Below are 72,089 nucleotides of genomic sequence, written 5' to 3' on the forward strand. Positions count from 1 at the left end.
CAAACCAGAGGCATGATAACCCAAACAAAATCTAAACCAAATATAAACCAAGCCACAAAACAAAGTAATCAAACACCTCAAAAATCACATGCAATCATAAAAATAGAAGAAATTTGAAGAATATGAAAAATACTCAAGAAAAAGTGAAAGAAAAAGCAATGAGAAATGAGATACTTGAGGAAATTTCAAATTTGAGGGAAGATAGAGAACTGAGCATACTTGGTTGAAGAAGGAGAGATTTGTCGTTGGAGGAAGCTTTACCACTATGTCAATAAAGGAACTCGAGGGAGGAAGAAGGGATGGCAAAGCTAAGAAGGATGCTAAGTAGGACTAGATTCCATACCATTGGTTGATCAATCAATAGAGGTAGGAAAATGAATACTAACAAACTACTTGATACAAGAATAGGTTCTTTCTCTACTAGTGACTCGCAAACTGATACAGGGAGCAAAAGCCCTAGGTAAATGGTACACCTTGCCTCATTTCTTTATCCGGTGACTAATATATCTATTTATTACTGGTATTCCCACATATTCACTGACAAACTGTACTAATTGGTGGGTTGATCCAAGTAACTCGAATCTAGGAATGTACTACAGGGAGCACCTCGACTAGTCTCATCGACATTTAAATAAGTTTTTTTTTTTGTTATCTGGAAATTGTCTTTCACTTCTCTGGGGCGTGAGACAATTTATGTAGTCAACGGATCTCTTTTCTTGTTGACCTGTAAATGTTTACATTTGGATTACATTTTTAATGTTCCAAACAAATATATGTTTTGAAATATTTTCGAAGTATAATAAACATGATTCATTTTGATGGTATGCATGGCATCGTGGAAATGGTGTGAAATCTTCATCTTTTTCAAGGGAAAGGTTGAAAACTTTTTAGGACCACACATGTGAATTTTGAAAGAGATTAGTATCACATTATAATTGCATGTAATAAAGTACAAAATAAATGAAAACTCCTAAGCCTTCTTTCTTTGACAGACTAGGCTCAATTATAATTTTCATTAGAAAGTAAAAATTGAAGGAAGGCAGAAAGAAAATGTGAGTAACAATTATTAGAGCAAGTTTTGGTTGGTGAGATACAAGGCCGGCTTTAGCATAGAGTTACCAAAGCCTTTACTCTAGGCCTCACAATTTTACAGGTCCCATAATTTTATATAATATAATTAATTATATTAAAATATATAAAAAATTAAAATAATTAATAAAATATTTTTTAAATTAAGTGTCTATTAAATATTTATTTTTCTCACATCCTACCTCCTATTAATTATCAACTATTTATCTCATTTCCTCACTTATATAAAAGTTAAAATAATTAATAAAAGCACATATTTTCACTCTTTCCCAATTATATGCCTAATAAATCTCTATTTTTTTTCACTTCCCTACTTCCATAATGTTAATAATTCTCAATTATTTGTCTTATTTTCAATAAACGTAATATGTTTTTAATGACCTCCAATTAATAGTAATTGTTTTAATTTCAATCAAAAAGGCCTCATTTAAATATTTGAACATTTTAAACCTTTAAAAATATTGAGCCGCCCCTGGTGAGATAGTGCATCTACTTTGTGACTCCATTCTCAGTTTTAATTCCCTCGTTATATTGGAAATTAATTGTCAAATTAATATTCTTTATGTTATGAGTGCCACTCCAAGTCGTGGGAGTTGGCCTTTAGAGTCACAATGGACCGTGGTCATATAACACATAAATATTTTCCTGGAAAATTAAAAGAAAAGAAAAGGAAGTTTCAAAGAACTCCAATCCAAAAACCAAGTGCATTTTGTTGACTAATTCGATATAGCTTGGTTCCAACAACTTACTGTCATTACCACAAAAGAGTGTGGTCCAATGCGAGACGTGGGAGGTGGAAGAGAGAGTCCCTTTGTTCCCTATCTATTCTTTCGTTTTCTTTGCTTTTGCTGCTGCCACGCAAGAGTTGGTTGATGGGAAGCTTTTGGTCGGGACGGACATACTTGTGCAACATGTGTTTTTGGAGTAGAATTGTTCCAAAAGTGTTGTTAAGATAAGGTTTGATAAAAGGATTGAAACCTGATTGATACAAGCTTGGCGTGTGTACCCTGTAATTCAGCAGTCTTCCACCTTCCTAAAACTAGTGAACAGGATTTTTCAGTACATACTAAGAAGAGGAAGATTATATTAAGTTAGCTTTCTTCGCATCTCGTTAACAATTTAAACTCTCGACCTTTGCTTTCTTCACTTGTTTAATTACTTAGCTTAAAATTGCCTTAATTAGTCTTTTCCTCTCCCTATCATTGTATTTTAACTAAGTTCAATGTTTAGTAGAATATGAAAAATTTTCAAATGAAATTTTGATTTGTATTATATGATAATGCTTCATAATTTTCCTCTCCCCATTATTTATGAATAGAAAACAAAAATTAATGAGTTATTTAAAAGAATTTTTTTATTTCAAACCAAATGTTAATACTAATTTATTCAACAAAAATAAAGTATTTAATACTTGCATTAATTGTGCAAAAGCCTAACTTTACACATATATTATCCTTCATTTATGAAAAAGAAAGAAAAAAAATGTAAAATTTGAGTTTCACTAATCGATGATTAATTAATCTCTAAATTTTAGTTGAATTAGAGCATTCATTTTGCTAACAAGCACATTTGATGTTCAAAATTATTTGCCAATTTAGTTTGAGATCAATTTTAATTTGACTTGTTTATGCTCTAATTGATTTGTTTTTACTATATTAAAATGTAAATGATAAAAATGTATCTGGGGGCAAAAATTTTTAAAAATCATGTAAAATTATGAATTGATTTTTATGAACAATGAAATACAAAATTTTACTTTTAAATTGAAAAAACTATATTTGAATTAATTTACTCTTCTTTTGTAGCAAATTTTAAAGAAACTCAAAAATGAAAATAACAAAAATAACAATCAATCAAGCCTTAGCATATTAGTGAAAATCTTATATATAGAGAGGAACAACTTGAAGTTGTTAATCTTATTTTACTTTATTTATTTTGATTAAATTATACAACTACTTCTTATATTTTGCCAAAGTGATGAATTTAATTCATGTACAATAATTTGTTAAAATTGAATTTTTATACTTTTTAAAATTGTTAATGTCAATCCAATTATTGACGGTGTTAAAAGTTTTCCATTAGTTACAGTAATATGGCATTTAACTATACCAACACGAAATTAAATATGATAATAGCCTTCGATTTTGGCTCTTCTTTTGATCCTCTTTGTTTCAATGGTTATTGCCCTCTTCATCAAAGCTACCTTCAATATCATTAAATTCAATATTACGTCTATACAGTCGAATGTCATATCAACATAATTAATGAAAAAATTTTAACACCAATAAATATTGGTCAGACATTATCAATTTTAAAAAACATAAATACTCAATTTATATATATTATTGTACAAGGATTAACTTGTGGAAGGGCTTTGTCAATTACTATAGATATTACTTTCACCACAAAGGTTATTTATTTATTCAATCAATTTTTTTTTATTAATTTTGGCCTTATCTTGTTTATTTGGAGTTATCCTTGAAAGTAAAAATTTGGGCAGTGTAATTTATTATCCTAGGAAGGTAGACCAAGCTTTAAATATAACTTATATATTCATATTATTTAAAATATATGTTAGCATTGTCATCATCAAGATTGATTAAAAGGGCAATGTGGTTGATGAAAAATAAACATTTAGTTTAGTTTATTAGCCAAAGCAATCTTAAAATACAGTTTGTGATTCTTTCAACAATTTACATTATAAAATTAAATAAATATAAAAACTTCCTGAATCTATCACCTCTATTTTCATGCCACCTTTACATGAAGACAACAATTAATTAACAAGTGCAATCAATACCGCCCTTATCCTCTCCTGCCAGCAATTATTTTCTTCTCCGCACTTGGATTAAATCATATTTGATCAGAAAGCTGTAGCTTGTCTTAGCTCATTATTGTTATTAATTAATTAGGTAATATTTGAAAAAGGGGTGATGATTTCTGTCTTATTCTGTTGCATGCAATCAGACATAAGCATCTTAAATTGGTAGTGGACAAGCAGCACCACCCACTTTTAACCTTTACTTTTCCATCTAAATTTGGCTCAACATAAATAGTCAATGCTTGTATGTATTTGCTTACATTATTGGGTGTATATCCTAGGTAGGTTTATAATATTTATGGGTTCTAAGCCTATAAGAATCAACTTATTTAATTAAATGGATTGCAGTTAATCTAAAAAGGCTAACATCATTATAGATGACAGAAAGTCAACTATATTTTAAATTTGGACAATACATATATATGTGTATATATATATAATTGTATTAGAAATTTGAGAGGTCTCCGATTGGCAGACCGCCTTTGTTCACATTTAGCTACACGTAACAAATTAGGGTGTCAATAATTAAAGGTATAATATTTAAAAATAAATTTATAAATTATTTAAGAAAATTTGACTAAGTTTTTATTCTTGACATAATGTTTGAAAATTTTCTTGAACTATTTAAAAATTTTAAATAATTTTTTATTTTTTATTACATTTTACCAAGTTTCTATATTTTTATTTTAGGTCAAATAAACTCTTATAATTAACAGTTGAATAATTATAATTAATCAATATATCACTTATCATTTTATGCTTAAATGACGCAAACATGACATTACGTGGAAGGCAAAAATCTCACATATTAAATCATGATCCATTATGACATATCAACGTGTCATTTATTACCTTCAATTAAATTTTTATATTTTTATTTTAAATCAAATAAAATTTTATAATTAATAAACGATTAATTATTACTTATGTCATATACTGACATTATAATAAATAATGACATGCAAGTGCGGCTCAATAAGTTTAAAGGGTTAAAACGAAATATTCAATGAGGCTTTTTTTATTGAAATTAAAAAAATTATTAAATTTTTATTTTTCTAGCTTTTTGAGATGTAAAATTTTTATATTTTTTAAATGGCTAGTACAAAATCAACAATCAAAATTTTTGTTTCAAATAAATCAACTATCACATAAAATAAAGGCAATATAACAATATAATATAAATTAAAATTTAAAGTAAAAAGGTCTGTAAATATTATAACAACAGTACTCAATTGTTGAATGCTTATTGCAAATCGCAAATGAGGTTCACGACTTTATAAAGATAATAATATAACGGACTTGTTGTGCATTCTTTGAAGGAAATTTAAAGTTAAAGAAGAAGGAAGAAAGCGAAAATGAGACAAGAAAAATTCAAAAGTATATATTATATATTGAAAAAAAAATAATTTGTTTTATATATAGGAGAAAAAATAGTTATTAGAAATCATTAAATATGTTAACTGAAAATAAGACAAATAAGTGAGAAAAAAATTGTTATTGAAGATGATTAAATACATATGACCGTTAGTTGATTGAAAATAATATAGTATTTTAGAAATTAGAAAATGATAAAAAATTGAGATTTACTAGACACATAATTAAAAAAGTGAGAAAACAAGTAATTTTATCAATTATTTTTATTTTTTTATTTTTATATATTTTTTATATAATAAATTATATTATAAAATTATAAGGCTTCTCCAAATTGAGGGCCTAAAGCCCTTGCTTGGGTGACTTTACCCAAGGGCCAGCCTTGATGACATGATGTAACATACTAATATAACGTAATAACATGATTACATAATATTTTCACCTTTACCCTTACAATCTATATAATTTGTAAAGAATTTTAGTTTTTCTTTATATATATATATATATTAGGAAAAATGTCATATTTTTTAAAATGATGAATTGATAGAGTAATAATTGCTGATATATAGCGATTGGCAACTGATGATTGATTTGCATCATGGTTTGGTTCAATTTGTTTTATTCTCATCGTAATTAAATAGAGAGAAAACGTTCCTGACAGATGAGCTGTTTTGGGCTCAAAGGTCCAATATGCAATATGTTTACTTTTAGGCTATTTCAACTCTATTATGATGCTCAATCAATTATAAAATGATAGACTTATTTAAACAATAAATGCAACCAATTATAAAAAGAGATGGCACCAAATCCCATCCTTTCAACTCAAGTCTCTGACTTTAAAATTAAAAAAAAATGTGGTGTTGGGTAAGTAAGGCTTGATTTGGTTTAATAATAAGAGTGGCTCAATACCTTTAAAGGTCTAAAATGCTTAAATATTTAGATGAGGTTTTTTTTTATTGAAATTAAAAATAATTACTGTTAATTGGAGATAATTAAAAACATATTATGATCATTGAAAATAAAAAAATAATTAAGAATTATTAGCATTATGGGAATTGAAAAGTGATAAAAAAATATAAATTTATTTGACACATAATTGAGAAAGTGAGAGAATATGTAATTTTATTAATTATTTTGACTTTTACTTAAGTAAAAAATAAGATAAATAGTTGAGAATTAATAACAAGTAAGAAGTGAGAGAAAATAAATATTTAATAAACACTTAATTTAAGAAATATTTTATTAATTATTTTAATTTTTATATATATTTAATATAATTAATTATATTATATAAAATTATGGAACCTATAAAATTGTGAGGCCTAAAGCAGAGATTTTGGTGGCTTTATGTTAAAGCCAATCCTGTTTAATAATAACCCTTAATTAATTAAGTACACATAATCTAGCGATAAACATAAACTACAAAAAGAAATGTTGTTAATCCAGCTAGCCCATGTGATTGATTTATGCAAATTATGGGAAAGAAACAAACACAAACAAGAATATTGCTTATAATTAAGACAAATTTTTAATGTTTCGTACATTTAAACTCATAATAACATTTAGTTTATTCGTACTGATTTAATTTTTTTGACAAATTCTTTAACATTTCTTTGCTAATTAAATATATGAGATTATGCTAACAAAATATGTTTCAATGTCAAGAAGAAAAGGGTATCAAAAACTTTAGTTTTCCATATATATAAAAAAAAAAGGCATTACAGTCAAACAATTAACACCTAGATTCTTTACAACTGTGTTGGATTTATGAAAATCTTCAAGGAAAATAAAATTTAACATATTAATTAAAGAGTAAAATCCTTTTTTGTCAGTAATGTTCAATTCTATATATTCTTACCTCTCTATTTTTATTTTCTAAAATTTCGAGCATAACATAAGAAAAATATTTAATTATACAAGTTGAAAATGTTATCTCATCTTGATAGCTTGTCACCAATAACTTTTATTTTCTGTAACAAAAAAACAAAGCCATAACGATTTAAAAGTTTCTTGATTATCTAAAAAAGTTTAAATAAGTCATTATTTTTCAATTATATTCAATTAAATTTTTATATTTTTATTTTGAATCAAATAATAGTGGATTAATTGTAAGTAATCAAAACGTTATTTGTTATTTTTTTATATTACATGGTGTTGATATGGACAATGAAAAATGTCATGTAATTATATAATTATATCACATTAACATACTACATCATCATCCACTATGACAAATTATTATATCATGTTAAAATTATATAATATAAAATGATGTAATGTTTTTTACTAACAACGGCTGATTGATCTAAAATAAATACATAAAAATTTAATTGAATACAATAAAAAATAATATTTTATTTTATTCTTTAAAAAAATTTTAAAAAAATTAAAATATTAAAAAAAACAATAACTTTAACTTTATTATATTATATAATAAAATATATCTCGGTGCGCCACCAATCAATGCACTGTCATTTTATGGCAAGAGCATCCATAGTCAAAAACAATGGCAAATTTTCCATTTTTAAAATGATGGTGCATTATTTAACATCATTTGCCATCGTTTTCAGTTTTTTTTTTGTTTGGAAAACAGTAACAAAAAACATGTTTGGTAATAGAGTTGATGTTAAATGAAATTTCGTAGCAATTGTTCCAAATTCAAGCAGTTTTTAATTTAGCTATTAATAAATAAAAAATAGAATCATATCCAATTACAAATTAGCAAATGGCTAGAAACATAACGCTTCATCCGCATTTCATATTTTTATTTGTACTATTTGTTCCTCAAAGTCAAAACTTGTATTTTTGAGTATTTAACAATGAAGGTTCCAAGCACAAAAGCAGGTCCAAATATGAAAACTAAAGGATCCCAGTTGCACAAATGGGCCCAAAAGAGGCTTGAAATGGGTCAACTGTGGACTAGACTTGAACCTTCTAAAAAGCTAAAACAACCCTGGGTATGTCCACCTCATCTGACATCGGGAAAAAGGAATTCCGAAATCAAAGAGAGAAAAAGAGCTCATGAGGTAGAGGGGTGCAAGCAGGATAAGGAAGATGCAAACCCTGCTTCAACCCTGTAAGTCTTTTCCGTTTCTCAACTCTTTAACTCAATACTTTTCTCTTAATGGTGCTCCCAAATGCCAATGTTCTGTTAAAACAACTCCATCTTCTTATTCCTTTACCACTACTGGGACACCGGGAGCTTTGTCTTTTTCGAAGATTACGTTTTTGAGAAGTACCCGGATTGTATTTTGCTCTCAAAATGATACGTTTGATGAATTCTCAAGTACCCAATTGCCTGAAAGCCTTGAAAATGATAGTAGAATTCGAGAGAATGAGGAGCTTGAACTGCTTAATAAGCCTAGTCCAGTACCTGTGAATAATGGGTTTGCGGCGGATGTTGAAAAACCCGATAAAGATGAGGCTTTGGAGCCTTTCTTGAAATTCTTTAGGCCTGGCGAATCATTAGAAATAGAAGAGGGAGGAGGTGAATTAGGAGTTTCTGAGGAGAAAAGTAATGAATTCAAGAAGGTTGGTGTTGAATACTATGAGCCAAAACCTGGTGACTTAGTCGTTGGTGTTGTTGTTTCTGGTAATGAGAATAAGCTTGATGTTAATGTTGGGGCTGACATGTTGGGTACGATGTTGACAAAAGAGGTGCTGCCCTTGTATGATAAAGAGATGGAATATTTGTCGTGTGATTTGAAAACTAATGCTGAGGAGTTTATGGGTTATGGGAAGATGGGAATTGTTAAGGATGATGACGCAATGAGCGGGGGACCTGTGCCTGGAAGGCCAGTGGTTGAGACTGGAACCATGCTGTTTGCTGAGGTTCTTGGAAGGACACTTAGTGGTAGGCCGCTGCTCTCAACTAGACGACTCTTCAGGAGGATTGCTTGGCATCGAGTGAGGCAGGTTCTTTTCTCACTTTTCTCTTTTCTTTCTAGTAAATTTGGTGACTTTCGTGTTTATACTTTTGACTTGCTTGATGATTTCCTAGTTGCTTGTGGGAACATATTCATCCCTTTATTTTTAATTGTTGAAGGGGAATTTTAAGATGATAATTATAATTCTTACATTTATATCAGGATCTCTTGTCAATTATTCTTTTTGTTCTTTCAACTTGTTAACCTCACAAGATTAGCATTCAGATAATCTTAAGCTTTCCAATTGTTGAAATTAACTAATTACTTTATCTAAATTTTGGACAGATAAAACAACTCAATGAACCTATAGAGGTCAAATTTACAGAGTGGAATACAGGTGGCCTGCTGACAAGAATTGAGGTTTGTGTCTCTAATTTCTGTTATATACATCTGAATGTGTATCAATGTGCAACACTTTTCAGTCATGGTCTTGCAGGGTTTGCGAGCTTTCCTTCCAAAAGCTGAGTTGATGAAGAGAGTGAACAACTTTTCTGAGTTGAAAGAATATGTAAGTTTCTTGTCATGGAAATTTCAGTTATTGACTTCTGTTTCTGTTTTGTGTAATGCCTCACCTTCATGCATTGAATGGCCTAACTCAGTAAAAAGGCATTTCTGAAGTGTAAAACCATCTATCGATGTACCTTGTGACTATTCTATCTAGATTTAATAGGAAAGCCCATTATAGTTGAACTTTATGCATTTAGGTAGTGCTTCTGATTATGGAATACATCATCCTTGAAATATTCTTGGTATGCACTTTATTTAGGAGTTCTGGGGAATTATGTCATGGCAGGAGTATTTTTCTTCGTGAAAATGAGGATCTTTCAAAGCCATATGCATGTTTATTGTTGGTCGAGGGGTCTAGGCAACTAAATCTTTCAGGTTTTGGTGCTGGAATGTTGGTGTAGCAACTTCTCAGTCCATGATTTTGTTTTATTTGAAAATAAAAGAAAATTTTCATATATCACAAAATGCCTCTGAATGCATGACCAATGGTTTGCCCCATATTATTTATCAAATGGCATTTCTTCTCTTACCCCCTTTACAAGGTTAATTTTGGCTTCCTTCCCCTTAGCTCCCATGATAAGAGGAAATCCACCTAGTTATGTAAGTGGCATTCCTAATTTAATGTACTGTCCAATATTTGTAGGGAACGGTTTGAATCAATTAGGTATATGATCAATGAACAACTTCATTAGAAATTGAAGAATTAGAAACACAAAACAAATTTCAAGTTTGGAGTTTCAGCATTTAAATAGTGCTGAAATAAAAACATGTATTTGTAAAAGTAGTAGTAGTAAGAAGAATAAGAGAAGCGTGATGGTGGTAAGAAGGAAATAATTACACAATTGAATATAGTTCTGTTCTATCTACATATCCTTGTTTTCTTTCACTGATTCTATGCTTTCAAAGACATTTTTTGGTTCATTTATGTTGCAGGTGGGCTGCAGAATGTATGTGAAGATTACTCGAATAAATGAGGCTAACAATGACTTAATAATGAGTGAGAGGGAAGCTTGGGTTAGTCACTACGGCCTCTCCCTTTCTCATTCTTTCTATTTAAGATTTCATTGGGTTGCTATCACTATAGTTTAAAATTTAGGTGCCTGCTGATGTTACTGTAAAATGTTGTAGGAAATGCTGCACCTTCGAGATGGAACACTTTTAGAAGGAATTGTTGTGAAAATTTTACCATATGGAGCTCAAGTAAGAATAGGGGATTCCAATAGAAGGTGAGTACAATAGTACTATTTTATTGTTTAATACAAATGTCTATGATTTTTTCCATTATTATTTTATCATCTAAAGATAAATTCATCAGCATCATAAAATGTAATGAAAAGATAGTCTGAGAGCTTTCTGATAATGTTTGGATTAAAGACCTGTTCTTTGAAGAAGATAAAAGAAAGGGGCAGGAGGACAAGATTTAAAAGATAATGGAAATTGGGAGGCAGTGAGCAGGGGCAGAGGGATGTTAAACAGTGAATGGATAAAATTAAATGAATGTTTAGAGTTCCTACACATTTTGAACATTCACTTTAGATTTTGTTAAACATGATGGTTGTTTGAGGGTGAGAGAAAATGACTGGAGCAGAAAAGACTGAGGAAATGCAGCATTGAATCATTTTTGGTTAACTTTATGGTGCTCACTTTATCTCCAATTGCAAGTATAGAAAGTAGCTTTTGTTACATATAATTTAGCTAAATAAGTTAAGGCTGAGAGGCACACTGCAAAGGCTTAGTGAAAATTTTGTTCTCTCAAATTTATATACAAGGGTGTTTTAGAGGAAGAAAATTGGTGCAAAGAAAAAGTTTTCTGTATGTATTCCATATTGGCCCAAGCTATGTGCACACTGTTTTTAGAGGTAAAGGTGTTTTGTCGTACTGAGGCAATGCATTGGCCCCAAAGCGTTGGGCATAAGTCTGTTGAGCATTATTGAACACTATCCAAAAAATAGTAAGCATTTGATAAATAATGTTTAAAGTTAACAAGAAATTTTTTTAACACTTCTTTTATGATGTAAATGCTAAATGGTAAACTATGTAATTTTACACATTGTTTCGCAAAGGAGAACTAATTCAAGCGAATCTTAACATGAAATAAGGCCCAACAATCCTAAGTCATATTTCACCCATATCCATTTAATAAATAAAATTTTACTGGCTTATCATAATGCATTTTTTTTGTTCATTTTTATATTTTGACAATTTTTAATTATTTCCTATTTAGTCCAGAGCCATCTTTCACTTTCCCTGTGAGTTTTCTTGTACTCACATAGTGCCACAAGAATTTTCGTCCACTACAATCCCCTTTTGCAGTTACATGTGATGCTCGATCCACTGAGAAATCTGCAGCTTTTCCTACTCTCTCTTGTTTTTTGCTCCATCTTCTTTTTATATCACTCTATCTGCTATAGTTTTGCCTCCTCTCTTGCTTGTTTTCTTTGTCTATTCTTCTCAAATATGCTTTCTTCCCCTCCACTTCTATATATTTCTACTTTAAAAAGAAATTTTCAAAACCCTTTTATTCTTTATAAACTTATCTCATGTGTTTTTGTTTGATCAAAGATTTGGAAGAATAGGCGTTTAGGCTGCAAAAAAGAAACATGATGTTTAAAAGGTGTATGCTACACTTGTATGACAAAAGTGCACATCCTGTTGTTGGGTACATGCACCAGCAGGAAAAGGCAAATGCCTTCTGCACTGCACCTTGGTGCTATTTTATTATGCCAGGCCTTGAGGCATAACGTGATGTGTGCCTAGAAGATGCTTTTTACTACCCAGATACTTCACCACCTTGTTAGTCATAGTTCTATAGTATATTCGAAAGCCTTTTTTTTTTTAATAATAAAGAAGCCCCCTTCTCATTTGACTCTAAATGAGCACTTTCTTTTGCTTTTCTATTTGATATGGCTCTCGATTTACATGAGTTGTGTGTGCATATTTATTTGGTTCATTTGAAGTTTTACCATTTTTCTTTTGCCATGGTCATAATTATGCTGAATTTTCTGCTTGTTGCAGTGGGTTGCTCCATATCTCAAATATGAGTAAAACACGTATTACTTCTGTTGCTGAATTGCTTAAAGAGGGGGAGAAGATCAAGGTTCTGGTTGTGAAGTCACTCTTTCCTGACAAAATATCTCTCAGGTAATTGGGACTGCTTAGAGATCTTTGCTATTCCAAGTGTTTCTGGCACCATTCTAATTTTTAAATTTATTTCTCTTCAGGAGTAATCTTAACTATAACAGTTTCTTTTATTTGACACTTTATCTGAAGCAATTGTAAGGATTTATAAAATTCCTTGGACATGATGGAAAATTACATTGGAAGTGGCACCTGTGCATGCACAAACAAATGCATATGCACTTACAACGGCTTGTGACCAAGTTTTATATACTGTTATAAGTGCAGAAAAGAAGAGAGATAAAATGTTCTGGCCATATCTTGCTATAAGTAGACATCATCAATTATTCTAAGCAGATTTCTATGCCTGCTGGAAAATATTTCCTGTTAAATCTCTCAATTGAAGTTGGTGTAGTTGTATGATTGTTAATGTCTTTACCATCACTCGCCTCTCCTATGTATCGGAAGTGTAGAATCACTTACTTCCAGCTCATGAAAATGTTGTTTGATGTTTGGAAATTTGAGCAGGTTAAAGAAGGTATAAGAAAGCAGTATACTTGACATGCATGTGTAACTTATATCTGTCAGTAAGTCCATAAACGATAATGTAATTTTGCTCATGCATCTTGCAGTACTGCTGACCTCGAAAGTGAGCCTGGCCTATTTATATCAAACAAAGAGGTATAGATTTATGATCTTTTTCATGAGGAATGTCAAGTATGGTTTAAGTTTGTCACGGTAGTTGATAATTTTATGTTACCACAGAGAGTATTTTCTGAGGCTGAAGAGATGGCAAAGAAGTATAGGCAAAATCTACCTGCTGTTTCTGCACCACGTAATGTAGAACCTCTTCCAACTGATGCTTTACCTTTTGACAATGAAGAAAGTCTGTATGTAAATTGGAAGTGGTTCAAATTTGAAAGAGAAGATGAATCAAGTTGAGTTGTAAGGTTGCACTACCAGAATATGAACTGTAAAAGGGAAGACTTTAGACTCAGTGCCCCACCCCTTGTAAAATCTGCATAATGGCCTTCATTGCATGGAAGAAAGGTGATCTTTGGCGATTCTGTTGTAACACAAGGAATCTTCTCCAGCCTGTATATTCTAGTTCAGATAACCAATACATAATCCAGTTGAAAGGAAGTTGAAATACAAGTATACACAGATGATTGTTGCGTCAACATGATCTCCATTGTTCAATTGTTGTGCACAAATTTGTGTTGTAACTTATTTTGTAGTAGTAGTAGTAGTAAATTCTTGTAAGCTGTAGCATTTGCGGGTTTTTTTTTTCTTGATTGATGGCATCGGCCAAAAGCTAGAAAGGAGCAAATTTGTAGTTTCAAAATTAAATCTAATTTAGTTTTTCATTGATGATTTAACTTGCTTGCATTACAAGTGCCTCTCCAACTTAGATGACTAAAGAAAATGTGTTTGTTTAAATAAGTGCTTAATTGACCCAAAGCTATAGTAGAAGGGAAATACAAAGGTAAACTTGCATAATCATGAACATACTCAGGCCATATGTTGGCTTTTTCATCTCTGGGGTTAAAAAAAAAAGGCATATAAGCAGGGATAACCTGCTAACAAGTTTGCCCATGGTATTGGCTGTGGAAACTTGAACAGCGCAGTTAATCAGTTTATGCCAATATACTTGTAGGCAAAATAATGCCCCTTGTAGCTCTCTGGGTAGCCACTAATTGAGCACACCTTGCCGGGGGGTGGGGGGTGGTGTGGCAAGGTTGGGGTGTCTAGGGCCATTTCTCTATACCTATTGCCTCAAACGTTGCAGACTACTAGTAAATTTCTACCATGAAGTTGTTTGGGCTTAATTGGCCTTACATTACAGTAGGAAAACCCTTTCATCTAGCTTGGCTCTAGCTGTAAACTTAGGTCAGCTTTTTACTCTATTACCAAATCATTTGCCTCCTAGTGTGCCAGTTCACATCAGCATTAAGGACAGAGAAAAAGAGTAAGCAGTACAAAATTTGCGTGCATTTCTATGTACCAACAAATGAGTTTTCATTAATTATTCATACGCTCAAACCGGGATTTCAGAAATTTGTCTTTGACACTCAGCAGCATTAGCCTAAAGGGCTATCTTGAATCTTAAAGAGGGGAGAAGGAAGCTGCGCCCCTATTTTTGAGAGGCACCCTTTTTTTGTCTTCTTCATGTTTCTTCTCATACTTAATGTGTCTTTGCTTTTATTATATATATCAAACCCTACTGTTGATTAACATGCCCTAATTAGATTAGGGTTTGGGGCTCCATGAATTTAAAGACAAAAAGAACCTGAAAAATGGCACCCTTTTGTTCTCAGTTTTGTCTTGCACATATATAGGTTTTGTGTTTTCATTTATGGGTTTCATTTCAATTCTATTTGTAAAATTCATGAAAATATATTTTGTTTTTCAACCACCGGCACATACATATATGATTGTTAGTATCAATTATGTTCTCTATATTGATAAATAATGAAATATTTGTCGAGATTGAATAACTAACATATATATTAAATATTTGGAAAAATTATTGTATTATACATCAATGATTTTAATTTTCATAAATGGACAATGTCTATGTGATATATCTATCATTCATATTGAAAAGATTAAAATGTATATTGTGTTATTGGAATATGGATATATGTCAACACTGAACAACATCAATGTTGATATTGCTAGGTTGCAGGTACTTATTTTAGAAGACACATAAAATTTAAAAAGAAAAAGACAAAAGTTATGAACAGCTTCTGCCACTAAAATGCCAATATTAGGGGCTAAGTTCTTGGCACAAGAAGCAACAAAGTAGAGGTAATGCTTGTGCTCAAAGGCACAGAAATGAGTCAATGATTGATGATGATGATAAAATTACGACTGTACTCTATATATGTTTCATAAGTAGAGTTCAAATATTGATTTATTGTAATTGATTTTATAATTATTTTAAATATATCTTAATAGAATATATGACATGGTGTTGATAGGGTTTCCAGAGACAAGATAATTCTGCATTAAATTAATGAAGAAACAAACAACAAGTTATAAGATTCGAGGTTCCCTATGTGCAGACCTCAGTCCATGTTGGTAGGCTTAAGTCCAACTCTTTTGTATCTTAGTGGACTGACTGCCATGTTTCTGCATATTATTATAATAATAAAATTCATTACCATCATTTCGATAAAAAGAAATATATTATCATTACTTTTTGCACAAGGACCTTCTTTTTCTACTTCTTCAATGGATTAAGCTTGAGGAGAGAGACAGAAAGGCAATAAAATAACATACTATTTTAATTGTGTACTTGAATATATGTTTAAGACTAAGCAAGATTAATTAAAGTTATTAAACTTGAGTTTTGGCTTTGAAAAAATGTTAAAATGTTTGAAAAAAATTAAATATAATACTTAAAAAAAACTCTTAAACTATTTAGGAACGTTCAATCAAGTTTTTATTTTTTTTATTACGTTCAATCAAACTCTTATAGTTTTATTTTAAATCAAATAAGTCTTTAGTTGACTAACTGTTGTCGTTAGTTAAAATATATTTTATTATTTTATGTCATATAGCATTGATGTAATATATTAATATATCATAATAAATAAAGATATGTTAATCTGATATGATGACATGTCTATATTTTTAATTAATGATAATTAATTAACTGTTAGTCATAAAGATCTATCTGATTTAAAATAAAATTATAAAGACTTAATTAAATCAAATAAAAGAGCTTATTTAATTTTTATTAAATAATATAGAAATTTTTTCAACTATTATGTCAAAAAAAATTCTAAATATGAGATATTAATCATTTAATTGTGAAAATTTTATATTATTTACAAACTGATATAATTTTCATCTCTCTCCTCACAACGAATTCAGATCATTTAGCACATCCCTTATTAACAATTTTTATAAAAAAATTAAATATTAAAAATGTTAAATAAATAAAGTGTTTAAGAAGTTAACAAGAAATGCAGCGGCGCATTAACATATAATTAATTTTGAAGTTTGTTTAATAATAGTAAGGATCTTGCAGCGTCAATGGGGAACTGGCTGGACCAATATACAAAGCATAAATATTATAATAATAGATTATACGAATATAATAATTATTTTAATTTATAACTTATCATTCGAATCTTATGACTTTGCGTACCACAAATTAAAATACAAATATATATATATATATATATATATATATATTATATCTAATCCTCATTGTACGCAAGCTGTATACATATGTATATCTTTGGCTAATTAGCTAAGTAAGAAATTTTTGGATACCAACATGCATCAATAATGCTACGTCAACTTCAAGCAATATAAAGCCTGGATGCAAGTAGAAAACAAAAATTATAATATTTGTTTATTATCTTTTTAAATTTATTAATTTTAATTATCTCTTATTATTTATATTAATAAAATTTATCTTATTTGCCAAGTATATAAGAATTCTAATTGTATTGAATGATTTTTATTGAAAATATATTTTTCTTATTTTTAATAATATTGTATAATTTATAGATTACAAAATTTTAATTCTATATAATTGAAGCATTAATTTTCTTGTATATATAAGTATCAGTCAATTATATATTTTTTGTTTATAGAGAATTAACTTCATATTTTAAATATGTTTGTATTTTATATATAATTATTTTTCAAAAAAATAAATAAAAAATAAACATTCATGTACAATTCACGTGACAATAAATAGTAGTTTATAGCAAAAAAAAACTAGTAAAATGAAATTCAAATTTGTTCAAGAACAAATTGTTTAGGTGATGACTTGTTATTATTATTATATGAAAATTCACTGAATTTTTTTATCGTATAACACAAGTTAACAACTCAAATTTGGTGAAGCAATTGATACTCTCTTTAAAAAGATCAATTGAGATTCAAAATTAGCATTCTCGCTTTTCATATTGTACATCTCATATGTAAAAAAAAAAAAAAAAACCCTACAAGTTAACTCTTGCTATATGATAAATCATATTTCTTTAGATTTGCATGATTTAAATAAAAAAAGTTATTAACTTATCTGTCGAGTCTGTTTTGATATTACATTGACATGAGACCATTATTTTTTTCTCAAAAGTTTAATCTAACGAGATGGGTAGCACTGACGTTTATAAGATTTTCTACTATTTCCCATTTGCCTAATGTGAAATTAAAACATCTTATTTTCTTTAAAGCAAATATGAGAATAATTCTCTTATTCTATAAATTCTAACGTCTAATTAATGTAATTTTCGAGATTCAAGTTCAAATTAAAAACCTTTAAATTAGAAAAAGATATTTTTAGCACTGAAGGATTCATGATGGATGAGGGGAGATGGGAGGCAGGAAAGGAGTGTCTTCCTTTTTTATTTTATTTTTAAGTAGAAAAAGGAAGAGTAACGAATGTGGTAACAAAGAGGAGGTGAGGGTTATGAATTGGGCTTGTGATGGGTGTTCGAGCCCAATTATTAAATGTTTTGACTTCAAGGACCCAAGAACAAGTACAAAACTAGGGCTTTGGTGTCATGGATTAACAAAATTTGATTGAGCATCCAATACACAAAAAAATATTACAATAACTATAATTCCAAAAATACCCATGAAGTTTAATTTCGTAAGGGTATAAAAGAGTCATTACACACCAAAATGAACCTATTTGTTTGCTTCAAAAAAAGTTTATGACATTAATGTGGGGATAATGTCTTGTGCGGCTGAAAATGGGTCAAAACCCTAATAAAAACCTTCATTGAAACCAGTGCCCTCTCTCATGTGACCCTTTTGCCCCACTCCCAAAACAAACCCACCATCCTTCCCTCGGTAATCAAATCATCCTTCCCTTACTTAATTTCACCCCACAGTAAAAAACAAATAAATAAAACCCTTCATGTTTTTTTGCCCAAATTTCCCCTCTTAGGCCTTAGCCAGATTCTCCCAATAGAGTTTTCCTCTATATGCACGCCAACCCTTTTTAATCATACTTTAATTACTTAATTAAACAGTTTTGTATAGTTTAAGTTTGAGAAAAAAGACATTGAAATGGGTTTGCTTGTTGTTAACCCTTTTGCCTTTCACATTCTCCTAGGCAGCTGCCTGCCTCTGCCTCTGCCTCACTACTCTTGTCATCAAAGTCTTGTATTCCCAAGGCATTCTTTCTGCCCCAAGCCCTCCTCCATACCCAAGGGATATATGGACCCTCCACACTCTTAATTCCCTCTCTCTCTCTTTTCCATATCACCTTCCCATTTTACCCTTTTTGAAAAAATAGTAAAATTAATGGTTGGTGTTCATTTAGCTTCAATAATAAATGAATATGAAAAGCTAACATGGTAATTTAACAAAAGTGAGTTTTGGCATTTGTACATTTTACCTAACATGCATTGCTGGCTAATATATTTCCAGTTCAGGGTAAGGTAACCCTCGTATTGCTAAATTACATTATGCAAAATGCAAAAAACTATGGGCATATAGCAGCTTATGTTAACCTAGGCTAACGTTAGCATTTTAGGTTCTACCACTCTTCATCTGGTGGTGTCCAAGGTAATGACACGTGCACGGATAGGGATGAAGGAAACCAACGATGCTTACAAATTTGGTCACCATTACGGCCATGCAGTCAACACTGGCCCCCAGTTAGAACATGGTAGCTTCATATAATAAGTACTGTTGAATTGAAAAGTTTGGGGCAATACGGGCCAATGAAAATAGCTTGTGGCGCCCAAATCGCTGCAATAAAATAAGCTTTGGCGTTTCAATGCCAGAGGAAATGGAGTCTTTCAAAGTCTAAAACGCTAGCTGACAAACAAGGCAACACAACACACTCATCCTTCAAAACCTTCAAAGATAATTATCAGCTACAGCCACCACCACTCTCTTTTTCACTGTCAACCCATCGCTGCCACCGCCAGCACCTCCACTCAAGGTGTATGCCCTGGCAGACCTTGGCTTTAAAGCTTCTCACCAACCACCATCGCTGCCATCACCACCTGTCTTAGCTTTTCTTTGTCTTTAGTGCCACCACCTGGAGGAGGGGACCTCTCTTTTTTCTTTGTTGGTAATGTTTTCTTCACCATCAGTGCTTTGACTTGGTGTTCAATATAAGCATGCAATAGAGGGTTATGGTACTTATCTTTTTCCTTGGTGTGCACATGCATGGTTTCATCACTCAATGTGTGTTCAACAGTTTGGTGTAAACCGTAAGCAAGCCTCACGTCCACAGAAGCCTCTCTCACATGCACGTTGTCTCCTCCTAGACGTGGACTGTCACTTATCACCATCACTTCCACCAAGACCAAGACATACTCACCAACACCTCTTCTCTCAAACCCATTATTTCTTCGTTTTCACCCCCAAGCCATTTTCATAGCTCAAATGGCAAGGCCTAACCATTTTGCAAGGACCTATTTCTTGTTCTTTCTGTTCCTTTTAAGCATAGCCATGAGTAGAACACTTTTTGTCACCGCCCTTTCACCTGATGGAGAAGCAGTCCTCTCTCTTTTAGCAGCTGCTGACCCATCTGCAAAAGCATCCTCATCAATTCTCTTCTCATGGAACCCCAAAAGCCAAACGCCATGTTCCTGGCAAGGCATAACATGTTCTCCACAAGACAGAGTTATCTCCCTCTCTCTACCAAACACATTCCTTAATCTCTCGTCTCTACCGCCACAACTTTCCTCTCTTTCTTCCTTGCAACTTCTCAATCTCTCCTCCACCAATATTTCAGGAACAATCCCTCCTTCATTTGGTCAACTTACTCATCTTCGCCTTTTAGACCTCTCCTCTAACTCTCTCTCAGGTCCCATTCCTCAAGAGCTGGGCCAACTTTCTTTACTACAGTTCCTTTTCCTAAATTCAAATAAATTGATTGGTAGAATTCCTCAACAACTAGCTAACCTCACTTTACTGCAAGTCCTTTGTCTACAAGACAATCTCCTTAACGGCTCAATACCATATCAACTGGGTTCCCTGGTCTCTCTCCAACAGTTCAGAGTAGGAGGCAATCCTTATCTAACAGGAGAAATTCCTTCACAGTTAGGACTACTTACCAATCTGACCACATTTGGCGCTGCGGCCACCGGGCTTTCTGGTGTGATACCACCAACATTTGGCAACTTGATCAACCTCCAAACAATTGCTCTTTATGATACTGAGGTATTTGGCTCAATACCACCTGAACTGGGGCTGTGCTCAGAGTTGAGGAATCTGTATTTGCACATGAACAACCTCAGCGGTAATATTCCTCCTCAATTGGGTAAGCTGCAAAAGCTTACTAGCTTGCTTTTATGGGGTAATGCATTGTCAGGTTCAATCCCAGCTGAGCTTTCGAATTGTTCATCACTTGTTGTGCTTGATGCTTCTGCTAATGATCTTACCGGTGAAATACCTGGTGACATTGGAAAGCTAGTAGTTCTTGAGCAACTTCACTTGTCTGATAATTCGCTAACTGGGTTGATTCCTTGGCAGTTAAGCAACTGTACGATTCTGACTGCTCTTCAACTTGACAAGAATCAATTATCCGGTGCAATCCCATGGCAGGTAGGTAACTTGAAATACTTGCAGAGTTTCTTTTTGTGGGGCAATTCAGTTTCTGGAACAATACCATCTTCTTTCGGGAACTGCACAGAACTTTACGCGCTTGACCTTTCAAGGAACAAGCTTACTGGTTCAATACCAGAAGAAATTTTCAGTTTGAAGAAGTTGAGTAAGCTTCTGCTTCTGGGAAATTCTTTATCAGGAGGGTTGCCAAGAAGTGTCGCAAACTGTCAGTCACTGGTGAGGTTAAGGCTTGGAGAGAACCAGCTTTCAGGGCAGATACCTAAGGAGATTGGCCAGCTGCAGAACCTAGTCTTCCTTGACTTATACATGAATCATTTCTCCGGTGGCCTTCCTCTTGAGATTGCCAACATCACAGTTCTTGAGCTATTGGATGTGCACAATAACTACATTACTGGAGAAATCCCATCTCAGCTTGGGGAGCTTGTGAATTTAGAGCAGCTTGATCTCAGTCGAAACAGCTTCACTGGAGAAATTCCACCAAGTTTTGGTAATTTTAGTTACTTGAACAAGCTCATTCTCAATAACAATTTACTAACAGGGTCTATCCCGAACTCCTTTCGAAATTTGCAGAAACTTACTCTGCTTGATTTAAGCTATAACAGTCTTTCTGGTGAAATTCCACCTGAAATTGGTTATGTGACAAGCTTAACAATCAGTTTGGACTTGAGCTCCAACTTGTTTGCGGGTGAAATACCAGAATCAATGTCTCGTTTGACACAGTTACAGTCACTTGATCTCTCTCATAATATGCTACATGGAAGAATTAAGGTGTTGAGCTCCCTCACTAGTCTTACTTATTTGAATATCTCCTTCAATAATTTCTCAGGTCCTATTCCCGTAACACCTTTCTTTAGTACTCTTTCTTCCAATTCTTATCTTCAAAACCCGAATCTATGTGAATCTATTGATGGTTCTACTTGTTCCTCACGGCTAGTTAGAAAGAGTGGATTAAGATCAACCAAAACTGTTGCTTTGATCTCTGTGATTCTGGCCTCAGTTACTATAGTTGTCCTTGCTTCATGGTTTCTAGTTGCAAGAAATCATAGGTATATGGTAGAGAAATCTGCAGGAGCATCATCCTCATCACCAGGGGCTGAAGATTTCTCTTATCCATGGACCTTCATTCCATTTCAGAAGCTCAATTTTACCATTGATAACATCTTGGACTGCCTTAAGGATGAGAATGTGATTGGAAAAGGTTGTTCAGGGGTTGTTTATAAAGCAGAAATGCCAAGTGGGGAGTTGATTGCCGTAAAAAAGCTCTGGAAAACTAAAAGAGATGAAGAACCTGCAGTGGACTCTTTTGCAGCAGAAATTCAGATTCTCGGACACATTCGGCATAGGAATATTGTCAAGCTCTTAGGTTATTGTTCCAATAAAAGTGTTAAGCTCCTTCTATACAACTACATACCCAATGGTAATCTGCAACAGCTTTTGCGAGGGAATAGAAACTTGGATTGGGAAACCAGGTACAAGATTGCTGTTGGATCAGCTCAAGGTCTAGCTTACCTTCATCATGATTGTGTACCTGCAATTCTTCACAGAGACGTAAAGTGCAATAACATACTTCTAGACTCCAAGTTTGACGCTTATCTAGCAGATTTTGGTTTGGCAAAACTGATGAACTCTCCAAACTACCACCACGCAATGTCCAGAGTAGCTGGCTCCTATGGTTATATTGCCCCAGGCAAGCATTTATAATTACAGAACTTATTCATTGCATTTCATTTTATCATAACTTCGTATGATTAGTTCGAGAAGTGCACTCATGCCTTTATGTTCGGACATAGTTCAAGAAACCTGTTTGACTATAACATTGTATAAGGGTCTTTAATTTGTTTGAGGTCTTTGATTTCATTTGTTATTATGTCGTGTGACATTTAGCTACCAATATATGCTAGTTATTTATTCTCATTCCCTTGCAAGTGTCCTCCGTTTCAAATCTGACAAATGCCTATTATCAATGCAGAATATGGTTATACAATGAACATAACTGAGAAGAGCGATGTCTACAGTTATGGAGTGGTTCTGCTGGAGATACTAAGTGGGCGTAGCGCAGTTGAATCTCAGGTGGGTGATGGAATGCACATTGTTGAGTGGGTGAAAAAGAAAATGGGTAGCTTCGAACCAGCCGCATCGATTCTAGACACAAAGCTTCAAGGATTACCAGATCAAATGGTTCAAGAAATGCTTCAAACCCTTGGAATTGCAATGTTTTGTGTCAACTCTTCACCTGCAGAACGGCCAACCATGAAGGAAGTGGTGGCACTACTAATGGAGGTGAAGAGCCCACCTGAAGAATGGGGAAAGACTTCTCAGCCTCTAATAAAGCAGTCCTCAAATCAAAGTTAATTTTGTTCTTTTTACTCTCTTTTAAACTCCAAGAACATCATAGATTGCTTTTCTTTCCTATCACAAGACAAACAAAGGAATGGTGCTATTATGGGAAAAGAAAGGATGGAGATATTGTTGGATTTGGGTGATGGTCTTGGGGTCTGTTGTACAGTTTTTAGAAACATCAATGTTGCTGATCTGCTCTCAGTGCTTCTTCTTTTTTGTTTTCGTTCATTTTGCTAATGGATCATGTCACACTCAGCAAATCTTTCAGCCCAATCCTTGTGTTCAGTTAGTTGGTGAATATCAACTGAATTCCGGAGTGAATGGTAATTCACAACCTTCCATTTGAACAATTCAACACTTCAATTTTATATCCAATCCTTTGCAAGGTTCCCCAAATTTCTGCCTGAGTTTGAGCTCACTTGTCAGTATTTGAATATAAAATCAAATTATAATAAGAATAAAGCAGAAGATTTTAATCATCCATATACAGAAATACTACATTTTACTTAAAACAGTTCTGGCACAAAATGGGGACACTTTTACAACAAAAAATGTAGGAGTGAGGCATAACTTTGCAAATCTTCAGTTGAATCTCCAAGTAAGTTAGATTCAAGTGATACTAATCTTGTGAGATAACGTAGATATATAGATTTGTTAAACAAGCAGGAAAAGGTAAAAGCTAGGAACTGGGGAGGTAGAGACAGAGGAAGTTCAATGATCGACCTTACGCACAGATGAATAGAAACCTCAAAACGTGGGACAAGTGACGTAGTTATGGATAGCCTTTAATATTAAAGTGATTTAAAAAGGGAAAAAAAGGGGGGAAGGGCCCTGTGTCGCATGCAAGTATTGAAAGTAGGCCTTCAGCTGAATAGAAATCTAGTAGAGGGTAGAAGAGAGGACTAGAAAGCAAAGCCTTCAGCAGCATGCAAGTATTGGAAGTAGGCCCTGTGATGCAGCTGAAAAGCAGACAGCCAGAAACAGGCCATGCTTCCCTCCCTCTATCCCACATGCCTAAGCAGACGAATAGATTTGTCCCTCCCCCCTCTAGTAATCTTAGTCTTCACTTTGGTCCATCACTCTTTTTAAATTTTCAGTGCTTTTTTGGTCCAAAAGGAAGAGCTCTGCTAATAAGTGACCTAATAATCAGCTCATTACAACATCCCCCCAAGCCTCCTCTCTGCTCTTCCTTTCTCTTTTACATTCCCTTTCTAATAAAAAAACAAAGCGGCTCAACAGTTCTAGTGCTGTCTGGACTAAGCCTGACACTGAGAATACAATATGTGAGGATGTATGATGAGTTCCATACCCTTTTTTCTTTTCCTTTGTGTTGAGGTCAATTGAGATTTGGTGACCATGTTCAATGAAAAGTCCAAAAGAGAGATGGAAGAAAGTGAGAAAATTCATCCTGGTTTTGGTCCCTACCACATGAGAAACCAAGGCCTGTTGTCAACAGCAAACCTCTCCTCCATGATCTCATCCAACCGTTGTCTTTTTCCAGTCTTCTTCAGTCAATTTCTTGTTCAAGATATGTCGGGTTTTGCAGCTTTCGGTACAAGGATCAAAACGTGCAGCTATTGCCAATTGACCAAAGGCATCATCATGTATAAACTGAATATGTGTACTCGGGGACCATCCATGTTAGTAACAGTTACCTAGCAGCCTTTTCCTTTATCGACTCAAGTAATCCATGAAAGCCTTATCGATACCCCCCCGCTTTCCAAGTTTCCCCCCTCATGGGCTTTCATCCCCACTCATTTCCAGCAAACCAACATGGTTTTGGAACAGCATTTGGTATTTTATTATCACAAATAGAAGGAACTAACACTTTGTACCGGAAAAGACTTGAAACAAATCTCTTTTCCCCCACGTTCTCTCAGCAATCAAACGCTTTATTGTCTCTTTATTGTGGTATTCTGCTTGAATTAGTTGTTTCAATGTGCATGTTCAGATAAACCTACAGGATTTGTCGGCAAAACATTATTTGAACATGCAGACATACAAGTTTGCAAAAAATAAAAGCAAATTATTGGCTACTGACTGAAGCTTCAGAGATGTATGTGGTTTGGCAGAATAAAACAAATGTAAGGCATGTGCAGCTACAGAGCCTGGCCTCTTATCAATTGGAAAATCAATCCTAATCACTCCTAAATGTAGACCAAGATCACTTTCATGAGCTTGTAAAGGATCCAAATCAAGCCCCAATGATGATTAATTTCTATTATCAACCAAAGACAACCAGAGATCAATGAAAGCAAATGCAACTTCACAACACAAGACTGACATCAACTTTTGTAACTGGCTCACTACCAGTTGGGAGTTATAACACGTTTCTACTTGGTTATAAGCCATGCTGATTTCCACCCAGACATTACTTTGAAAGCTGAGTGAAGAACAGAAGAGACAAAATCAGCAGTAGGGGTACAAAAGATTGTAGACAGATGTTGTACCCCTGAATAAAACTAGTAGGAGAAACTTGTCACGGAGTAATTCAAATAAAGAATGATGAGAGACCCTTTACCACAAATTAGACTTAACAAGTCCTGCATGAAAGAAATACAAGGGGAATGGCACAAGAAGTCCACGGTAGACTTACACACTAGCTATCTGAGGTCAAGTAAGAAATCTGTATCATAAACTTCTATGGATTGACAACAAATCCTGCGTCAAAGGTACCAGGGGAAACGCAGACACAGTACAAGGCTGATGCCAAGAGCCTTGTTATCACCGTGAGGACTCCTACCTGAAGAGCCTTGTAATCACCGGTCTCCTCTCTCATCCTCTGGATCCTCCCTTTCCAGTTATCGTCTCAAATCATCTTCTGAAACAAAGACACATCCTCGAAGCCAGTATGATTCCTCAACTATCTTTTGACTCAGCAGAAAAATAGGCTCTACCAAAGTGAAATTTTTTAAAACATTTTTTATTACAAAGTGCTGTAATTTTTTTTTTTTTTTGAAAGGTATGATTTCATTTCAAGTGGGAGAAGGTCCCCATTCAGCAGACAAGATTATGTGTCCACAGACTATTGGCCTAGAATCATCGCCTCTGATGTATACAAAAGATCAGCGTCTGGTAGTTGTCACCACCCTTGAGACTCAGCTATACAATTGCAAAAAAAAATCTCCTCCTGTAACCCAACCCTTAAACTTACATCCAAACAGGTCGACAGACACAAGATCCCTTCGATCAAAAAGATTTTCACTCAGCACATCCTCTTGGCCGCCCTCTCGGCAGTTGGGAGAAATAGAAACAGCATACCATCCTAGGTGACCCATGAACCATCCAAAGATCATCTCCGTGCCCTAATAAAAAAACCGTCTGATCTCTTTTGCTTCACTTGACCCTTCGTTGTCGAGTCCTTGCCATACGTTATTCTCATTTGTTTTGCAAAACATGACCTTGAGAGCTGGCCAATCATAAGAAAGAGTTCCACGCATCCATCCACTCACAATATTTGCTTTGAGCAACCAGAGTTGGTTCCAAGGTGACCATCCATGTTGGAACAACTGGAACCATAAACAAGAGAAGAAAACCAGCAGCCTCACAAAGACAGAAAAACACGACAGACTTCCAAGGCTCAAAACGCCAAAAGATGGAGACAATAGAAAACTAGTAGAAAGATTTCCCAGTGCTCAGAACCACAATCGGCAGAAACCAAAAGAGAGATGAAAGCAAAGAATCAGATTGCCTCCACAATAAAAGGACGCCAGCTGCTCTATGATTTCTAAGCTCAACCCCATCATCAATCACGCCCTCTTTCAACTTCGCAGCAAACCTCAAACCTCCTCCAAGAGGACCCAAACCTCGTACTTTCCCCACATCAGATGCCTAAAGTCTGACCCCCCTCCCCTATTCTCAATCTCTCTCTCCCCTACAAAGTGGTTAGACGCCTATCAGGGAATGATCAAAGTTTCTCGAGTGAATTGAACCATTTATTGAAGAAATCATTGTGGTATGTTTATGTGACAACACCGCAAGCTCAAAATCCTGGAATAGCAAAATCTACAACAAAAATCAGATTGCTGTGTGGACATTATACATCCATAATCTCCTCCTGCCACCCAAGTTTAACCATTGATAAACCAATTGCTCAAAAAGCATTACAATGTTAATTATAGATCATTTTTTCACAAAATTCCAATCTGATAATGGAATCATTGAGGTGAGGGAGCAACATGACAGTTTAAATTTTAAAGTCCCTGATAAACCTTTCCACATGTCAACTCTCAATGCATGCTCCGACGCATCAGAAACCTTTTCAAACACAAGTTCAAACTAATTATCAAGAGAAAAAACTTATACAGTAATAATGCAGCAGCTATTACATCCTTCAAGGGATCTAATGGATAATCTTCCCGAGAGAACATCCACAAATTACAAATGCCAGCCTGAATGAGGCTATATTAGGGCAACTAAACATGCATTGGCTCCCGTGCAAGGAAGAACCTAAATCCAAAACATACAATCATACCCACTGCAAGCTATGGAGTTATCTGGTTTGACTTCCACTAATTAAGGCTTGTAGTTTGCAAGAAGCTAAAGTTCCTTAGCAAACTAATAATTCAGAGTGATTATATTGATAAATGGCTGAGTATTCAAACTAAGTTTCTGATAAATCATAAATCAAAGCTTCACTCATGTTAAGGTAATTTGCTTATAACAGAACATTTGTTTACAGACAACAGCCATTCATTTCTCAAACCATGAAAATGTATCAATTTGCTAGTTCCTGAGAAAAAATGGAATGCGCAGGGTATGTTACTGAGACTTGGGTGAGTATCAGATATGCATCCAAGACAAGTTCATTTGGTTTCTTCTAAGGGATGTGTGTCAGATACAGGTATCCATCTGACATGAGTGTATTCAATTTCTTCTAAGGTTTTCTTCATATTTGGCAGGTCTCTATACCCATGTCCATCGAATATGTCAGACATGGGTAATTCAAAGGAAAATGAAGGTTAGAGCAACATAATGTAGAGGTACTAAAGGCAAGCAAGCAAATTAATAATTGAGTGAAGAGGAAATTTTCTCTGCAGGCATTCAACATCGACGACAAATTCTTTTACAAGTTAAATATTATACTTAAGTGTGATTACACTGACTGTTCAGAAACTGAGGCAAGAAAATCCAAAGGTCTTTTTTCTGACGCACCTTAAATGAAGAGATGGCTACTTGACTAGCATAAACCTGGTATTATGAAGCTCTCCCAGGTGGTTCATAGGAATATAAATATGAAACGCCTAGCAAGGGTTCAAAGAAGTATGTGTCCCTTGCAAATAAAATCAGAACTCAAGCTATGACATACTGGTAAGAAAGAAGTCAAGCTTTTCAATGTTGAACGTACTTGTATAACATAGTTTCGAGTTTTTAACTAGCATTAAAAGTATAGTTCATTTTCTTTTAAAAGTACTTATTGTTCATAACTTCAGAACAGTCATAACCTCAGAACCAACTTATACAACTGTTATTGGCAATATAGTTTTCTTTCTTCACATACCTTTTTCTGCTTTCTCTTTCTGACAAAAGAAAAAAATTCAAAAGTTCTTCCTCCTTGAGTTCATTCTTCAAATACCCTTAAGCAAGTTATACATCGAAAAGGAAATCCTTAGAAAATGACTAATCTCTCAACATAACATCAAACGATGTTTGGTTTCATCATTCTAATATTACTTTGAAAACATCATATTATCCAGTTGTGCATCTGATGCTCTGAACTAGTCAAGCCAAGGTATCTACTGGTATTGCAGGTAAAGATAGCTAGAACATGGCAGCATTAAAATCTCCAAAACAGGCTGTCATATGATTTAATAGATAGTAAGAGGTTAAAATCCTAAAAGACTTCCTCAGATGTGATTGGCAGCTTTCACTAGTGTACCAAATATGGCTGTTTTAAGTAAATCAGAGTTAATGATCATCTGTTCTTCATCCTCCTGGCTGAACAACTAGCTCTGGAATTCCCCTTGCCTATTTAGCTGGAAAACAATTCTCTATGAACAATTCAAACGTATTGCAACATTTCATGAATGCAAGTAATGCCAGATAGTGGTTTGAAGATTTGTTGTGATTGAGTGCCAGAAAAATGATTAGATGGAGAGATGCGTCAAGTTGGACCAGGGACAATATTTATCCTTCAAACAATGGACAGTAAAACCAAAAGTGGATAAAGTAATGAAACCAATCCGTGTTTCAGTCAACTGTGAAGGTAGCAAATTGCCCATCTGAACCAGCTTTATCAGCATGGCATCGTGTTTTGGATTGCTCTCCAGATAACACGCAGTATTCTAACCAAACTGCCCATGGATTTTACCTCATTGTTTAACAATCCAATTTGTCTGTGCTTATATATTGTCAATTAACATGATTTTACTTTTAACTATTTCTCAATTTCGTGATTGTATTCCCCTGCAAATCCAACTAATACTTCTTAGAATTACCAAAATGGAAAACCTGCCTATTTTGAGCAATTCTGCCAGAAGCCAATAACAAGTGTAGGAAAACTAAGAACTGATCCAAAACAAATAAAATCCAGATAAACAATAAGGATGCTGTTATCATCTAATCATAGATGATACAAGTTTACAACAATTCTAAATTGTTCCCTCTAAATAGTAGACACTTGCCTTTATCATCACCATCAAAATCATAATCGCAGAACGTAAAACGTACTAACCCGTTATTCAAAATGGTATCGTTTCAATCCAATCAAACGTCACCACTAAAATCACTAAACCCTCATCTCTATCAGGTCCGATAAATGAAGCAAAGCAAAGCCAAAAAATTTGATTTTGGGAAAACCCATTTGAACCAACCTCATCAATCATCCAACTGTTGAAGCTCAGCCTTCAACTGCTCAATCTTAAGCCCCATCGAACGTTGCAAAGCGGACTTTTCGGATTCCTGTAGCTTCCCCAAAAGCCCTTCAAACATGTTCAAAACCTCTTGAACAGCAGCACGAGCACACTCTGCTTCTTCATTGAAGTAAACAGTCTCTTTAGATTCCATTGCCATCTCTATCTCCTCTCTTGCCTCTGCAAACTTGAGGTTGATCGAGTCAACTTCCTTGTTTACGTCCAACCCAGATGCTGACTCATTACTGTACTTTCTCAGGTTCTGGTGAGTTGGGTGTTGAGTCTGTGAGGTTTGGAAGATTGGGTATTGAAAAAGGTTGGGTTTTGAGTGGAAAAAAATGGGTTTTGGAAATGGGACTGAGTAGGGAACCAGCTTTGTTGGAACCGGTGAAAGCGAGTTGATGGTTAATGGAGATGATTGAAAAGGGTGTCTCAAAAGGAATTTGTAATGGGAAATTTTTGAACGAGAAGGCATTTTCGGATTTTTCTTTTTTCACTTCAATTCAACACACAGAGGCGAAGAAGAACAAAGTAGAGGAAAGAAGAAGGTGTCGAATATAATAAAAATAATTGAAAAAAAAAATCTAACCTTTTGAGAATTGATGTACTTGTTGAGAGTCTCGCTCAACTTTGTATACACAAAATGGCAAGGAAAAAAAAAAGTGTATTATAAATAAAATAAGGGTATTTATAAGCTTATAACTCCTAGATAGAATTTGAATATAAGATAAAAATAAAATTAAATCTTATATACAATAAATCAGTAAATTTAAGAATTCAAATCATATTAACATTTCCAAGGAGGTGCAGACATTTTTACCCTTGTACGTGGGTTGAACTTTCTGTCTACTGTTCTATATCTGACTTGTCTAATTTACTGATTTCCATGAACCATTAACTTGATAAACTTGATCTGATAGGAATTCTTAGACCGTGACAATGGAGAAGAAAGACTTGGACAGAAACTCTAAAATTGAATATAAAATTCCAATAATAATTGGATCCGGCCCTAAATATACTATATAAAAACAAAGTGCATTTGCTTATATTATGCTACTTTATACAAATATTTAAAGAGAAATCTTTGTGGTTATGAGCAACCTTGCTTGGTTCTTGTAGTCCTCCAATTGGGATAGGTTCAACTGTTCTGGGAGGAAGCCGGCCACCATTAACCAAACCATCAACTACGGGTTTAGGTTAAAGCATCAACGATAGCATGCATGTTACCAGTGAAGGTCGATGTTCACCTAAACCACACATGACCAGTCAGATCCAACAAATCCTTCTACTTTCAACGACCCGAATTCTAGCAAAACAGAAGGCTATATAAATCTTCCTCACCATTTCCTGAAAACTCACTCTCAGGTTTCTTCTCATGGCTCGCCAACTTCTCTTCACAGCAGCACCACCCCTGAGCGCATCTCAAGCAGGCCTGGCTGCAGTTACTCTTCTTCTATGCGCTTTCGCATTCATCAAGTGTGCTTCTCACTCGCGCAAATTGCGTCGTCAATGGAGAGCTTGCTATGAATTTTTTGACGAAGATCCTGTCATAGAAATAAACCATGAAGTAATGACCACCGGAGTCCATGGCTATCGACCTGATCAACCTGAAGATGTTGACAGGAGCATGTTCAGCGGTGGACAACCTGTTTGGCAGAAAAACATACTCATGGGAGAGAAATGCCAGCTTCCGGATTTCTCTGGGGTCATCATATATGATTCTGAAGGCAACATTATAACCCCTTCCAAACCTCCTCTCCCTCTACTCACCTGGAAGTAAAGACAAGTTGAGGCATATGAAGAGTGTCGACTAGAACTTTAAAGTGCTGCTCTTATTTCCAAGCTAGCCTTACAAAAGAGTTCTCTTTAGATGAATCTATATCAGGATAATGACAATAAAGTAGAATCATCAGAATATCCTGTAAAACAAAGCTTTCTGGAATATTTAAACCCGTGCACACTGAATTCTGTACATTGCAATTGATGTTCTCCTACTTTAAATATTATAAACTATGGCACACGGTCACAGTGGAGGAAATTAATGCCTATACAGAAAAGAATGATTACATCTCCGTCTCCATGTATGAATTTTCTGCACAGCATGCTAGTATAACTCCCACTTGCCACTAGGCTATATGGCATCCTCAGCTAACTCTTGAAGGGTGTATACTGAAAAGACGACCTAGATGTATTAGTTCTAAGTGGTAAGCAAGATCAGAAAGATCTACAAATAATGGAAATCTTTTTTTTTTCATTAGTGAAGTTTACATGGAAAAAGCCATTTGCACGATCCTGAAATTTTTATCACAATCAACTACGCCTAAATGAATCTGTCTTGCTAGAGGAAGCTCGCCCCCTAAACCCAACAACACTCAGTTTCTTGGCCGTAGAATTCACTCCACTGGACCTGTTTTTCTTTCCCACTGAAGATGCTTTTGCAGACTTCATATTTTTTGACACCTTAATTATTTTCTTCGAAGGTCTTGCTGCAGTAGGTGATTTTACTGATTTCGCAATTGAGGGTTTTTTCCCTGATATGTGAGCAGACACAGCTTTAGTCTTGTTTTTCTGATTTGACACTTTAATCAGTTTAGCATTCTTCCCCTTCTGCTCAGTTATCTGAGCCCTTGCAATGTCCCTTCGGACATTAACAGCAGTAAGAGATTCCAAACTCTCATTCTTTCTTATTGCCTCCTCGATCCTTTCAGCCAACAATACGTTCTTCTTAGCCACCAAACTTGTTACTTTCCCTGAAAAGAGAAGATTAGTTTTGCGATTAAATTTTCTATACGGCTTCAAAAATCAAAATTACCACAAACCTTGTGAATTTCTAAACCTGATAAAAATCCCCTTTGCATGTAAGTGGGGACAAAGAAGATATGACATTAGAAGCAAAATGTAGTAGTAAGATTCATGTTGTAAACTGATTAGTTTGTCCACTTAAAGATGCAATAACAGAAGCAATTTACAAATTGATATTTTCTTTTTTGTGAGGGAAAAAGGGGGTCAAGGAACAAATTGATCCCCAAGGGGAAGGTAAAAAACTATCTATTGATAACAATACCATTGTTGGTTGGGAATATGATATATAACTAAACATATCTTTTGGCAAATCTCCATACAGTATATTTTACCTTTTGGTTGAAAGAAGAAATATCAAGATTGGTGAAGTTTATAAAGCATATTATTAGGAATTTGAATGTGCAGCATCTCAAACTAACACCCATGGTGCATTCTTTACAAAAGTTAAAATGAAAATAACACTTTGTTTATTTAAGTGAATAGAAAATAAAACAAGTGATGCATAGACTTGAAATGACATAGTCACTGACCTTTTGCACCCATACGTGCAGTTCTCCCAGTACGATGAAGGTAGTCAATCTAAAAGGCCAAGGAAAAGTAAAACCAAAGAGAATTAGAAAGATAGGAGGAATAGGAGCAAAGGAGTTCAGGTTAGAAAAAAGAACAAGCTAGGACTTTTAACAATTTGACCAAAGATATGATTGCTTACAGAGTTTAAGGGGAAATCAAACATGATAACATGATCAACATCCAAGTCCAGTCCCCTAGCAGCCAAGTCCGTGCAAACCAATGTGGGACAGTCTCCATCATCACTCTTGAACTTATTCAGGTTTTCAACCCTGTTTTTACATGGAAAACAGTTGGACGATATACTTTGGACAAACATACATGTGTAGGTGCTAGATCTACCATGTACATCTTGTAATATCTCACCTTTGTTCTGCAGGCACTTCGCCATGGTAATTGACAGTAGAGATCTGATTTTCTCCAAGAAAATGATCCACAGCACGGCTAGAGTTTAATGTGTTACAGAACACCATCACCCTGTTTCCCTTAGCTAAACTTGGCTCAAGAACCTATAATGGATAAGCAACTAAACCTATATAAGTTACCGTACTTAGTCAGAATGCTCATATCACAGAACTAGAACAGTTTAATTGTTAAACTTAAAATCAATTTGACATCTCAAATTTTCCTTATAAAATTAATGTTGTTGAAGAAAATACTTCACTAAGTTTTTAAAATTGGTTAAACAAACTATTGTTCAGAGAACATGCATCTCACTTGTTAACATCATTTCCCAAGATCCTGGCCAAGGAAAAAGAAAAGATTGAAGCCTTCATAGATTTTGACAACCAGAGAGTATAAGTTGGACAAAGATATACAATACAAACAAAAGGTTGGGTTAGGAAGCAACTTCAAGGTGACAGATTTGCAAAACCCTAGAGTATTATTGTTAGCATTCTGGCAATCTGAGAGAACAAATCCTCTGCAGTGGCATTTTCTTATTCTACCCAGTGCATGCGAAAACTATCTACACCACATTCATATTAGGGAAAATTACACTTTACCCTCTATGATGAAGATCTTTTTTTAAAGCATTGCCATCCAATTTAAAACCTGTAGGCAATAGGTCCAGAGGTCCAAGCCGAATGTGAGGCCACTACAAACTATAAACCTAATTAATGTAGGATAACACTACTTAACAAAGCTCATATGTAGGCCAACAGCTGAGAAAAACATGCTTACCATGTGATCAACAAAACCAGAGCAACAAAGAATTGAGCTCTGCTATCATATGAAAGTGTGGTGTCCAACTTAAAACCAATTGAGAATAGTTGGAAAGGCCCAACTGAATCTAAGGCCAGTACAAACTACAAATATAACTGACATGGGATATAATGCCACTTAACACTCATATTCAAGGATTTTAATATAGTTCTTAACCTAGAGGAATCCTCCTTGATGTCAAAACTACATTAACTAGGTTAAATTTAAAACAGCTTTGTTGAAACAAAATTGGAGAAATTGTAAAAAGAATTATAATCAAAACTCAAAAGTATTGACATGGAACTACTCCATATTTTTGTGGGATCACCATTTAAATAAGAAAAGTTGGAAGTTCTACCAGATGAACCGTGTTATCAAGGAGATGCCTTTTTTTGCAACAATTTCATATGTGTATTAACTACATTTTTGAAAAGTACCATAATATTGTCCTCTTATTTTGAATGACACTATAATATGCTCTTCTTGAGATTTTCTGCCTGAAATTCTACAACATTGAATGACATAACTATTCTTTTATTGCTCGCAATCTAAAAGTGAATGAGAAAGAACCACAGAAGTAGACCTGCAATAATGCTTCCAGCTTGTTTTCAGAACCTGAAAGTTTGATGAAATCATGCCGAGCAGATGCTATTTTCTTGTGCAGTGTTGATGTTCGTAGATGTTCTATTCCTTGAAATTCCTCATCGATCAGCTTCTCCACTGCCTGGAAAATCTTGCAAATATTAATATCTCAAATTCTCGATAAACCAAAGCAAACCACTAAAAAGCAAGTTACTATGGACCTAAATACATAACTAACTACACAGTTAAAATTATCTCTCGAGTGTTCATTAGAAAGTGGTAAGATTCAATGTTGATGGTTCGTTGACAGGAAAACCTGGTGATGCTGGAATAGGGAGGGTACTGTAAGACAAGGTAGGCTCTGCTAAGATAATGTTTTCTAACTCAGTTGGTCTTATTGACTCAAATCTGGCTGAGTTGCTTGCTATATGAGAAGCCTTTATCATTTATGCGACTTCAAAATGAGCCAATTCTCATTGCTTAATTATTGAGAGTGATTCCCTTAATGCGTTCAATTGCCTTTTAAATCCTACCTCAACTCCATAGAAATTGACAATTTATTCTACATATTGAAGTGCTAAAGCTGCTGCTAGGCAAATGGCAATCCAGCACGTTCCTCACACTATTAATGAGTTAGCAGATGGTCTTGCTAAATCTGGTGTCCTATGATTGCAAAATTATTTCTTTTCGATTTTTCGAAGCGGTAGTGTTTTTGTTTCCACCGAGGTCTGACAGTGAATCTTTATCTGATGCCTTGGTTTGCTCTGTTTTTACTTGTATTTTTGCTTATATGCTCTTTGATAAAATAAAACTCTTGCTCGCTATTCATAAAAAAAAGGGGAGGGGGGAGATAATAAGTAAACCCTTAAAATTTTGTTGACATTTTATTATTTTCTGTAACAGCCTGCAGAAAGATAAACCTTTGGCATCTCCCCCTTTAAACCCACCTAATATATAATGAAGTCAAAAGCTCCAAATACAGATCTCTGGAAATGTTCTAACTAATATGTTAGCTTCTACATATAGCACTGGCATTAAATTCTCAAAAGGTAGCACAATGTCAAGAACCAATATCACAGATGAACCTCTAAAATCCAATGCCCTGAACAGAGCCAGAAGCATAAAAAGCACACCTATAATAATTACCCAAGTAATAAAATTGAATTTTTCCTTGTTCAGCATCCCAATATCACTCAATCTCTAGATCCCACAAACCGTAAATGGACTTACTCTCAAAAAAATAAAGGTATATGATAACATTTTGTGAGCAAGACAAAAAATTTAATTTCAACAAGAAAGCATAGCATATTGAATGTCCAGCACAAGAGTAAGATGAGCCAGCAAACCTTTGTCATAGTAGCGGTAACTAAAATAGTTTGAAATCCTTGGCCGTTGGGTTTTAATGCATGATTTTTTAATGGACCAAGAAATTTGCGAATGTCAGGACCAAAGCCATGGTCAAACATGGTGTCTGCCTCATCTAAAACCTACAAAAAGATTAGCAACATCAATAAGTACATAGATCAATTAAAAGTTCTTCACAAATTTACGGACACCAAGGAGATATTGAGCTAACTTGGGGTAGAAAGATACCGGACACTGCTGTATAGAATAAGTAAATTCCAATGTATATGTTAGGACATGTACCAAGTATTTGATGTCACCATAAACCATGTTGCCGTCCTCGATATGCTGAAGAACCCGGCCAGGGGTCCCAACTACCATGTCAATTGGTTTATTCAAAGAATCCTCTTGTGGTCTCAACCTGCCTCCTCCACTGACCATGGTAGACCTAAATCTTGCATGATGGCTAATAGACTTTGCCACACGAAAAACCTAAAAGGCCCACAAATTAATAACTATAAAGGCAAAATCTATAACAATTCTGAAGTCCAAATAGCAGAAGAAGTAATGAAAACCTGCTCAGATAGCTCCCTTGTGGGGCATAGAACAACTGCCCGAGGACGCCGGGGCTTTGTTAGCATACCTAACAATGCCTCATCCAGCCTCAGCAACTGTAAGACCATCATATAAAGCCCAATTGCCTTTAAATTTTTAGAATTTCCAGTACCAACATAATCCACATGAAATTCGTCTTAATGCTACAGAGCATGCAAGAAACTATAAGCAAAATCCATCTTTACTGGTCATATGTTAAAATTTTCCAACCTACCACAAACTAAGATGGAATTGAACTGATAGAAGTAAGACATATATCTTCAATATCCAAAATCACAATTCCAGTGCTGTGGTTGCAAATGAAAACTAAGTGCCCCAAACTTAAGAAAGATGTGAAAAACACACCAAAATTTCAATTGATCCGTAAGGCATAATACGATAAAAATCCAATACTTAATCCAATCAAGCGAACATCAAAACACCTCAAAATTCAATTGCATCACAATGGAAAAATATAAGAAAAATGTAACCTTAAATCACCAAAACACAATAATTAACTAAAAATAGAATGAAATGAGAAAAGGTAAACATACAAGGAACCACAAAAGCACCTCTAAAAAGAATCCAAAATTTGTTCCACAAACCAGTAAGTGATCAAAAAACAATGAGGACAAAAGCGGACCTGAACAAGTGGCAACATATAAGCAAGAGTCTTGCCAGAGCCAGTATGAGAACCCAAGACCACACTTCTCCCTTGCAAAACAGAAGGAACCCCAATACACTGAATCTCAGTAGGAACTTCAATCCCCATCTCTCTAACAGCACCCATCACTTCTTCACTCAAACCCAACTCCTCAAAACTCTCAACCATCCCTTTTTTCCTCTTCTTCCCCTTATCAGAAGCATCACCCTCTTTATCAAAGGCAGTCACTTTTTCTTGAGGTTTAGAGGGTGATGGGGTTCTAGTAGAGTCTTTGAGGTGTCTCGTTCTAAGCCTTTCAAGTAGCATGGAATGTCTCAATTGGTCAGGTTCAATGATGGTGGGGGTCGGGGCTGTGGCAGTGCATAAAGGCTTAAACCCTGGTAAAACCCTAGAGGGTTTAGGCAGTTTGAGAAATGGGTAATGACAGAAGTGTTTGGTTGAAGACAGGAGAGAGATAGACAGGAGAGTTCTTGATGTTCCTCCCATCATAGCTTTCTGCATCATGTTCTCTGGGCAGTTGGTTTTTTGTGGTTTTATCAGGGCTTTGGTAGTGTCTGAGAAACAGTTTGATGATGCTGATGATGATGATGCGATGATGTCCGTATATCCCTTTAGGTTGGGTGGATCAGGCTTTAGCCCATCCAGGAATACTAGTTGGTTCTAAAATGGGTTTGTACCATTAAGTTACTCCTATCTAATCCAATTATATAAGGTTCGGTTTAGCGGTGAATTTATAATTTTGCAAGAAAGATGATTAAAAATAATTATAAAAATAATCATATTATATATATATATTAATTAAAAATTGAGGGATGATGGTTGCCACCATCTTCCACCTTTTGGCTTTGTCAGTGGGTTTAGGTACCTTATATTTAAATTTGGGATGAGTTCATATAGTAATTTTATTACCCATTTTGGATTCAGGTAAGATACAAATATCACCTATTGGATGCATCCGAGCATTTAGTTCATTAGTTGGTGCATGATTTTCTTGTTTAAAGAACAGAATTCAAATCCTCCCTTCTCTAATTATAAAAAAAAAGTATCACATATTGGATACTCGATACCTAAATCCTTATATTCGGATTTGGGAAGAGTTTAGATAGTAATTTTACTATCCGTCTCGAGTTCAAGTAGGATAGGTAGGATACAGTATCACCCTTTGGATATCCAATATTCGATACTTGAACCCATTTATACATATAATAATAATAAAATTAAAAATTGAAAGGTGACGATTGCTACCACCATCCATCCTTTGGTTCTGTTAATGAATTTAGGTACCCTATATTTGGATTTGAGAATGGTTCAAATAGTAATTTTACTATCTATATTGAGTTCAGGTAGGATTTGGGTATCACTCTTTAGATACCCAATACTCAATACTTAAACCCGTTTATAAATAAATATGTATAAAATATATTGTATACTTTTGAAAGGAAAACCTTGACTAAACTCTTGGACAACCAATAGTCTTTCCAATTTTACCAAATCTATTTTTTTAATATTTTATGAAAAGAAATTATATTTATTTTTCTCACTTAATTAAAGATATATATATATATATATATATATATATATATATATATATATATATATATATATATAGATAGATAGATAGATAGATAGTTTTGTTTTTGTCTCTAACCTTAAATAGGTATTTAATGGGTTTGAGTATTTAATGAGTAGTTTTAGGATATTAGAGTATGAGTTCAGGTAATATTTTTAAATTGTATTAAAATAATTATAGAGTTCGGGTACCTCATAATTTAATAGGCTTCAAGTTCAGGTACTTAAAAAATAACAAGTACTTACCCATTGACATTCCTAATCAAAGCTAACCATGAGTTGCACTATTCTCTAATCCAACATATTATTATAAATATATATAAAGTTAAAGTTTTTGATAAAATAGAATTTTTTTTCTAAGGTTATACTTTAGGTGAATATCATGTGTCATCTAATTAATTAATAAATTAAATTGAATTAAATTTTAATTTCTATTAAATATTTTAAATAATTAAATAATTATATTTACGCTTTTACTATTTTTTTTATTTTATTCGTTCATCTTTTATTTTTTTGATAATTGTGTATGATCACTATCAAACAAGTATCAATGACTTGCACCCTAATACCTTTTCCATATTTTTTTAATGCTTTTTCCTTTTTTTTTATCTTTATGTTCAACCTTTATGCTAAATATCCTTTATTTTCTTATTATGTATATATATTGCTCAATAATATATTTTTTAAAAATAATATTTAATTTCTAGATTTTAAACTTTCAAAATAAAAAAAAGATTGTGAAATTATAGGATATGATTAATTAACAATATTTGGATCATAATTTTTTTTAGATAAATATTTGGATTTTAAAATTATGAGGGCTTTGGTTAGTTTCAATTTGCCCTTTATTTTCTCATCTATTTTTGTTTCCCGCGATTACAACAAGTAATTTCAAATTGTTCTTTAAATTTTTACTTTATTATTGTATCATGCTTAATTAACAATATGAGTACCAATGATTATTTTTTTAATTTTTTAATAACTAATAATTACTTATAAAATTTTTAAAAATTAAAATAGGTATCCCATGCACAACTCGAGTTTCAAATAAGTATAAATTAAAATAGCATGAATAGTTTGGTGTCACGTGCCGAAACTTGTGCTTAATTCATGCAACCGAACTCTGAAAATAGAACTTAAATAAATCTTAAAACTAACAAAAGCGAAAGCTAAAGAAAGAAAGAAGAGAGAAAGCTATTTAGAAAAATAGAATACTTTGTTATTTCTCTTATGTGTGCTACAAATAAGGAGAAGGGACTAATTTATAGATTGATGGCCCCTTTTGTTAGATAAGATTAAGTTACAAGATAGGGATAAGATATGATAAGACAAAGAGATAATGATAAGGGATTAAATTTGAAGAGATAATATTCAAATTAAATTCAAATCCTAATCTAATTTAGTAAATCTACATTTAAACTTAAATATATATTAGCAAATCCAAGAGTTCAAGTCAAATTAAACACTCTTAGGGGTGTATGGACATTTCTACCCCTATGACGTGGGTTGGGCCTTTTGATTGGTTTCTTGGCTTGTTTGGCTTGCTAGTTTGCTTGGGCCATTTGGCCTACCTATTGGGTTTGGGCTGGTCTAAACTCTTGAGTTGTGACATTTTGCATGTGCTTATGCATGGATGTGCAGAGGTGTGCCTCTGCATAAATGCGTACATGTGTGCCTCTGCATACACATATGCATGAAAGAGTCTAACTTCAAAACTTATAAAAGTAATAAGTATAATTTTTTATAAAATCTTTGAACTATTCAAAAAAGTTTAAATAAACTTTTATTATTCTATTGCCTTCAATCAAGTTCTTATTTTTTTATTTTAAATAAAATAAACTTTTATGACTAATGATTAGCTAATTGTCATTAGTCAAAATATCACTTATCATTTTATATCCATATAGCGCTAACATGGTGTTGACATGGAAGGTAAATATGTCATGTGATCATGTCATCATCTCGCATACGTAAGGGTGAGCAAAATTTAGTCAAAATCGAAATAACCGAATTAATTGACAAATTCGATTAATTCAATTCAGTTAAATTTAGTTGATTCAGGTAAGTTAGTTAAGTCGGTTCGGTTCGGTTAAAATTTTTTGAAGTAGAAATTAGTATATTTTAAATATTTTTATTGCATATATGCACTCACATAGGTTTTCTATACATATATATGAATGAAAGGTTAAATTCAATATTCAAGATGACTTTTTTTACATGTATTCACACTCACATTATTTCTATACTTATGGATGAATAAATGACTTAGATTTAATCATCAAGCATCAAAGAATAAAAATTAAAATACACTTTATTTAGACTTTAATATTATTGATATAAATATAATCATACAAAAAGTTATTTAAAATTAAACATAATGAAAACTATACCATAAATTTAAGTTATTAATATACTAATTTATTAATGTAAATTATTATATTAACTTAGTTTTGTATCTTACTTATATTGATTCCTACGTACAGAGCATTCTACATCCAACACCTGTTCATGATATTTTATCATATTTAGAGGGCGTTTGGGACTTTTCATTTCTTGTTCTTTTTTTTTTCATTTCATTTTACGAAACATGGTTGCCTTTCCATCATCATCACTGCCCCAAAATGTTTGAGACCTAGCTCCTCTTCTACTCCCACACTAAATTTTTAAAGCTTTCCACTTCCTTCTAATGTTGTTTGTCGGAATTGATGCGTCAACAATCACATTAAAATGGGCAATGTTTGAGACTCTTCAATTGAACCTAGCAGCTCCTCTTCTGCTTCCACACCAAATTTTAAAAGGTTTCAAAAATTTGGCTTCTTTAGGAGATGGTTGCTAAGATCTCCTCTATTTTTGTGTTTGTTTTTTATTTTTAATTCTTGCACTTTTTTCCTACCTACCCCCTCCCTTTTTGTATTCCTTCTTTTGTTTTCTATTTTAAGGCTTTGTCTAAATTCTCTACATTTGAAAATTGTTTTTCTAGTTTAAAGGTATTGGTTTAGAATCACAAGTGGAGGATTTAAGGCATAAAGATCATTTCAGTGCTATTAGGCATGTGAATATGATTTTATATGCTAATACTTTGCTGTTGTGGATTTTTTTTTCCAATTCTAATGTTCGCTGCCTCAATGATTATGGTAGTAAGTTTGCATATGCTTGACAAAAAGGTAACCCCATTATATAAGTTTGAACCAGTAATTCCATCTTCAATTGATTTTAGCAGAACTTTCAGCAATTCAAAACAACAGCATTTTGTACTTATGTCTAGGATCTTTTTGTGGCTAGCTTGAATAAAATCATGTGCAACTGTTGTATTAATCCACATACCTTAAAGATCCAAGTTTTGACCATCTTCCCATGCATCATTATAGATGAAATCCAAGTTTAGCCTTATTATATCATTTACATTGAGTGTTTAGTCTAAATACCTGAACTAAAAATTCTCTGATTTTTTGCATTACAAGTTTAGTGTTCAACACAAGAGATGTGGAAGACTCTAAAAATAGTTTTGGAGGTGATATGGGGGCAAAAGGGCATTCTACGATTGATTATAACCACACGTGGGTGACATGCAAGGATAGTTGATGTGGAATTAAAATAGGGATGGGGATGCCGAATATTAGGTAATTTTTTCTTTTTCACCTTTTTGTAGTCTTTTTAGTGTAGTGTTTGTCTCCTATTTTTATTTCTTCCTTTAGATAGCCGATTGCATCAAGGACTCCAGTTAGCCTTGCATCTATAAAATTGTAGGTTCACAGACTTGCACCTTATTGGTTAGTTGGGGGCCCATGTGTCACTGTAAAAGTAATTTTATACTTCAGTTATCTGATTTAAAGTATGTATGAACATATTTAGCTTTTACACCATATTTTTGGCGGGTTTCGGTATTTTCGAAGAAAAATGACGAAAATGCTCATGTGAGCCAAAAAATAATATTATATTATTTTGATTTGGAAACGACTTATCATTTCTTGAAATGCGAGATTTAATAACTGTCGCTTACCGGGGGATGCGGAAGCTGATGCTAAGCCTTACGGGGTTTCGATCGGCATTCTAGGTAATGAGTGCCTATCGGGATGTCGCGACGGTTGTCATAAGCTCGATGGGAGTTACGGGTCGTGACAATTCGATTAGTGTCAGAGCATTTGATCTTAAAGATCAGAGATTTTGGTTTTAAAGCTTTGGATTTTAAAGTTTTTGATTTTAAAGTTGTTTTAAGAAATCCACACTAACACTGCGTGGCCCCGAGTTAGGTTAAGTCAAGTTAGATTGAATAGGATGCATTTGCATATAGAACTTGAGGTTGCCTAAGATTGTGTTATTTATCTTTATAGATCACTATGCCTCATCGACGCGAAAACCCACCTCTCACTAGATCAGTTGGGAGGGGAAGAGGTTGTTCCCAACGTCACCAGCTAGATGCAGTAGAAGAGGAATTGGCTGTATCCACCATTCGGGCAGCACCTGCTGTTGAGCAGGCCGATAGTCCTCCACATCCTCCATCTCTTCTGCCACTTACTGGCAGTCCTGCCATGCCTCTTGAGATGGCACAGGCATTGACAGCCTTCTTTACCACAATGGTTGGTCAAGCTCAAACTGGTCAGGCTTCACTTATAGTGCATCCAGTTACTCATTCAGTTCCGCAGTACAGGATGTATCTATTTCTAAGAAGCTAAAGGAGGCTAGGCAACTTGGTTGCATGTCTTTCATGGGTGAGTTGGATGCCACTATGGCAAAGGACTAGATTAACCAGGTTTCAAAGACTCTCTTTGACATGAGATTAGACGATGATATGAAGCTAATGGTGGCTATGAGATTACTAGAGAAGAGGGCTCGTACTTGGTGAAATTCGGTGAAGTCCCATTCCACTACTCCTCAAACATGGTCAGACTTTTTAAGAGAATTTGATGGTCAGTATTTCACTTATTTCCATCAGAAAGAAAAGAAGAGAGAATTTTTGAGTTTGAAACAGGAGAATTTAACGGTAAAGGAGTACGAGGCTCGTTTTAACGAGCTGATGTTATATGTGCCAGATTTGGTGAAATCTGAGCAAGATCAGGCCAATTATTTTGAGGAAGGGCTCCGTAATGAGATTAGAGAGCGGATGACAGTGACTGGTAAGGAGCCGCATAAAGAAGTAGTGCAAATGGCTTTAAGGGTTGAGAAGCTCGTAAATGAAAATAGGAGAATGCGAGCTGAGTCTGCAAAGAGGAGGAATCCGAGTGTATCCTCCAACCAGCCACTAAAAAAGGGCAAGGATTCACCTGTATCAAGAAGTAATACCTTTGTACCAGTAACATCTTCCCAACCTTCATTTTCACAGACACAGTAGAGGCTTCCGAGATTCGGTAGGTCTGAGATGATTGTTTTTGGGAAAAGATCCCGAAGTTCTGATAAATGCAGAATGTGTGGGAATTATCATGTAGGGCTATGCAAGGGGCCGGTACGATGTTTTCATTGTGATCAGCCTGGTCACATTAGGAGTAACTGTCCCCAATTAGGACAGGCTACTATAACTGCTCCATTCCCACTAGTTCGTACGGATATACGGGGAGAGATTTGGTTGAATCATAGCAGAGGCAAGGTGTGACCATACAATCTGGAGTGGAGAGTAACACTCTAATGTATCCATCTTCTAGACCACAGACTCATTCTTCGACAAGAGTTTTTGTTGTAACGGAAAATAAAGCACGAGTCCAACCTAGAGAAAGTGGGTGAAAAGTTAGATGAAATGTGAGATAGTGACAAGGGATGTTAATATCAAACGAGGAGGATGTAAATAAAGGTTTCAAGAATAATATAGTAAATGAGTTCATATGGAATATTGTTGTAAGAATTTCTTATTATATTGTGAAAATTAGAACTAAAAAATACTTGAGGTATACAAAGTTCAAATGAATTTAAATCTTAAGCAACAAATTAATGTCGAAATACAAGAAGGATACAAAGCAATATAGAGGCATGAAAGATGATTGAGGACAAAGGGATGACTATGAGGAATTGTGATACTGCATCGTATTCGATGACTAACTTAAGATAGATCTTGGAAGCATAAATGGGATTATAAGGCATATACACATATGTGGGGTTGATATTGTGATCAACTAAAACGAAGAATGATTTTTAGTGAATTAAGATTCCCTATAAAGGAGATAATAGGAGAAGTTGAGCATCGAATAAAAAGATAATACCTCATATTTTCTTTGAGCTTGATAAGTAAAATTTTGAGGACAAAATTTTATTTTAAGGGGGGGAGTGTTGTCAAACCCTGTTCTATAAAATAATTACGATGTCATTTACATGCTCAATAGAATGGTTGCATATTTAAGAAGTTTGAGAAATCGTTAAAAGATGATATTACCCCTAATGGTATCATTAAGTCGATTAAACCTCAAATTAGTTCAAATAGGAATTTTAAAGTGAAATTGAGAGTTTCACGGTCTAGGGATGACTCAAAATGGTAATTCGAAGTTCGAGGATCAATTTGGAGTCAAACCAAAATTTTCACTATCTAGGGGTAAAATGGTCATTTACCACTTGGGTACAAAATGAGAATTTTTAGAAAAGATTTTTTAGCCCAATTTGACTTATTGGAGTATGATTTGAGTATTGTAGTATGATTTGAGGTTTAGAAGTGAAAAATTTTAATTCTCGATGTTTTTGGAGTATAGGGGCAAAAACGGTAATTTTACGGCCCCAGAGGCAAATCGGTAAATTTTCACCCCCGACACTTGTCAAGACTAAGGGATTTTATTCATCATGGAAATGGATAAACATGAGAAATGTGTGGTGGAGAATTGAAGAATTAAAAGTCAAATATTTAAAATTTGAACCAATAAAGAAATGCCATGTGTCATGCTTTTATTATTTTATTGTTTCTTTATAAAAAGGCATAAAAACCAGCCCATTTCTCTCATAGTGGTCGGCCAAACCAGAAGAGAAGAGAAACCAAGGAAGAACAAACCCTAGGTGGGGAAAATCAAAGAGAAAGTGTTGGAATTCAAGGATTTGATCAAGCAAAGGTAAAATTTCTTTGATTTTGCTAGTGCTTTACCTTACCCATGCATTTCTCCTTAATTTCCATGGTTGGATTGTATGTTTTCATGGGGAAATCATGGCTGGCCGAATGGGTTTGGTGAGAGAAATGATGTTGGAATTGTTTGATTTTGAGTTATGTTGGTGTTTAGAGTTAGTTAAGCATGTTTAGAAACAAAACAACAAGAAAACAATCCATTTTCCCCATGAACCTTCAATGGCCGAACCCTATGTGAAGTGTAGAAGTAATGAATTGATTTTTTGATCAAGTGAATTGGTTGAAAAATTGATGAAATGATGATTTATGGTGAGAAAATGGAATGGGAAAATTTTTAGTGATAGTGCACCACAATGGCTGAAATTTTCAAGAAGAATTGTGAGGGTTGTTAGGCTCAATTTTAGATTATTGGAATTGTATTTAGTGAATTGAAATATTAGAAATGAAATGGAGCAATTTGGAGCCAAATCGGACATAATTGTCATTTAATCGGGTAATAGGCCGAATTAGGTCAGCACCGCATTTAAGCAGTAGTCGGATAAGTTGCATATTATATCATGCATATACACCGAGCCTGAATTAATTTTATAATGGTCAAGCATTAATGTGGTGAATTATGTATTGTACATTGTGGATGGGTGGTGAGCAAATTACAATGGTAAAAGTACAGAGATTGTGCTCGAAGACTGAGATTAAGAGTATATCGACTCCTAGAACTGTGACTAAACTTACTATCGTCTTAATTATCTGGAGTAGTTTTTATTAAATTTTGAGATTTTATGGTAAAATGGGTTTAAATGGTAAATTGTTATGCTTTTTGAATAAATGTGATTTTATAAAATTTTAGAAATTAAATGATGATCTTGGAAAAATAGAGTAATTGGAGATTGTTTATTTGTTAGGATTTAAATTGTGTTTAAATTGAATGACTTATGACAATATATGAGCATGAATGGCTAAACTGATTTTTGGTGTTAGAATTATTTGTACTGAGTATTCAGCCTTGAGAGGCTAGGTTGCGATAAATTGCCATGTCATGCAGAAAAAGATTTTATAAATCAGGGGGTAGATAAAATAATCCATAATCCCTGCAGTGGAGGTTCTGTGGACTAGCCTAAGAGAGGGGGCACAAAATCAGATATACCTTACCTCGATCGGAGAGTCATGTGGAGGGTGTCTCTGGAGGTAAAGATTTGAGTGCACTTCACGTGGACCACCGCGTGAGAGTGAGACTCAGTCAACGCCAAGGCATGGCTAGATTTTCAAATGTAAAAATATGTTCATGTGTGTACTACACTGAACAGCCTTGACGGTCTCGATTAGATGCCTAGGCCAAGGCATCCCCGGAATGATTTTGTCAGGAGCCAAGTTTTGTGAAATACATAAGCCAAGTTGATTATTTGAGTAAATTGATTATTGATGTTATGAAAAACATACTGAAATGGAATATCTTACTTGTCTCCATTTACTCGATTTTAGATGGTTTAGATAGTATCCGTTTACTCACTAGGATTTTATAATCTCACCACCCTCAATTCCCCACATTTCAGGCTCGGGATAGCCGGTAGATAATCGATTGCATCAAGGACTTCAGTTAGCCTTGCATCGACAAAATTATAGGTTCACAGACTTTCACCTTATTGGTTAGTTGGGGGCCCACGTGTCACTGTAAAAGTAATTTTATACTTCAGTTATATGATTTAAAGTATGTATGAACATATTTAGCTTTTACACCAGGTTTTTAGCGGGTTTCAGTATTTTCAAAGAAAAATGATGAAAATGCCCATGTGAGCCAGAAAATAATATTATATTGTTTTGATTTGGAAACGACTTATGATTTCTTGAAATGCGAGATTTAATAATTGTCATTCACCGTGGAGATGCCGAAGCTGATGCTAAGCCTTGCGGGATTTCGATCGGTATTTCAGGTAATGAGTGCCTATCGAGGATGTCGCAGTGATTGTCGTAGGTCCGATGGGAGTTTCGGGTCGTGACATTTCTACTTTCTATATGAGAATATAAATGTAGGTGAAGTGTGTTGGCATATGCTTAGATGTGTTATAAATTTGGAGTTGAATTTGGAACATTGTTGTTGTCCAATGAGATGACTTGACTCCATCAAGCTCTTTATCCTTTCACAAACTCTTCTGACTTTTGAAACTAAATGTGCTATTCTTTTCCTGCTTTCGTCTCCGCCATGGTCATGCTAATTCGTACAATATTTAACGAAATGGTACCCAAACCAATGCTAATTTGATTACAATATTTATTTGTTTACCATTGTACCATTGCTTTTTCAAACTTGGGGTTGTGTAGATTGTAGTGAATGACTAATTGAATGCAAGATTATCTACTCCAGTCAGGCAATCTTCATAAAAGTTATCCTCAATCGAAATCATAAAGTCGGGTTTCCATCCGACAGCTTTTGAGTCCCAAAGCAATACTAAAGGAGTTTGGACCACACCCCAAAATACAAAGATATGTGATTAAGTTTATAAGTTTACTAGGTGGACTTTGTAGTCTTTGGCCTAGGCCGGTTCAGCAACATTCCTAACATTCTAGAGTTTCCTTAAGGAAAAGGGTTAGACACCTTTCACGGTGAGGTAATACACTCCATGGATTATGCTGCCACAGATTATGAACTTGTTGCTAAATGCATCAAAGGGAAGCGAATTGTTGTCATTGAACTCCATAAATTTGCCAAATGGCTACGATTATTACAGTTCTATATGTGTGTAGGTATTTTTATTGAATGTCGACTATGGTTCATAGTTTTTGTTCAAAACTGTATATTTCGTATGGTTGGACTTATATGCACATCATTTTATGAAATGTATAAACAATTGACTATATCTCATAGCTATTAAAAATGGTCAATATGTTTGATTTATTTTTGATGCAAAGGTGATGTAATTTTCTTGCTTCTAATTAAATTGTTCAGATTTGTTTGTCAATTATATGGTTCATTTGCTTATATTTGGATTTTTTATACTGTATCCGTTTATAACTTTTCTATGCTATATTTTTTCTACTTTTAATCTGCTATCTAATGTATGCATTTTCTACATTCATCCTTTATGATCTCCTGTAGGAAGAATTTGAAGTCAACATTGCTGTATTCTTGAAAATCAGTGTTCAGTCAATACACATTGCATATTTTGTTTTACATAATTTTTAAAATCAATTATTTGCAAAATTTTACAAACCCGGGCAAGGCGTGAGGTTATTTCTAGTTAAGTTATTAATATGCTATACTATATATATTTATTAATATACAATATAAGGTCTATACACTATAGACTACTAGACTATAATAAATGACTTTTAAGATTTATTAATAAACTACAATAATATAATATAACTTATATTAATATAGTAAGTTATATTAAATTATTAATATCAGTATACTATAGTAATATAGCTTATATTACTAAATTAACTTATATTAATATTAATATTATATAATAATATAACTTATATTAGTAATTAAATATAATAGCATATTAATATATTATATATTGATATATTAATGACTTAATGAGTTAATGTTATTATATTATAACATATAACAATATACTACATATATTATATAGTATACTTATTAATATACTAATTAATCAATAACAATATATTATTATATATAACAATATACTATTATATAGTATATATATTATTTGACTTCTTAGTATACTTATATACTATATAAGTATATATTAACTATACATAGTAATATATTAATATGCTATACATAGTATTAGCATATAGTTATACACTATATATAATATATCTTAGTACAATATATATATTATAATTATATATTAATTATATATGGTAAATATTAACACAGTATACATTGTTTACAATTATATATAATATAATATATATCTTAATACACTATGCATAGTATACTTATTTTTTTTTGAGAATTCTATATAGTATACTTATTAATATACTAACTAGTCAAAAATTATATATTAACAATATACTAAATTAGTGTATTAGTAAAATTATAAGTAATAATGTAATATGTGGTAACAAATAGTACATTATTAATATAGTATTAAATAAATTAAAAAAATTTAAAAAATTTTGGTTAAGTCGGTTAAAATTGATTTAATTGACTAAAATTGGTTAATTTAAAGTAGGTTAAAGTCATTAAATCAGTTCAGTTCAATTAATTTTTTTAAGGAGGTTGGTTAAGTCGATCAATGATATTCCTTAACCGATTTAATTGAATGCTCACCCTTACACATAAACATGTCACATCACTATCCATTATGACATGTTAACATGTCATGTCAACATAATGTGAGATAAAATAATAAGTAACGATTTGACCAATGACAATTAATCAATCATTAGTAATAAAAGCTTATTTGGTCTAAAAATAAAAATATAATGACTTAATTGAACGCAATAAAAGAACCTGAACCCAGAAAAGGAAAGGAATGGACTAAGCGATGAGTTCATTGGCCATACATAGTGAAGGGGGATGAGGGTCAACCTCTTTCATGACCCATGGCCATAGTGTGTCACTTGGTTAGCATTTCTAGAACAATGGTTTTTCGATAGAAAAACAAGGGAGTTAGCTATAGTTGAGACACGTTTTTCGGATGGACGATATGGATTTTTTCAAGATGTTTAACCACTTTTTTAACTGTGAGAGGGAGGTCATTCAGAATCCACTAGCTCTAGAACCGACAAAAGTTTCCCATGCCGATCCCCATCAAGCACAACATGAGGCACGTCGAAGTGCCATTCACACTTTGATTCTTGAGCAAGATTGGGAACATTGTGAGAAAGGGAAAGGGTGGCTGTCCATTCATTTTTTGAAAATGGCAGAAAGAGACTTCAGTGTAGCAAAAAACATTATGTCTCACGATCTGGAAATATCTGTGAAGGTGGATACTGAAACCCTTCACGGATGGGTGGAGGAGAAAAAAAAGAACCTAATGAATCCCCTAAAATCCCTCATTAGGGAATGTAAACGCTAGGAACGACATGATTAAAGCATCAACGCAGCAGAATAAAAAAAATTGAAATAAAATAAAAACCATTCCTCCTACCTTTTGATCATCTTTGGTTGTTTAATGCAAAGTTAAGCACCACATAAAATCAAAAAAAGTTTTACCTTTCTAAATGATATCATAATCAAATGGATTCCTTTTGGTGATAAAACATGAACACCTTTTATGTGAAAGAATCCCAACCACTCAATCGCTTGGCCTCCAATGATGCACACACGATTGTAACGAATCCTTCTTAAGGAGAGAACTTTATGCCATGGGCTTGTGTTAGTGTCACAGCCTAAATCTTGGGCCATGACCGGTGCATGGGCCCAATGGGCATAGCCCACTAAGCCCAAGCAAGCATTTTTATGCAATCCCGATCATCATTTCTAAAACCACATATTGTAATTCTTTACTAAAATATTTTAGGAACATTTTATAGTGACCCAATACTTACAATTTTATTATGTCAAAATAATGTCACCTGTCTACTAACTCTTAGTGGCATCAATAATCAAATATACCTATTTGACTTATAACATGGATACTAGCGAATTTCATTACATATGCGTGTTCATAGGTAACAGACCCTTGACTGTCAGCAGAGTGACTGTGGGTGAAGCTACAGTTACTGAGATGCCATAGTACCTACCAAGAAGGCGAGCATATGTGGACAACTCAATCTAGGTCCCAACTACCTCCAAATCTGAAAACATGAAGTTTAAAAATGTGAGTATAAAACTCAGTGAGTGAACATAAGAAGTGTCAAGCCCGATCTTATAAAATACTTTCCATGTCATTCATATGATTGACAATATGCTTGCATACTTGGAAAGCCCTGAAAGAAAAATCGTTAAAAGACGACAATGTACCAAATGGTACAATTAAGTTAATTTAAGTCTCGAACTAGATCAAATAGAGAATTTAAAATGAAATTAAGAATATTAAAGTTCCAGAATGGTTTAATATGGTGATTTGGAGTTCGAGGATCAATTTGAAGTCAAACTAGAATTTTTACTGTCCAGGGGCAAAATGGTCATTTGCCACCCAAGGACACAATGGGAATTTTTAGAAAAGAATTTTTTTAGCCCCATTTGACTTATTGGAGTATGATTTGAGTATTGGAGTATAATTTGAGGGTTTGGCAGTGAAAAAGTTTAATTCCAGTGATTTCTAGAGTGTAGGGGCAAAATCGTAATTTTGCCACTCGCGGACAAAATTTGAGATTTTGAGAGAATTTAGATCAAATTTGACAAATTGGAGAATGGTATGAGTATAAGGGATGAAAAATATGTCTATGGGCAATTTTTCAATTTTTGGGGTAAAAATGTAATTTTTGACTTTTACGGGGGTAAAAGTGTAAATTTCAAAAATTACTCCACCAAGACTTTGGATAAGTCTGAGAATTTTACCTAAGCTATGGATATGTGGGACAAGTGTATGGTGAAAATTTGGAAATAAATGGATGGCTAGAATTTAAGGAATTAATAAAACATTAAAAAAATGAATAAAATAATATTATATTATTTTAGCCTTTAAAAAGGTGAAAATTCCGGAATTCTCATCTTCTTCAGCTGTCCAAACCAGGGGAGAAAAGGGGAAAAAAAAAACAAGAATCCTACCTGAAAAATTTGGAGAAAATCAAGAGAAATCAAGAAATCAAGCATTAAAAAGGTAAATTTCATTGATTTTCCTTGTGATTTTCACTACCCATGCATTTTTTTCTCATTTCCATGCAAAATTAGAAAGTGGGTATGGACACCCATGCTGGCCAAACCTCCATGGATGAGTTTTGAGCTTGATTTTTGGTTGATTTTAATTGAATTAAGTGATTTTAGTTAAGTTATATTGAAATATAGCAAAAATAAGCTAGAAATATAATTTTCTCCCATTGAAACCCATTATGCTGAATTTTCTAGGGGAATATTGGCTGCTGATCTTGATGGTTATTTGAGGAATTATGATGAATAATGATGAATTATGAGCCTAGAAAAATAATGGAAATTTTCGGAGCAAAAATACAAAATTTTACCCACTAGGGGTATTTTCGTAATTTATTATCGAGACTGATAATTTGCACCACACTGAGGGACATTAAGTCAATTTGGGTGCAATTGAGGTATAGAAACTGAAAAAAATTAATTTGGAGTTTAAACGGACGCGTATATCAATTTATCGGGTAAAAGACCGAAATAGGCTAACACCGCATTTAGGCAAAAATTTAGACATTTTTGCATTCCATATCAAGCATTAGTAGTCTAAATTAGTTTAATTTCAATTTAGTACCAATGTGGTGAATTTCTCGATTTTGTATTGTGTCAAGGTGGTGAGTCCTCTAATAAAGGCAAGGGAATTGCACCCGAGGACCAATAGTCTGAGTATTTCGAAAATCCTCACTCTAGACACGGTGAGTAACCTTACCATCATTTTAATTATCTAAAGTATGTTTTTATTCGGTTTTGGTGAATTTTATGAAAATGAGTTCAAATGGTAAATTTTTATGTTTTGTAAACAAAATGAGTTTAAATGAAAATATTTTATAAATTGTCTTGAAACGAAATAACGATTTTGAAAAATAGAGTAATTGGAGACCACTGATATGTTGTAAATTTAAAATTGAATTAATGGCTTATGATTATTGTATTGGCATGACTGGCTGGGCTGTGTTTTTATGAATTATATGAATTGCTTTATTTTACCCTTGCAGGCTGGGTAGTAATATATTAGCCCTGTCATGCTGTCAAAATTTTATTGTATGGTGGGTTTGACCTGCTGCAGTGGGCTGGATTCTGTGGACTAGCCTATTAGAGGGGCACGAAATCCTGTTATATTTTTACCTCGGTTGGAGAGGCGAGTAGGGTAACTCCTGAGGTATAACTTTTAGAGTTCACTTCACGCCAAACCACCTCGTGAAGGGGAACTCGGCCAACGTCAAGGAATGGCTATGTTTTCAAAATAAAAACATGACTTTCTAATAGCCTTGGCGGACTCAGTTGGGATAGCCCTCGGCCAAGGTATCCCAAATAACTGAGTATGATAATAATTTTTGGCATGAGCCAAGCTTTTTAAGAAATTCATAAGCCATACTGATTACTTGCTTTAAATAAATTGATTTCATTTGGTTGAAATAAGTTGAAAGATGATAAATTACAGTTTGATGAAATGTTTTAATAGTCTCCTTTTACTCGACTTTAGATATTTTGAGTGATGTTTGTTTACTCACTAGGATTTTATAATCTCACCACCCTCATTTCCACCCATTTCAGGTTCAGAATAGATTGTAGATAACTGATATCGGCAAGGATTACAGTTGAACTTGCCACATCCAAAGACTGTAGGTTCATTTCTTTTGATACTTTTGATCATTCGTGGGCCCACGTGTCACTGTAAATTAAATTCTATACTTTGGTTATCTGTATTACGGTATGTAAGAATTTATTTTGCTTTTACGCTATAAAAATTATTTATGCAGTGTTCTTAAAATATCGTTTTATGTGAAAATTGAATATTTTATTGAATATTTTTATTTTATTATAACAGTCATAATTCCATTTTAAACGAATGTTTTAGACATCCAAAATTATTTTTGATTAAGAAATATGTGTTTTCCACTTACATACTATATTTTTAGATGATTTTTGAGATTTTTGGGATAAATGACAAAAATACCCCTGTGAGACGGAAATTAATATTTCATTTGTTTAAGTTGGAAACAGTTTAAAATCTTTTAAAATGTGGTATTTGGAAACAGTTACCCACAGGGGAAATGAGAAGCTGATATTAAAGCCTTGCGGGGTCTCGGTTGACATTCCGGGTAATGAATGTAAATTGAGACGTCGCGGCGGTTGTCACGGGCTCGATGGGAGTTCCGGGTCGTGACAAGAAGGGAACAAGCAATCGATAAGAACTTGGAAATCATGATGCACTTGTTTCAAAAACAATGCAATTGATTTAATTTCTTACTAAAAACCCCTCATTTCAAACTTTGATTAATAACCTCATAGTGTTGCAAAAACCCATGATCAATCCATGAAGTTAAATGGGTGAAAAATATGTCAAAATCAAGCAAGGTAGCAAGCATGATAGCAAGTTTCTCGCTATAACGAGAAACAATCTTAGTTTGCATATGTTTTGGTTTTTCCAGAATATCTCCCACTACAGAAGTCCAATTGACATGATTTTTAGACCATTAGAAGATAAGAGGCTGGGCTACAACTTTTATGTTTACCACTTTGCCCAGTTCTGACTGAAAGGTGGTAAAAATCATTGTCAAAGTGGAAGCACTGAACTAGAATTTTGGAACCACCCGAGAGTTTCTCGCTGAACCGAGAATCCATTTTTGCTACAGCGAAATTCCTCGCTACAGTGAGAATTCTTTTTCGCTGCAGCGAGAAATAGGGTTGGTTTGTGCCCCCACCACTTGAGAGTTTCTTGCTGCAGCGAGATTCAGGGCAGATGGCAAATTAAGGGATTTTCACATGCCACAAAATCCATTCCTACCATACTGCACATCAAAGTGAACACATTGACAATAATCAAGTTTCTCATAATTCATTTCATTCACATATTATAATCATAAACTTTCTATCACATATACATATATAAACATACATAAACACGTACACCACCCCACTTCATTCATCGTCATAGCCGAGTGATCATCATCGACTTATGCGCACTCCCTACTTGCACATAGTCGGGTCTCATCATCGGCTTATGCGCACTCCCTACTCGCACATAGCTGGGTCATCATTAGCTCATGTGCACTCCGACATCGCACATAGCTGGGTCATCATTATCACACAACATTATTCATTAATGCATAACACATATTCATATATATACATACCAACATAATATAAAAGCACATGGATTTATCTTTTTACATATTTCACATTTTCACAACATCAAAACATTTCATCGAGGGTTTGTTCCCATGCATAATTTAATGAAAACCAAGTAAAATCATTTAAATGCTTCATCCCAACACATATGTATTTCCCAAAAACACTTTGATGCAAGTTCACTCACCGGTCTTGTTGATTCTTTTGCTTGACTCTAGCCTCAACTAATGCTCCAAATGGACATGTGAGGCCTTGTTGGAACCTATACACACACAATATCACCAACAACTCAAATTGGCATTAATATAATTCAAAAACCTCTTTCCTAAATCAAGTTCTACTAGTTATTCCTAACTAGTTTCCAATTGCCTTTTGATTAGCTATCGATTTTCTCTACTTTAGTATCACTAGAAATAAATAAACAAACCTCAACAATAAAACAACTCACAACTCCAATTACTAGCCATTATCAACAACCTAAAATCAATCTTAATTTATTACTCACCTTGGTGAATTTGTAGTTGAATTCCTTTTCAAGAATACTTAAGCTACCATGGAAAATCCCTCTTTCTCTCTCTCTAAACTTCCAACTAGTGAGAGAAAGTATTGAGGAAAGACTTTTGAGGCTCCTTGAGGTGTAGAAGTGAAGGAACATGAAAAACCTTATGGAAAAGTGCTCACAAGCATGAGAATTGGAATTAACTTGAAAAAGATAAGGAAGTTTTAAGGTTCCTTCCCATGGAGGATGAAGAAAAATGTGAAATGGAGAGAAGAGTTGGGGAAGAAGAAATTGCTAGAAGTTGCTAAAGCTTTAGATATTTATATCTAAAGTTTATCTAATTCTCATGTAATTTACCAAAATGCCCTCCATAAGGTGACTTTGTCTTCTTTCCTTTAGTTCAACTTTTTACTCTTTAGACACTGAGACGAAGTCCATAATGGTGTTGAAGTACTCGAGTTCACAAAAACTTAAAAATTTCAACTCGAAGTGCAAAATGACCATTTTGCCCATATTGCAGAAGTCATCATTATTTCTATTTCCTTCGTTATTTTATCCTTATTTTCATCATTCATTTATGCCTTAGGCCTATTTAGGCTTTTATAACATCAGAAAACCCAATCGTAGGAGCTCACCAAGAGAAATGATGAAATTACCCGTAGTCAGTGTTATCGCGTCTACTTTTAGTGACGTGTCTATGGAGGTCGAAGTTTCACAAGCTCACTTATGAATTACCCCTTTAACTCAGTAATCAACCTCAAATGGGCGTCCGATAAGCTTTATTTGTCACGACCTGAAACTCCCCATTGAGCCCGTGACAACCGTCGCGAAGCCTCGACAAACATTCTTCACCCCGAATGTCGATCGAAACCTCGCAAGGCTCTCGTATCAGCTTTCGCACTTCCCCGGTGAGCAATAGTTATCAAATAATCAAAATACGAAGGATTACAAATCATTTCCAAATCATAACATAACATTTTTTTTGGCTCACAGGGGCATTTTCGTCATTTTTGTTGAAAACCTCGAAACTTTCTAAAAATGTAGTAAGTAAGCCGAAAATATATATTTAATGATTTAAAAAAAATTAAATATCTAAAACATTCATTTGAAATGAAAATTTGACCATTTGAATATAATAAAAATATTCAATAAAATAACTATTTTCTTGTAAAATAATTTTCGTAAAACTATCGGTACATAATTCTTATAGCGCAAAAGTTAATTATATTCATATATACTATAAAGCAAATAACCAAAGTATAAAATTTCTTTTACAGTGACACGTGGGCTCACCTTTAACCAAAATGTATCGGAAGCTGGAAACCTACAGCTTTTACCGATTCGAGTCCAAATGAAAGTCCTTGTCAAAGTTAGCTAACTATGGAATTCCCCGAGCCTGAAATGTGAGGAAATGAGGGTGGTGAGATTATAAAATCCTAGTGAGTAAACAAATACCATCTAAACTATCTAAAGTCGAGTAAATGGAGACAATTAAAATAAATCATCATACTGTAATTTCATTACCTTTCAACTCATTTCAACCAAATAAAATCAATCAATAAAAATCGAGTAATCAACTTGGCTTATGAATTTCTTAAAACTTTGGCTCGTGCCAAAACTCATACTCGATGATACCTTGCGCAGGGCATCTAACCGAGTTCGCCAAGGCTGTTTAAATTTTGTATACACTTAAAATATATTTTAGTTTGAGAAAAATACAGCCGTTCCTTGGCGTTGGCTGAGTTCCCCTTCACGTGGTGGTTTGGAATGAAGTGAACCCTAAGCTTTACCCCAGGAGATATCCTACGCGCCTCTCCGTTCGAGGTAATAATATAATGGAGTTTACTGTGCCCCTCTAATAGCCTGGCCCACGGAACCCCCTCTGCAGTAAATAATTAATATATAATCCACCAATCAATAAAATTCATTATAGCATGACATGGCAATTTATCGCAACCTAGCCTCTCAAGGCTGAATACTCAGTGCAAATAATTCTAACACCAAAATCAGTTTAGCCATTCATGCTCATATATTGTCATAAGCCATTCAATTTGAAACCATAAATTTACAACACAAGCAGGCAGTCTCCAATTACTCTATTTTCAAAATCAGTATTCGATTTTCCAGAAAATTTATAAAATCATTTTATAAAATCACAATTTCTCTTAAAACATAGCAATTTACCATTTAAACCCATTTTTCATAAAACCACGTAGTTGTATAAAACTATTCTAGATAATTAAGACGATAATAAGTTCACTCACAGTTCTAGGAGTCGATATACTCCTAATCCCAGTCTCCAAGCACAATCTCTGTACTTTTACCAGTGTACTTTGCTCGCCACCTATCCACAATGTACAATACATAATTCATCACATCAATGCTTGACCATTATAAAATCAATTCAGGCTCGGTATATATGCATGATATGATATATAACTTATCAAACTACCGCTTAAATGCGGTGCTGACCTAATTCGGCCTATTATCTCCAATTTAACTCCAAATCAATTCTTCTCACTTTCTACACTCCAATTATACCTAAATTACCTCCATGACTGTGAATGAGATTCAATTTATCAGTTTCAATAGCAAATTACGAAAATACTCCTAGTGGGTAAAAATCGTATTTTTGCTCCGAAAATTTTTATTATTTTTCTAGGCTCATAATTCATCATTTCTTAACCAATTCTCCTAAAATGAAAATCAAATTTATCCTCACTCAACACATGATAAATTCGGCCATTAATGATTGTGGGAGAAAATAAATTCTTTTCTTGTTTTTTGTTTCTAAATATGCTAAACTAACTTAAAACACTAATATAACTTAAAATCAAATTAATCTAACAAGTTTCTCTCTCCTAACCCATTTTTTCAGAATTGAATTCATCATGAAAACATGTAATTTAATCATGGAAAATAAAGAGAAATGCTTGGGAATAAGAAAACTCAAGCTTATTAGAAAAAATCTCACCTTTTTCACTTAATTTTCTTGAAAATTCACACTTTTTCTTTGATTTTCTCTCTCTAGGGTTCTGTTTTTGTTTTCTCTCTCTTCTTGCTGGTTTGGCCGGCCATGGGGTGGAAGATGAGCTGATTTTTGTGGCTTTTAAAAAGAAAAATAATAAATTAATAAAGGCATGACGCGTGGCATCATGTCATTGGCCCGTTTTTAAAACTTTAAAAATTTTAATCCTTTTTATCTCCACCACACAATTAGTCAATGGTCAAAATGAGGATAAAGGAAGACCATGTGCTGAAAAAATGTCCTGGTGGTGGAAAATTACAATTTTGCCCCTGGGGTGGCAAAATTACCATTTTACCATTTTACTCCAAATTATACCGAAATTAACATTTTTCACTTCTAAACCTCAAATCTTACTCCAATAAGTCAAATTATACTCCAATAAGTCAAATGGGGCCAAAAAAATCTTTTCTAAAATTTCCATTTTGTCCTCAGGTGGCAAATGACCATTTTGCCCCTAGATAGCGAAAATTTCGGTTTGACTCCAAATTGATCATCGAACTCCGAATCACCATATTAAATCATTATGGGGCTTTAAAATTCTTAATTTCATTGTAACTTCTCTATTTGATCTAGTTCGAGGCTTAAATCAACTTTGTTGTACCTTTAGGTACAATACCGACTTTTGTAAATTTTTCGAGACTCTCCTAGCATGCAAACATGCTATCCATCACATGTATGTCATGATAAATATTTTTATAGAGTCGGGCTTGTCATCTTCTCCCCCACTTGGATCAACCATATGATCCTTATTCTTGATTGACTTCAACATCCGACTAAATATTAATATTTTAATATTATTTTATTAATAAAATATTATTTTATTCTAAAAATTTTATCTTGTCTCCTTGGTACCCGAAATACCTTATTATGCCTCACTTGACTTCTGAATCGCCTTTTATCTCACAAATTCTCTTTCGATAAAATTATTATTATTATTTTATTGTTATTTTCTCACTTGCGAAATATTTTATCCTAAACTACTCCTTTCGTCTCTTATCACTTTTAAACATTTTAATTGGCCTCAATTTGCATTTGATCAACTTTATTTATCACCATATCAAAGTATGGGGTATTTCATTATTAGCCACCATTTCAAAGTACGGGGTACTACAGTTAGCAAGTGGACAACGATTTATCCTTTTCTCTTCTTTGATTTCCAGCAAAGAATCAAAGGAGAAGTTTTTCAAAATAAAAAAAAAATAAACTTCTCAAGAGTAGCAGCACTCAAGAGAAAAATCTTTTTTTTTGTTTCCTTTTTCTCTTAGAAAAAAAGTGTGGCTATAACGTAATGTTTATATCTAGGTTAAACTTATTAAAATTTGCAAAATAAGTCCTTAATATTATAACAATTATAATATTTAACCAATATCTAAACTTTTTTAATTAGGTCCTTAGTAGTTAAAACCTAGAATTTGATTTAAGTCTAACTTAAATCATCACACTCTCAATTTAATCCAAATTGTAACTTTTGTGTGTAACCCATTAGGTTCTTAACATGTTGGCAATGGAATTGAATTATAATATTATTCATTAATTAATTTAAATGAATCATATTCAATTTTAAATTAACTAATTCAATTCCATAGACCTGATTGGCATCTAGCAATGTATCATGACCACCCAATTGTTAGGAGAGTCAAAGGATTCTTTGACAACCTTTAGTGTATAGTTTTTTAGTGTAATTCATTCCCTCATCATATATCCCGAAGATAATAAAAGCTTGGTGCAACGCCTACTCTTATTGATCTCCATATTTGTTCTTGCAGTTAGATCATTAGTGTCATTACCTGAAACTCTCATCGAGCCCGTGACAACCTCTGTGAAGCCTCGACAAACATTCTTCACCCCGAATGCCGATCAAAACCTCGCAAAGCTCTCGTATCAGCTTTCGTAATTTTCCGGTGAGCAATAGTTATCAAATATCGTAATTCGAAGGATTACGAGTCATTTCCAAATTAGAACATAACATATTGTTTTCTGGCTCACAGGGTCATTTTCGTCATTTTTTGTCAAAAATCTCAAAACTTGCTAAAAATGTAGTAGGTAAGCAGAAAATATATGTTGAGTGATTTAAAAACAAATTAAGTATCTAAAATGTTCATTTGAAGTGAAAATTTGACCATTTAAATATAATAAAAGTATTCAATAAAATAAACCATTTTCTTGTAAAATAATTTTTTATAAAGCTATCGGTAAATAATTCTTATAGCGTAAAAGTTAATTATATTCATATATACTATAAAGCAAATAACCAAAGCATAAAATTACTTTTACAGCAACACGTGGGCCCACATCTAACCAAAATGCATCGAAAGCTGAAAACCTACAGCTTTTGCCGATTCAAGTCCAAATGAAGGTCCTTGTCAAAGTCAGCTAACTATGAAATTCCCCGAGCCTGAAATGTGAGGAAATGAGGGTGGTGAGATTATAAAATCCCAGTGAGTAAACAGACACCATCTAAACTATCTAAAGGTGAGTAAATGGAGACGAATTAAAATAAGTCATCATATTGTAATTTCATTACCTTTCAACTCATTTCAACCAAATAAACAAATAGGCTTATGATTTCCTGAAAAGCTTGGCTCGTGCCAAAAATCATTCTCATACTCAGTTATCAGGGATACCTTGATCGAGGGTTATCCCAACTGAGTCCGCCAAGGTTGTTAAATGTATTTACATCCGAAATTTTAGCCATGCCTTGGCGTTGGCTGAGTCTCACTCTCACGAGGTGGTCCACGTGAAGTGCACTCAAATCTTTACCTCAAGAGATACTTCATCCAACATCTCCCCTCGGAGGTAAATATATAATTGGGTTATCGTGCCCCTCTCATAGGCAGTCCACGGAAACCCCCACCACTGCAGTGACTATGGATTATTTTATCTACCACCTGATTTATAAAATTTTTTTTTGCATGACATGGCAAATTATCGCAACCTAGCCTCTCAAGGCTGAATACACAGTACAAATAATTCTAACACCAAAAATCAGTTTAGCCATTCATGCTCATATATTGTCATAAGCCATTCAATTTAAAACCATAAAATTACAACACATCAAGTGGTCTCCAATTACTCTATTTTCAAAACCATAATTCAATTTCAAGACAGTTTATAAAATTATTTTATTTAAACATATTTTACTTATAAAACATAAGGATTTACCATTTAACTCATTTTTCATAAAATCACAAAAACGAATAAAAACTACTTTAGATAATTAAGACGATAGTAAGGTTACTCACAGTTCTAGGAGTCGATGTACTCTTAATCCCAGTCTCCAAGCACAATCTCTGTACTTTTACCAGTGTAATTTACTCACCACCTATCCACAATGTACAATACATAATTCACCACATCAATGCTTGACCATTATAAAATCAATTCAGGCTCGGTGTATATGCATGATATGATATGCAACTTATCCGACTACCGCTTAAATGAGGTGCTAACTTAATTCAGCCTATTACCCGATTAAATGACAATTGTGTTCAGTTTGGCTCCAAATTGCTCCATTTCATTTATAATATTTCAATTCACTAAATACAATTCCAATAATCTAAAATTCAGCCTAACAATCCTCACAATTCTTCTTAAAAATTTTGACCATTGTGGTGCACTATCACTAAAAATTTTCCCATTCTATTTTTTTACCATAAATCATCATTTCATCAATTTTCAACCAATTCACTTGATCACAAAATCAATTCATTACTTCTACACTTCACATAGGGTTCGGCCATTGAAGGTTCATAGGGAAAATGGATTCTTTTCTTGTTGTTTTGTTTCTAAACATGCTTAACTAACTAAAAACACTAACATAACTTAGAATCAAATCAATCTAACATCATTTTCTCTCCATACCCATATTGACCAGCCATGAATTCACCATGAAAGTATGTTTTTCAACCATGGAAATTAAGGGAAAATGCATGGGTAAGGTAAATCATTAGTAAAATCAAAGAAATTTTACCTTTGCTTGATCAAATCCTTGAATTCCAACACTTTCTATTTGATTTTTCCCACCTAGGGTTTGTTTTTCCTTGGTTTCTCTTCTCTTCTGGTTTGGCTGACCACTATGGGAGAAATGGGCTGATTTTTATGCCTTTTTATAAAGAAACAATAAAATAATAAAAGCATGACACATGGCATTTCCTTATTGATTCAAATTTTAAATATTTGACTTTTAATTCTTTAATTCTCCACCACACATTTCTCATGTTTGTCCATTTCCATGATGAATAAAATCCCTTGGTCTTGACAAGTGTCAGGGGTAAAAATTTACCGATTTGCCCTCAAGGTGGCAAAATTATAATTTCGCCCCTATACTCCAAATTATACTAAAAATTAAAATTTTTTACTTCTAAACCTCAAATCATACTCCAATACTTAAATCATACTCCAATAAGTCAAATGGGGCCAAAAACTATTTTCTAAAATTTCCCATTTTGTCCTTAGGTTACAAATGACCATTTTGCCCCTAGATAGTAAAAATTTTGGTTTGACTCCAAATTGATCCTCAAACTCCAAATCACCAATTTAAATCATTCTTGGACTGTGAAACTCTTAATTTCACCTTAAAATTCCTATTTGAACTAGTTCGAGGCTTAATTGGCTTAATGATACCATTAGGGGCAATATCGTCTTTTAGCGATTTTCTCAAACTTCCTAAATATGCATCTATTCTATTGAGCATGTAAATGACGTCATAATTATTTTATAGAACAGGGTTTGACAATTAGCTTTATGGAGACTTATGAAACTCATTTCATAATCTCCTAATCACTTTGGCCAAGGATTTGATTAAGCTAATGTCAACCAGAAACTAATGAGATATTTCCCTTCGAATCACTTGTAGTGATGATTCTTATCTTGACCACTCATTTGCCTTCATATGCTTCATTCTATACTCAAAAACATCTTGTTTTGGGATCCTTGATTAGGCACCCATAAGGATGAAATCAAAGCATAGTACTCCACATACAAGACAACTTGGTGTCTCAAGTTTAGGGAGTAGTTACACAGCTAACACATGAGAAGTATTGCATAGACACTTGAGTGAAATACCAAATGCACTTATCATGGTGGGTCATGTTTAGTGAACTCGCTATCCCATGGCAAGCACCCACATGCTAGTTCAAAGTATCTCTATACTTCAACCTATGAAAACGATTGCTTACTTCACAAGTAAGGAACATAACATGTGCCAATCTTTGAGCATTATTGATGCCCTGTCTCAATAATACAATGATCAGGAACTTTTAGGAACAATGCTTTAATGCATAAGGATCTCATAATTGTATCCCAATACAATTCCTTTGCAAGGCATATATAGTTCCATGAGCTTTATCTACATAAGTACAAAAAGTAATTAAATTACAAACTTATGGATAAAGAACTACCTCAATGTTATTATGAATAACAAAATGTCATACATGAATATCTCAAAATTGCAGTTCCCAAACAATCACAGATTGGCTTGAAGGGCTTTTACTAACAATCTCCCAATAGCACTAAAGCCAATCGCTTATGTATCTAATACCAATGTTCTCAACATGACAATTATGCCTCTGCTGGGACAGTGCTTTAGTGAGAGGATCAGCAATATTATCCTCAGTGGGTATACGCTCTATGTAAATGTCTCTTCTTCCAATGATCTCCCTGATCACATGGTAATGCCGCAATACATGTTTGGATTTCTGATGAGACCTTGGTTCCTTTGCTTGTGCAATGGCTCCATTGTTATTACAATACAAAGGTATTGGATCAACAATGCTAGGAACCACATCTAGTTCAGTAATGAACTTCTTAATCCAAACTGCCTCTTTTGCTGCCTCAGACGCAAAGATGTATTCGACCTCGGTTGTAGAATCTGTAGTCGTCTCTTGTTTGGAACTTTTCCAACTCACTGCACCTCCATTGAGTGTGAATACATATCCACTTTGCAACTTACTATCATATTTGTCAGTTTGAAAGCTTGCATCTGTATAACCCTTAACTTGGAGTTCACCTCCTCCATAAACCAGAAATACATCCTTAGTTCTTCGTAAATACTTCAAGATGTTTTTCACAGCTATCTAGTAACTTTCACCAAGATTAGCTTGGTATCTACTTGTGACACTTAAAGCGTAAGATACATCTGGTCTAGTGCAAAGCATTGCATACATGATAGATCCTATTGTTGAAGCATATGGGATTTTATCCATGGGATTTCTCTCTTCTTGATTCTTTGGACATGTGTCCTTGGAGAGATAGATGCCTTGTGACGTAGGCAAGTGTCCCTTTTTGGACTCCATCATGTTAAACCTCTTTAGCACCTTGTCTATGTATATGGATTGGGAAAGACCTAGCAACCTTTTAAATCTATCTCTATAGATCTTTATTCCTAGAATCTAAGTTGCTTCTCCCAAATCCTTCATGGAGAATTGTTTGGATAGCCAAATCTTTGTTTATTGTAGCAATGGCATATCATTTCCTATGAGCAATACGTCATCAACATATAACACTAGGAAAATTATGGCACTCCCACTAACCTTTTTATAGACACATGGTTCATCCTCATTTTTGATGAAGTCAAACCCTTTTACAGCTTCATCAAAACGGATGTTCCAACTCCGAGAAGCTTGCTTACGTCCATAAATGGACTTTTGAAGCTTACACACTTTATTAGCATTAGCATTAGATATAAAACCTTCAGGTTGTGTCATGTACATTGTCTCTTGCAAGTTTCCATTAAGGAATGAAGTTTTTACATCCATTTGCCATATTTCATAATCATGGTATGCAGCAATTGCAAGCAAAATCCTAATAGATTTAAGCATAGCAACTAGTGAAAAGGTTTTTTCAAAGTTAATAACTTGTCTTTGTTTGTAACCTTTTGCTATTAGTCTAGCTTTAAAGGTTTTCACCTTGCCATTTACATCGATCTTTCTCTTAAAGACCCACTTGCACTCAATAGGTTTTATCCCTTCAGGTGGATCCACCAAAGTCCATACTTGGTTGGTATCCATGGCATCCATTTCAGATTTCATGACTTCTAGCCATTTCTCAAAATCGATGTCCAACATCACCTCCTCATAGGTTGTAGGCTCATCATTTATGGGCAATGTGTCCCTTTCCAAGAGAAATCCATATCTTTTTGGAGCTTGACGTATTCTGCTAGACCCTTTGAGTGGTTGTGCCTCTTGAGATTGTGGTTGTACATCAAATGTCACAATTTCAAGCTCAAGTTCCAATGGAATGTCAATTTGTGGGTCTCGAACATTTTCAAGTACAACTTTACTCCCATTAGCCCTTTCATTTAAGAACTCTTTCTCAAGGAAAGTGGCATGCCTTGAGACAAACACCTTTTGCTCAATGGGATTATAAAAATAATATCTGTGTGTTTCTTTAGGATATCCCACAAATTTACATTTGTCTGATCTCGCTTTTAGCTTATCAGACATTGTATGCCTCACATAAGCAATACATCCTCAAATCCTAGCATAAGACAAGTTGGGCCTTTTCCCACTCCATATATTATATGGTGTTTTATCAATTGATTTGGTAGGAACCTGGTTCAGTATGCGAGCAGCAGTTTCTAAGGCATATCCGCAGAAAGATATAGAAAGATCTACAAGACTCATCATGGATCGAACCATGTCCAATAATGTTCGATTCCTTTTCTCAGGCACCCCATTGTGCTGTGGAGTCCCTGAACAAGTCCATTGTGCGAGAATCCCATTCTCTTTCAAATAATCCTGAAACTTTTGGCTAAGATATTCTCCTCTTTGATTAGATCTAAGAGTGAGAATACTCTTCCCAGTTTGTTTCTCAACGTTCGCTCTGTATTCTTTGAACTTGTTAAAGGATTCAGATTTATATTTCATCAAATATACATAACCATAGTGAGAATGGTCATCTGTGAAGGTGATGATGTATGAGTATCCTCCTCTAGCACTAGTATTCATAGGACCACATACATCTGAATGTACAAGTCCTAGTAACACCTCGGCTTGTTCACCCTTCTTGGTGAAAGGCAACTTGGTCATCTTACCAAGGAGACAACACCCACATGTTCCATAAGATTCATAATTAAATGGATCGATATAACCTTGTTTGTGTAACTTGGTTAAGCGAGTCTAATCGATGTGTCCAAGCCTACAGTGCCAGATGTAGGATAGTTTTGGATCATCTTTCTTTGCTTTCTTAACCTTTATATTGAGTATGAGTCTCTTGGGATCAAGAATATAGAGATTGTTCGAATGTGTCCCTGTACCATAATGCATCTCTCCCTTTGAGAAAGAACAACAATTGCCCTTAATGCAAAATTCAATATCATCATATAATGCCAAGTATGACACAGATATGATATTTCGAGATATGGAAGGAACATAGTAGTAGTCTCTTAATTCCAAGATCAACCAAGAAGGTAAAGGTATAGTAACTGTCCCCACAGCTGATGCAGCAACCTTTGCTCCATTTCCTACTTTTAGGACCACCTCTCCCTTCTTTAATCTTCTACTCATTTCCAGAACCTTCATTTCATTACATAAGTGTGACCCACATCCAGTATCTAATACCCATGATGATGGATCAATAGTAGATAGATTTACTTCAATCTTATACATGGTCAAAGGTGAAACTTCTACAAGTTTCTCATTCTTTGACCTTGTCAAGAAGGCAAGGATATCTTGCTTAATGACATCTATTCTAAATAGATATTTGAGAACATTTCTCAACTTGATATACCAGTCTAAACATTTTGGCCTGAATTTCATGATGACATCAAGTATGCCGTGCAAAGTAATGTGTATTCACATTCTAACAACCTAGACATTTATAGAATGTTTATGAGTGATCATGTATTATAATCAATTTAGATGAGATAGTAAATCTTAAATTGATTGCTCCCATTATTTTCTTCAAGATGATAACCCTCCATATCACCTTGAGAGATCTTTACAAAGATTCTCTTAGTGGGCTAGGATCCTTATCCATTCTAATCATGACCTTAAGTGTGCTCTATCATGACCCAAATTTCAGGCCATGACCGGTGCATGGGCCCAATGGACGTAGCCCACTAAGCCCAAGCAAGCCTCTTTATGTAATCTCGTTCATTATCCCATCAATTTTTCATCACCATTACTAGACCAGTATTTGTAATTTGCAACTAGACGTATTTTCATAATACAATATAGATACAAAAAATTTACATTTTTTTATGATCTCAAAATAAGGTTATTCATAGCCATCTCATAATGGCACCATCATTCTAAACTATACATGCATCGTTAGCAAAGTGATTCCTAGCAATTTACATTTAATGTACATGTACTCATATAAAAGACTTCTGACGACCAGTAGAGTGACTTTAGTGAGGGTACGGCTATCGAATGCCATGATACCTACCAAGAGTGAATGCAAGTGGATGCCTTAGTCTCGGTCTCAACTATCAATGAATCTGAAAACATGCAATTTAAAAGAGTGAGTATAAACTCAGTGAGTGAACATAAGAAGGGAACAAGCAATGATAAGAAATGCTTTAGAAAACATGATGCACTTGCGATAAACCATGCAATTTAGTCTAATTTTTTGGTTAAAACCCCTCATTTCAAACTTTGAATGTTTAATCCCTTAATGTTACAAAACCCATGATGAACCATAAAGTTGAATAGAATGAAAATTTCAGCAATAACAAAGCAAGACAAACAAATAGAGGGTTTTCTTGCTGCAGCGAGAAGGCATTCTTGGTTTGTATATGCTTCGATTTTTCAAGCATATCTCACACTCAAGAAGTCCAATTGACATGATTTTTAAGTCATTAAAAGGCTAAGAGGCTGGGCTATAATTTTGATGTTTACCACACTTTGCTCAGTTCTGATTGGAAGGTAGTCAAAATCTGTCAAAGTGAAAGCACTGCACTAGAATTTTGGAACCACCCGAGAGTTTCTCGTTGCAGCGAGAATGAATCTCGTTGCAGTGAGAAGCTTTAGGAAATTTCTCACTGCAGCAAGAATACATTCTCGCTGCAACAAGAACCAGGCTAGTGTAACGCCTCCAACCCAGAGAGTTTCTCGCTACAGCGAGAAACAGAGCAATTTAGTTAAAAGGGGTATTGTTACATCAAAAAGCCATTTTCTTGCTGAAATGAAAAGCAATTTGGGAGCAATTAACAATGCCAACATACAACACAATCACAATTATTTTCATAAACTTTCTATAATATATATATATATATACATATATACATCATCATGCATACCATCTCGCCACACTCATCTCATGTGCACTTCCTACACGCACAATGCAATATCATCATCATCAGCTCATGTGCACTCTCACACAGCACATAGTTGGGTCATCATCAGCTCATGTGCACTCCCAGACCGCACATAGCTAGGTCATCATTATCACATAAAAGGAGTATCCAAAGCATAATATACATATCAATATAAAGTGAGAACACATGAACTATTCATATTGCACATTTCACAAGATAGAAACATTTCATCAAGGGCTTGTTCCCTAAGTATATTTTTAAAGCAAAAACAAATTAAACTTTCAAATGATTTATTTAAACATGTAGGCACTTCTCAAAACATTTTGAAATGCAAGTTCACTCACTGGTATTTGTTAAATCTTTACCCAACTCTAACTTCCTCTAATGATCCAAATGGGGCGGTGGGGCTTCGTTGGAACCTATCATCACATTAGCATCACAATTAACTCAATTCACATAACTATAAATTCTAAAAGCTATCTCCTAACTAGCTTCCAATTGCCATTAAGTGGCTATCTATTTTCACTATCCTAATCACTCTAAAATGAATAAACAACCTCAACTACAAAACACTCACAAGTCTAATCACTAGCCATTCTCAACACTTAAAAATCAACTTTACTTCACTACTTACCTTGGTAGCTTTATAATTAAATCCCTTTCTAAAAGTTTTCAAGTTATTGTAGAAGCTCTCTCGTTCTCTCTCTAAAACACCTAGCTAGTGAGAGAAAGTATAGGAGTAAGACTTTTGAGGGTTTTTTAAGGTGAAAGAGTAAAAGAGTATGAAAAGCCCTATAACAAGATGTGTAAAAACATGAAATTTGAGGTTAACTTGAAAGGGTGATGGAAGCTTTGAGAGAAGCTTTTGTGGAGGATGAAAGAAATGTGAATTGGGATGAGAAGAAGAAGAAGCTGCTGGAGAAATGAAAAAGTTGCTTGGAAAATGATATTTTTAGCTAAAGCTTATCCAACTCTACTTAAATTATAAAAATGCCCTTAACAAGTTGGCTTGTTCTCCTCCAATCCTTTATGGAATCTTTTTACTCTTTTGACACTGGGACAAAGTCCATAATAGTCTAGAAATACTTAGGTTCATGAAAAATTAAAATTTTGACTCAAGATAAAAAATGACTATTTTACCCCTACTGTGGAAATCATCATTATTTCTATTTCCTTCGTCATTTTATCCTTATTTTCATCATTCATTTATGTCTTAGGCCTACTTAGGCCTTAATATTGTTTGAAAGCATACTTCTAGGGGCTCATTAAGAAAATGATGAAATTACCCCTAGTCCGTGATATTGCGTCTGGTTCTAGCTATGAGTCTATAAAGATCAAGGTCTCACGTGCTCAACAAGCCATGATAGTTGGATTAGGTAGGTAACTGAGCTTACCAATTGTATCTCTATACAACTCCTAGATCAGTTAGGTGACAACATGTCAAGCCCTACTCTATTATATACTTGTCATATCATTCATGTACTTGATAGCATATCTGCATACTTGGATGCCTCG

The 72,089-nt window shown here is 34.0% G+C and overlaps 5 protein-coding genes across 7 annotated transcripts; 3 read left to right on the forward strand and 2 right to left on the reverse strand.

Moving 5' to 3' along the window:
• The first annotated feature begins 8,241 nt into the window (after nucleotides 1-8,241).
• PDE338 (Nucleic acid-binding proteins superfamily) lies at nucleotides 8,242-14,210 on the forward strand. Of its 2 annotated transcripts, none has more exons than XM_007019586.3 (8): nucleotides 8,242-9,196; nucleotides 9,493-9,567; nucleotides 9,644-9,715; nucleotides 10,621-10,728; nucleotides 10,843-10,940; nucleotides 12,730-12,855; nucleotides 13,464-13,512; nucleotides 13,597-14,210. In XM_007019586.3, exons 1-8 carry the CDS (start codon nucleotides 8,336-8,338, stop codon nucleotides 13,771-13,773), a joined length of 1,566 nt encoding a protein of 521 aa, XP_007019648.3. In that variant the 5' UTR covers nucleotides 8,242-8,335; the 3' UTR covers nucleotides 13,774-14,210. The 2 variants fall into 2 exon arrangements, with proteins under 2 accessions (XP_007019648.3, XP_007019649.3); XM_007019587.3 differs by having other exon boundaries at nucleotides 8,243-9,196; nucleotides 10,648-10,728.
• Nucleotides 14,211-19,580: 5,370 nt separating this feature from the next.
• Nucleotides 19,581-23,931, forward strand: LOC18592728 (Leucine-rich receptor-like protein kinase family protein). Its single transcript, XM_007019589.3, has 2 exons — nucleotides 19,581-23,077; nucleotides 23,360-23,931. Exons 1-2 carry the CDS (start codon nucleotides 20,206-20,208, stop codon nucleotides 23,740-23,742), a joined length of 3,255 nt encoding a protein of 1,084 aa, XP_007019651.3. The 5' UTR covers nucleotides 19,581-20,205; the 3' UTR covers nucleotides 23,743-23,931.
• Nucleotides 23,932-30,238: 6,307 nt separating this feature from the next.
• LOC18592731 (embryogenesis-like protein) lies at nucleotides 30,239-31,199 on the reverse strand. The gene has a single exon (XM_018126095.2). It carries the CDS (start codon nucleotides 31,054-31,056, stop codon nucleotides 30,547-30,549), a length of 510 nt encoding a protein of 169 aa, XP_017981584.2. The 5' UTR covers nucleotides 31,057-31,199; the 3' UTR covers nucleotides 30,239-30,546.
• A 757-nt stretch (nucleotides 31,200-31,956) lies between these two features.
• On the forward strand, nucleotides 31,957-32,361 carry LOC18592733 (nucleolar protein). Its single transcript, XM_007019595.3, has one exon. It carries the CDS (start codon nucleotides 31,957-31,959, stop codon nucleotides 32,359-32,361), a length of 405 nt encoding a protein of 134 aa, XP_007019657.3.
• Nucleotides 32,362-32,498: 137 nt separating this feature from the next.
• Nucleotides 32,499-38,970, reverse strand: RH39. 2 transcript variants are annotated; one of them, XM_088808904.1, is made up of 10 exons: nucleotides 38,317-38,970; nucleotides 37,655-37,750; nucleotides 37,383-37,571; nucleotides 37,082-37,222; nucleotides 35,737-35,877; nucleotides 34,317-34,459; nucleotides 34,093-34,222; nucleotides 33,914-33,962; nucleotides 32,850-33,331; nucleotides 32,499-32,750 (listed from the first exon to the last, which is right to left on the reverse strand). In XM_088808904.1, exons 1-9 carry the CDS (start codon nucleotides 38,839-38,841, stop codon nucleotides 32,892-32,894), a joined length of 1,854 nt encoding a protein of 617 aa, XP_088665030.1. In that variant the 5' UTR covers nucleotides 38,842-38,970; the 3' UTR covers nucleotides 32,499-32,750; nucleotides 32,850-32,891. The 2 variants fall into 2 exon arrangements, with proteins under 2 accessions (XP_088665030.1, XP_017981583.2); XM_018126094.2 differs by lacking the exon at nucleotides 32,499-32,750 and having other exon boundaries at nucleotides 32,813-33,331.
• Between the last annotated feature and the right edge of the window lie 33,119 nt (nucleotides 38,971-72,089).

The sequence above is a fragment of the Theobroma cacao genome, chromosome 8 (genome assembly GCF_053813885.1).
Source record: "Theobroma cacao isolate CCN51 chromosome 8, ASM5381388v1, whole genome shotgun sequence".
NCBI classification, from domain to species: Eukaryota; Viridiplantae; Streptophyta; class Magnoliopsida; order Malvales; family Malvaceae; genus Theobroma; species Theobroma cacao.

Coding starts and splice junctions, on each gene's coding strand:
- LOC18592733 (XM_007019595.3), top strand. CDS start 31,957: ATGGCTCGCCAACTTCTCTTCACAGCAGCACCACCCCTGAGCGCATCT.
- LOC18592728 (XM_007019589.3), top strand. CDS start 20,206: ATGGCAAGGCCTAACCATTTTGCAAGGACCTATTTCTTGTTCTTTCTG. Junction 23,078..23,359: donor CTATGGTTATATTGCCCCAG/GCAAGCATTTAT, acceptor TTATCAATGCAG/AATATGGTTATACAATGAAC.
- RH39 (XM_088808904.1), bottom strand. CDS start 38,841: ATGATGCAGAAAGCTATGATGGGAGGAACATCAAGAACTCTCCTGTCT. Junction 37,572..37,654: donor CAAGGGAGCTATCTGAGCAG/GTTTTCATTACT, acceptor TGGGCCTTTTAG/GTTTTTCGTGTGGCAAAGTC. Junction 33,963..34,092: donor TTGATTTCCCCTTAAACTCT/GTAAGCAATCAT, acceptor TTGGCCTTTTAG/ATTGACTACCTTCATCGTAC.
- LOC18592731 (XM_018126095.2), bottom strand. CDS start 31,056: ATGCCTTCTCGTTCAAAAATTTCCCATTACAAATTCCTTTTGAGACAC.
- PDE338 (XM_007019586.3), top strand. CDS start 8,336: ATGCAAACCCTGCTTCAACCCTGTAAGTCTTTTCCGTTTCTCAACTCT. Junction 9,197..9,492: donor CTTGGCATCGAGTGAGGCAG/GTTCTTTTCTCA, acceptor AATTTTGGACAG/ATAAAACAACTCAATGAACC. Junction 10,729..10,842: donor TGAGTGAGAGGGAAGCTTGG/GTTAGTCACTAC, acceptor AAAATGTTGTAG/GAAATGCTGCACCTTCGAGA.